The following is a 56,973-nucleotide window of genomic DNA, read 5'->3' on the forward strand; positions in this document are numbered from 1 at the left end:
GTGTCAATTTTTGTATTAGATGCAAACCTACATGCATCCACACATTATTAGGGGTGAACATTAGTCAGTTATGGTCTATAATTGACCAATGATCGATATCTATTTTTTAATCTTCATAACCGACCAATAATATAGATTGAATATTTTCAATCAGTTACTTTATATTTTATTGGGTTGGACAAGGCATTGGATTTATGATAGACTAAACTCTAAATACTCCATAACTTCTATATATTATCGGTTATTTGGTGATGATTAATTGAATAAGCAAACTTTTTTTAAACTAATAACCAAAAACCAAAATTTTTGGTCAATTCGATTATCAATTTCGTCGGTTTTTCAGCAATTATGCTCAGGCGGCTCAGCCTTAGACATGAGAGAGAGAGAGGAGTAAAAATATGTAGGAGACTGGTAACTTCACAAATCTATAATACACTATTACACTTGTCTCTTTAGAAGGGTGTGCTATATAAAGCACTTGTATCTTTAGAAATGCATGAGAAAGCATTAAAGGAATACACATTGACCAAAACAGATCAGATCTTCCACTTGATGCTATAACTAAATGCATTGCAATCTCATTAAACATCAGACGAATTGCTTTAGAAACTCGGTAGCAACAAGCCGCCCTCGTGTGTTAACTGATAATTTGAGTTCACTGATCTCCTTATCGATATCCTGACAGTCATAGGAACAACAGTAAATATATCAGTCTAGTCTTTACATAACTATAATACTCCATCAAGAACCACCAAAGCACCAAAAGACAGTAGAATAGTAAAAATAAAAAGGTTAACTTATAAGCCTATGGTAATAAATAAATGCCATCTATCTATCGGAGCTAGACTATGGGCAGTGCAGATAATCTTTACAACCATTCACTGCTAAACCTACATTGCTGCTGCACCAACCATTGTAAGCTCGCCCCTCTGTTTTTACAACTCAGAGGAATGGGGATTGAACCTAAAACCTCTTATTGAGTCTCACGCCCGGACTATAGAGTCCTTGGCAGGTTGTTCTTCTTTTAATGCATTGGATATTTTGCAACATGAAGAGCAAACAATATCTTTTCCTAGATTTAGCATGTGTTATTTTAGTATCTTTTCCAGTTACCAGGACTTTTGACCCCAAAAAGAGGGGAGCGCTACAAAAACATAATAGTGATCTTACCTCCATGAACTGTACTATAAAATCAATAAGTTTCGGCTTCTGCAGCTCCTCACAATGATAATTAGTTATGAGAAAACTAATATCATAGCCCTGAAAGGTTAAGTAGGCACAAATGATGAAAAGTTAGGAATTTCCCTTAATTAAATGTTAATTCAAAAACGTAAGTAAAGCACCAAAGTTGTCAAGATTACGTAGACAGTTATATGAAAGCAATATTGAATATCATCAACTAGAAAAATAGTTAATGTCTCCATCCATAAACAATGACTAGAAAACATAGTTTGATTCTATGAAAGCATTAATGATTGTCACTATCCAAATTTGACAGTTGGACTTTCTCTCACATGCAAAATGATTTCTTTTATAATTCAAAATCTAAAAGACAAAAAAATATGCATTTTAATTCCTATTACATGCAACGATAATATATTCCTTCAGGACTAATAGATGGTTTGATTTTCTAATAAATTGTTTGGAGTGACAACACACAAATGTAGTGCACGTAACTTAGATGGTGTGAAAAAAGCACGGAAACTTTATTGTTAAAATTCAAATGTGTCTGGAGCAGGAAAATTAAGGTTGCTACATAGGAAGAAAGCAACACATACCTGTACTGGCTTCCTCCTAAGTACCTGAAATGCCTCGGCTCTCATTGACAAAAACCTGAGGAACTTTTTTGCTAATATGTTTTCAAGTTCATCTGCCTGCTTTACCTATACAACACGGATAAAATAACATAAGAGGAATTGCAAGTTTTCAGTCATCATTTTCAATTCAATATTTTCTATTTTCTTATACTGCAGAATTTCATCTAAATGCTACAGATACTGAAGAATGGAATAATATTTAATTTGGACCTTTTTTTTCAAGTTAGTATGTATGGGTATTTGGTATTTTGGTTAAGGACTTAAATTTAAACAATTTGAATCTTTAAGTATTGTTTAATGTTTTTAAGTCTTTTGTACTAGTTGTATTTGAGATGATTGGATGTTAGGCTAATGGGATATTTAAATATATAAATTTGTAAATTAATTGTATAATTTAAATAAAATATTATTTTATAGTGTACTACAAAATTTGAAAGTGTATAACAATTTTTTTAAAACCCGGGGAGGGGAATCCCCGCGGAGATGCGGGATAATTCCCCATCCCCGCTGGGGAACGGGGTGGGGTCGGGGAACAGGGGATGAATTTGGGGGCGGGGACGGGGACCCCATTCCTTGCCCCTGCCCCATTGCCATCCTGGAATATGCTATAGAACATTTGTATAGAGAAACAAAAACCAGAATATGCACATTGCTATCAGTACCTTGAGGCTTATCCTCAGTGAATTAATAGATGTTTCTATCAAGCACCTTTCAACTTCATTTCGACAAATCAAAACCTGGCAGATAGTACACACTAATTCAATCTTAGAAAAAACACATGTAACAGTAACATTGTTCAAGAGGTCGTCATAACCCATAGCCACAAAATCAGAAGTCATTATGTTTAGAAGTTACTTAACAGGTTAAATTTCCATAGTAGATTAAGAGAGGCATAAACCAGAAGCACTAAAGCTTCTCCAGTGTACACAAGAAATATGATTTTTTGAATTTTAAAAAATAAAATAAAAATTCTTACAGGATTAAGTAGAAGTTCTGCGCTGGTCCTGAAAATCAGACAACATTTAAGAAATTAACAAATATATAAGGATCAATGAATGGGACATAAAATGGAAAAGCAAAATTATTATTAAAAGAGAGAGAGAGAGAGAGAGAGAGAGAGAGAGAGAGAGAAATATAATTTGTGGTGTGGAGAAAAGAAAAATATTCAAAATTTTAATCACTGCGTAATTTACAAATACCAAGTTACCAACCATATTGAGTATCTAAAAATTCCAAATATATGATTGTATTAAGGGAACTTCACGAACTGATTGCTTGGATTCCAGAGGACATACAAGTTTCCTACTGATCTAAAATTCATCTAGGCAAATTAGGACTTATCCCTTCATAGTTGATCTATTTTCTTTGATAGGTAGAAATTTCTTAGCAGTTAGCACTAGTGCTAAAGGATGGAACAACCCTCATAATGATGAATTAGTACAACCCCAAGTGATAACACATTAAAACACAAACGAAGCAACAATTCATACTTTAGTTCAACCTCTGGTTTGTTATGCCTTTCAACTTCTTGACAAGGGAAGTTCTGCATACAGCACAAGGATAAGAGGATATTTCAGCCACGCCCGAAGTGAATACAATATCATACTTGTACAAACCAAATGGTTAGGAAATAATTTGGAGGAAAACACAACAAGCATGTAGCAGTAGTTCTGTTTCAGATAAGTATTAACGCTGCATTATGAAAAAAGAAAAAAAGACTTGAATCCAAACATGCACAAAAGTCTCTTTCAAAATGCAGTCTCCATGGATCAGGCAAACAAATATTGCTCTGTTGAATTCAATGAAGTAACAGTTACACACAAATACAGAAATAAAAGGAAAAGAATCAGAATGAGAACAATAAATCCATGTAAAAGAAATGTGTCTTATTGAGCATACACTGAAAGAGCATTAGCCAGTAATGGCAAAAGTAAACCAAAGTTAAAGAAATTTAAAAGGTGTTCTAGCTCCGCTGACTTGAATTCTAGTCAATGACATCACAAATGAGGCTATAAGATCACCAGAAATGCAATAACAAATACCTGGAGACACATGGCGGCCTCAAGAGTGTGTCTTATGCACGTCAGATATAACCGCAATGAGTTTGCCTAACAAATAGATCACAAAAATTCAGCACTCGCCAATAGTGTATAGAAATAAGTAAGTTGTCAGAAAATAGTGTCACATGATTAACAAATTAGTTAATTCCAAAATGGCATGTTTGGCTCACGAAATGAAAACAAAAAAAAAAAATAGGAATAGGATTCCACAAAGAATGAAATAGATAAGTAATGGAAAAAGAAATACTATTCCACTGTTTGGTTTATAAAAATACAGAATGAATAATATTCTATAACATGGTTGGCTTAAGAATTGGAAAAGGAAAAAGTCTTCTGCGGAGTCCTACTCCATTGCTTTTAGGACAAACAAATAGGAAAAATTGCAATTACATTGATTATGTGAACCAAACTTGCTCTAATTTACATCAAAGTATGAAACAATCTTGGACTAAGAAGTATATTTATCATTACATTTTCTTTGCTATACTTCTTATTTCTTAACAGTTTCAATTGCATGTAGAATTTTACATAATTGAGTGATACAAGACAAATTCATACATAATAAATTACTGAATCACACCAATGAAAACAAAAATCACATTCTACTCAGTATATAGTTTGCTGCTCCACTTGTTTCCTTGTAAATATTGAAATTTTACATATAGCTACATTATATATCTAATTAAAAAAATATATCAGAGAACAGAAACCTATTAGTTTCAGCTGACATTACATTTTTCAACATTTTCTTGTTAGCTCTGCTGATAAATTTCAGCATACACACGTATACATATAGAGAGAGACGTGAATCTTACCATCGGAAAAAGAAAGATGACCGTCTCGAGGCTGAAAAAGATTTACTTTGATGAGCTGAGTGTGTCCCCGAGTACACGTTAAGAACCGAAGAGAACTGAAAACGAAGGTGAAGACAAAGAGCAAAACCTAATTTATACGTTTTCGCAACTGCAAAATCTGGAAACTAGCAAGCAATTCAGAAGCACCAAACATCAAAATTTCAGATTCTCCGTAAGATCCATTTTGCAAATGTATTGAATTTCAAGGCACACCATTAACGCAGATCAAATAATGTCAGAATTTGAACGCACTAGACACAAAGTTAAACCACTCCAAACATAAAATCCGATCATTCTACCTCAATTCATCAGATCAATAAAATAAATGCTACCTTTGGTCAAGATGCAGTTGTTAATGGTCAAGGTTCTGAGAATACAACGGAGAGAACAGCGGAGGATGGAGGAGCTCAAAGGACGAAAGCGATTGAGAAACTGGCAGTGATTAACAGCGTGAAGGAGGACGGCAGTGGCGGAAGGTGATGAAATTGATGACTTTGTCTCTCGATGATTTTTCTTTTTTCTTACTCCGTATTTGTTAAAGTAATTTCTCACTCTCTATTATTTTTAATTTCTTAAAATATTTTTTAAAACAAGTAAAAAATTCTCTATACTTTGTTATAGGTAACATCAACTATATTTTAACTCGAGTTTAATTTTTTAACTATATATACTTTAACTCATTATAAGTAATATTTAAAAGAAGATATTAATGTTTGAAACTAGTAGTGATAGTGTGAGCTATGCCTAAAATAGACATATTTCTTATGCGTCACATTTTCCTAAATGTTTTTTTGTTACTTGAATTTATTGAACAAATGACACAAGAAGGTTGTTTGTTTCATATTCAATTGTTACACTTATTATAACTTTTAATTATAATTAAATTTGAAAGTTTGTGATTATTAAATCAACTGTTCGATCAATTTGATTATAGAGCATATATAAACCTAATATAGCTAAACATATGTATTATGTGATCATGCTTTAAAACTTTATTGACTTTTGGATGAAATGAATTGGTGTTTATTTGCCAAGCACTCGTGCTCAGATGACATGTAGTAACTTTCATATAGAATGTCATGAGATCGAGCTTCAGTAGGAGCAATGTTGACTCTTTTGTGCTTCAACACGTTAAAAAAGTATAGATGAACAGATACAACAATCTAATAGAGTTAGCAGTACTAAAAAAAAAAATAAAAAAATTGGTGTTTGTTTCATGATTTTGTTAATGGAAATGGCAAATTAGCAATTGAGATTTGTAGAATTGGAAGGTATCACTTCCATTTTTTTTTCTTTTAATTTTATTGATCATCGACCTTCTTCCCCGAGCCTATGCTTCCTCCCAAAACAAACCCGCCATCACCATCATCTCTTCGTCTCTTCTCCCACACACTCACAAGCTTTAATCTAGATTCTAGATCTGTCTCCATTGTTGTCTTGCACCGAATTTGTTTATCATCTTCCAAAAGCACTCTGTCTCGCTCGTTGTCCCGCTCGTCGAACTCGGTCTCTGTTCAGAGTATAACACTTCAACTTCGCACTCTACGACTGTGTATTGCCAGAGATTCCGGATAAGTTCACTCCACAGGCTCCGATCACACAATCGTCGCCGAAAATGCGAAGGTAAATTTGCTTCCATTTGTTTATGGCTATGTTTCAATGCACACTCTCTTCTGTATCTACTGGTGTGTGTGTGTGTGTGTGTGGATCTGATGTTGGATAGTAGCAGGCCGGGGCATCGGCACCAGCTGAAGCAGCAGCTAGGAGTAGGAGTTAAGGGAATGTTTGGAAGGCTCACAGTTGTGGCCGTTGTGGTTGTGATCTGTATGGTCATGCTTTTCTCTGCTCCCATGTCAAGTAACGACAATTCTCCATCTGATGTATGTTTCAGCTCTTCCTCAATGTTCTCGAAGTTTGCAATTCTAGAGTTTGTGTTTGCCAAGTTATCATGCCATTGGATCTTTATCCTATATCTTATTATTCCTCCGTAGTAGCCATGGAAGTGAGGGTTTGATATGCCGAAGATGTATTGGTTATAGATTTGTATAGATGAGGTTCTGTAATGTGAAGTTTGCTTGTAAAAATGTTTGTCCTAATGGAGGGTTTCAGTTAAGAAGATGGTGAGTTAAAGAGGGAAGTGAAGTAATTGTATGGATAGGCAATTAAAAAATTTATTTAGAACAAATGAGTTTCTTAAACTTCTAATTGAAATCTCCCTCTTTCACCCTCTATATCAAAATATCAAAATCTTTCTCCTTTTTTTCCATGTGCTAATTGTGCCTGCATTAAAAACCTTATAAGTTTATCACATTCATCTTTCTCTGGGAGTTCCGGGAATTTATATATGTGTGTATATATACACATGTTTTATGTACTTCTATCTCCTTGTGTTGTGTCCACTCATTATCTGCTTCACATTGTTGCTTATTTATTAGCGTCTTGAATTGTTTTTTAGTTACTCTATCCACACAGCCAATATTAGCAAAAACATTAATTAATCTGAACTTATTTCATGCATTTCATTAGTAAATTTAGTGAGCCTTATCTTAGGTGTTGGTATGTTTACATTATTCATATATCTGAACAAATTGATGTGAAGGCACTTTGGGAAACTGCTGCTTCTGATGGTTGGAGGCCATCATCTGCTCCACGATCTGATTGGCCTCGTATGTAGTTTTTCTATCTTCCAGTTTGGATAAGTGCTTTTTATATGTTCCTACAGGTTTAAACCTCAGGTTTCCTGTTTTTCTCTCGTTTGTTTTCTGCAGCTCCTCCTGTTGAGACCACTGGATATCTGCGTGTTCGCTGCAATGGTGGTCTGAATCAACAACGCAGTGCGGTCCGTAGTCAATTTTACCATTTTAGTGTTGTAGATCTAAATATATTCCTTGAAGATTTTTCTGCCTTGCATTAATATATGTACATTCACTCATGCATAGATGCATATGTGTATGAATGTACTATATAATTTCTAATATGTTTTAGTTGAAAGGTACTTTTCTATCTTTGAAATCCCCCTTTGATGCCCAGTGGATCTTTTGATTAATCGTACTCATTTATAGCAAGACAAATAGGATGTTCTGTTGATAAGTGCAATTATTTTATACCTTCACATTTAGTTTAGACATGTGCTTATGCTAAAAGGGGAGAACCAAGAGTCTGCTGTGTCAGTGCAGAGTGATATAGTCCATTCTGCTTTGAAACAAAAAGAAGATATGTGATTTCTCTTAATTTGCCTGAAATAGTTCCAGTCATGTTTGCAGCTACGTGCTGTAGCTTCCATGTGTTGATGCATTGCTTTGTTGGAATAATTTTTTTCCCTTTGTAATAATCTTGGCATTGCCAAGGTTCACTGCTTTTATTTGCTCAGTCACAACTCACAAGTGTATCATTTAATTATGAGTGTGCATATTTCCACATGCTAAGTGATTTTTAAATGCCTAATATTGTATACCATCCATTCTTAAACGAGTATATGCTGAAAACTATCAATCTATCATCAAACTTGCACATATCTTTTCTGTTGAAGTGGCTTATGAGATATTTATTTTCTACATCAGTTTTGTTGTATAAATTTGAGGAACTTATCTAAGTTGACAAATCCTTGATTTTTAGATTTGTAATGCAGTTCTTGCTGCAAGAATTATGAACGCTACTCTTGTGCTGCCTGAGTTGGATGCAAACTCCTTCTGGCATGATGACAGGTACTTTTTATGGAGGTTTTACAATTTTTTTCCTATAATAGTTTGTGTGCATCATGTTTGCATAATAATAGTAATACACTGAAAACTGATCTTCATATCAATAACAGAAGCCTACACTTCAAATGGTATTTAATTGATTTTATCTTGTTCTCTAAGATGATTTTTAGATTACTGTTTTACAGTACATTCACTTAGCTGCTAATCATTTGTCATTATTTCTGTTGATGGCTAGTGGTTTTCGTGGTATCTATGACGTTGAGCATTTTATCAGCACATTGAGGTTTGATGTAAAAATTGTGGAGAGCATTCCTGAAATTCATAAAAAAGGGAAAACTAAGAAAATAAAAGCTTTTCAGGTAATGATTTATTATGCAGTGGAGTTTGACCGCATGCTGTTTTTACTCTAATAATTGTAAATATTGACCTTTTTGTGATTCAGATTCGGCCACCTAGAGATGCTCCCATCAGTTGGTACACAACAGTTGCTATGGAGAAGATGAAGGAACATGGTGCTATTTATCTTACTCCCTTTTCACATCGTCTGGCAGAAGAGATTGACAATCCAGAGTTCCAGCGGCTGAGGTGTAGGGTTAATTATCATGCCCTTAGGTTTAAGCCACATATTGTGGAACTAAGTACTGCAATAGTCAATAGACTTCGTACACAAGGCCACTTTATGTCAATACATCTTCGGTTTGAGATGGATATGCTGGCATTTGCTGGGTGAGTTGCTTATACTACTGTGCATTGACATAATAATAAGTATTTTATCTCAACTGGTTGTGAGTGAGGAGACAAAAACTTATAGCCCATGTTCTTACACTGTCCTTGAAATGAAAACTAGGAATATAAGCTCCCAAAAACAAAAGAACAGAAAAGAAAGAGGATGGATACCTCTCTCTCTACCTATTTTTGGGAATGCATCTCAGGATCTGAGCTGAAGTCTCATATTAAAATAGAATTGGGATAAATTGACTCTTTTTTGGATGATGGCTATAAGCCTTTATGAATTATGCAAAACTTTCTTTGACGTTGTACTGAAGCCAAGTTTTATAGTGATATAGGTTCAAAGATTTTTTTTTTTTTTTTAATTATTATTATTATTATTTTTTATTTTATTTTTTTTTATCGTGGTGCCTTACTCTGAAGTTTTGTAATCTTTGACTTGAAATTATCCAGGTGCTTAGACATATTTACTCCTGAACAGCAAAAAATCCTGACGAAGTATAGGAAGGAAAATTTTGCAGAGAAGAGACTTGTTTATAGTGAAAGACGGGCAATTGGAAAGTGCCCGCTAACTCCAGAAGAGGTATCTTCTATATCTATAAGGCACAACTCATGCTGGATCTGTAACTATTTCATTTAGAATTCATCTGAGTTCTGAAAACTAAATCGCAAACTAGATCACTATTTTTAAACTGTTGGTGTTTCTGCAGGTTGGTCTGATCCTGCGTGCAATGGGGTTTGACAACTCAACTAGGATATACCTTGCGGCAGGTGATCTATTTGGTGGTGAGAGATTCATGAAACCCTTTAGATCCTTGTTTCCACGCCTGGAGAATCATAGCACAGTGGATACCTCAGGTGAGCTAGCAAAGAACAACAGAGGATTGCTAGGTTCTGCTGTGGATTACATGGTTTGTCTCCTATCCGATGTTTTCATGCCAACCTATGATGGACCAAGCAACTTTGCAAACAACCTCCTCGGGCACAGACTATACTATGGTTTCCGCACAACAATAAGACCAGATAGGAAAGGTCTTGCCCCTATTTTTATTGATCGAGAAAAGGGGCATACGAAGGGGTTTGAAGAAGCAGTTAGGCGCGTCATGTTAAAAACAAATTTTGGTGGGCCTCATAAGCGGATTTCACCTGAATCTTTCTATACAAATTCCTGGCCCGAATGTTTTTGCCAGAAATCAGCTCTGGACCCTGCTCATAAATGCCCACGGGATGATGTTTTGAATGTCCTAGAGAGTAGATTGGAGGGTGAAGGAATCAATTCTGTAGCAGATGCATCAAATCAGACTTCACTGGCAGATAGATAGGCATAGGCTAAGCTTATTTTGAGCTCCCAGATGGAGATTACGGTACACTATGTTGAGAAATGAGTTTGTTTTTGTTATATAGGTTGAATTTACACTATTATTCCATCAATTTACACACTATTATTCCATCACTTGGTAAATTCATTAATCATAGGACAATTTGCATGAGTTAACGTAATATATGCAAGGGACAAGAAATTTCTCATTGTGCACAGAAATGTATAATCGAATGTGAATTTTAACGCTAGACAGGTTTAATTTACCTCCTTAATTCTCATGACTTAGGTATGGATGGGTTCATAGCGCTCAATATTAATCAGCAAAACTGACGTAAGTCAAAAAAAAAAAAAAAAAAAAAAAAAATTAGAGTTGGACGAATCCAGACATTGTGACTTTTACGAGGCATTATTCTCCCGTAATATAAACAGAATTTATTATCTTTGATAGTTCTATGTTACGCTGATGTTTGTTCTCTTTTACAGAATTACCAGACATTGTAGTTCGATAAATTTCACCCACGTCCAGCAATGTAACAAACACGTTGATTCATACAAAGCAACAAATATGCGTAATACAATTCTAATAGTCTGTATTTGTAACTTGCATTAAACTAAACTGAAAATACCAATTTCTGTCATCTCTACTCTGCAAACTAAAGATCAAAAGAATACAAATTGTTGTAAGAAAACAGTCCAAACACAAGGCTATGGATCAAGCAGCTGGAGAACAGAAAAAAAAACAAAACAAAACAAAAATAAAGGAGAGGAAAAAGGTTCCTAAAACTCTCGACTGACATTTACATCCTAAATCTTGTTACAAAACATAGGGTTTTTTTGTTTTGTTTTTCTCAAGCAACTACCAAGGGCGAATAACACAATTTCTGGATGAAAATTTAGCCCTGGATGAAAATTTAGCCAGCTGACTTTGTGCGTAATTTGTTGGCAACATATAGCAAGTGGCTGATATTTGTGGACGGATAGTTTTGGAGAAGTTTCAAATTAGAGGTGAAATCACCAGCAAGTAAACGCCTCCGAATGATGATCAGCATTGCGCAGCAGACTCGGAGCAGGGTTTCCTGTAAGTTTGCAAAAATACAAATTTGGTTATTTCACTGTATGGAACAAATGTACGGTCTCTGCAACAAGTATTTTAACCGTATTGGAAAATAGTAAGCAAAGGAAAAATTGCAATGTAACATTCTCTAGGACCTTGCAATAAAACCATGGTTAGAACATAAAATGATTACGAAATGAATTTTATAGGGCATATCATTTGTGGGACAAAGCTAGATCTAGAGACAGTTCGAAAGTAACTTCCTGAAATCCTGCCTAAACTGGATAAACCTAAAATATTATCAAATTTGCCAGCTCATATGGCCACTGTTGTAAAACTCGGCCTTGGTGCTAGCGCCCCTAAGCCGAAGCCACACAGTAGAAAATCGAAAATCGAAAATCAGAACCACAAATAAAAGATCACAGCACCAAATCGCAAAATCGAAGTCACAGAGTCACCTAATCACCCTTCTCCCCATTCCACAGGGCAGCTGATCTGATAGGGTTGTTGGCAAGGCTGAGACGCCACCAACAGCCAATCATCGCAATTTAGATGCCATTGTTGCAGTTGCTGATGGTGCTGAGATGCGGAGACATTGATAGTTGGTGACAACTCTGAGTCGGTACTCACCGGCTTGCCAGATGCCATCAACAGCCAAACACCACAGTCCAAGTCGCCAGTGGTTTTCAACTTCTCTTTTTGCCTTTAACTCTTCCACACTTCCTTTTGATTTTTGAAATTAAAAGTTAAACCCTAGGCACCTGGGTTTTTACTTTTCCACTTTTCTTTTTGGGACTTGGTTTTACTTTTACACTAGGGCTGTATTGCTACTCACCAGTCACGGATTTTCTTTTCGTGTTGGGCCCGCCTAGGCGCTAGGTACCCATCAACCGCACAATGAACGCTTAGCGCTTTCTACAACATTGCATATGGCAACTAAAGATATTTGTGTAAGACTGACTGGAAGTATTCTAAGGATACAATTAGTATGGTGACCAATGACTTACATCAATGTAGAGTTGTCAACCAAAGAGTGCCAAGTTATGTGATTGCACATCCGTAAAGATGCTAAAGCAGTAAAAAGCCTAAAGGAACTTCAATTCCAATGTCATGTGAGTTCCATAGTTTACTTGGAAAAACCACAAGATCTTCAATTTCAATTTCCCATATCCAGTGCTAACCCAAAAAAAAAATAAAAAATAAAAAAAAGGAAAAAAAAAAAATAGTAACCCCTAGGCCAAACCCAACCTACCATTTTTTTAAAAATTAATTTATTTTATTTTTTTAAAAAAGGCCAAGAACAAGCACTTGCCTGAGGACCTTCAGGGTCACTGAGGAGTGTGTCCCAAATAAGAAGACTGTCTGCGAAATTGAATTCTTGTGTAAGAAGAAGAGTTATCCATCTGAATGCATAAAATTGTGGATTCACCTGTTATGTACAATATCACAGGAAAGATCACAATTAGATGTCAAATTCGAATACAGGAATTTCAGTATAACCAGCCAACCAGATAAATGAGATAATATTGATCATCCAAGTTATGAAATAAAATCATATGCAACTTAATAAGCGAGTCAAACAAGCCAGGGGAACAGGTAAACTATACTCTGTATAAAATTTTACAGACCTCAGCATGTATAATGTTGATAATCATATAATTATGGGAAATTCCTATCCCTCAGATTTTACCTAATCCTTTACTCTTAGGCAATCAGTTTATGTTTAACCCCCACACCTTGGTTCTAAACGGTAACAAAGAGGTATAAAAAATCAGTGGATAATCAGCAGGTTACCATTTATTTGTTTAGTTTGCATAAATAAAGAAGTTGTATCTGATACAGCAGAGCAGGAGAACAGTACAAGGATGCAATGTGCAGAAAGGAAAGAAACAGACAAGGTGGTTGTAAATCTAAGGCAGATCTTGCTCTTGTTATTTTAGAACGAAAAGTATGATTCGAAGAATCAAAATGACAATGTCTTAAATCATATAAGGTCACAAGATTGGAGAAGTGAATTTTTGCCACCCTTTTCAAAATGGGAAACAGGTTTCATAAGATATGTAATGCATCCTCTCTGTGTTATGTCCTTGTTAAGAGGTACAGAATGGCTCATGATTTCCCTACTGTATAGCTGTATGCCTGTATAAGTGCTTTGAAACAATATCGATTCTAGAGTAAAGTGTATTGGTGAAATAGAATATTTTTGGGACTTCTTATGATCTTTAAGAAATGACCTAAATTGTAGTATGATACATCTTTTGTAGCAGTACCCTAATGCATTTTGTATATCCTTTTCACTCTCTATAAACTAAATACTTTTATATAAAAAAAGATTTTATTTAAAAAAAAAAAACACTTTTAGCTAAAATTCCATACCATAAGATCAAGAGTAACTTATTTCCACACATGACTAAGGGCTAAGGCACTGAACCAATCTAACCCTGCCTGGCCTTTAAGACATTTTTTTCCATTACCTGTTTGATTTCAGTTACTAGTCTACTGTAATGTACATTTTCTTAGAATAATATTATTTTGCAAGCAGAATGTATGGGGTATAGTGGAAGAGGTATCTTTAGGTGTTTCCAACTGACACAGAAGAGAAAAATCAGAAATAAGTTCAGACAAAATATATGTTAGCAAGACATGTAAACACATGGATCTTACTTTGGTTGTCACATCTAGATGACGCCATAGTTCTTCATCATGCTCTTTCAGAAGCTGTGACAATTTAGTAATTGTAGACCTGATTCCAACAACACTGTTGTCAAGTTGCTGGCAGAAATGATCCCGAAATCCACTTAGCAGTTCCACGAAGCAGAAGAATGTGTCTGCTTCAGCAGCAGCCTGCATAACTTGCAAGTGGAAATTGATGAGCAAAAGTAACTACAAAGAACAATTAAGCTTCATGCTAGAAACAATGACAGGAGACAAGAAGAGAATATCATCCATTCTACCCCAACATAGAAACCCTACTGTCTCTGAATCAGAAAAAATAACGTAGAAGTGTATGGATTCAACAAGGCCATAATTTCTTTTTTTTTTAACCTTAAAACTACTCAAAAATAGGTTATAAGTCATGTTTACCTATCATATCATTAGCTGTCAATGTTAAGCTTTATTACTTGCATACCATGAGATCAGCATGGTTCAAATTGACTTTTATGAACTGATTTCCTTATTTAAGACAAATCCCAGTAAGCAAAAGTTGTGTAACTGTTCTTGTAGTGATTTAAGATGCCATGTTAGATAATCTGCTCACGTCACTAAAAGACCTTCCTTTTACAATATATGATACACACAAACACGTGTGTGTGCATGTATGTGTATGTAGGTATGTATGCATCTTTCAGTTTATTTATTGTATTAAAATTTGAGGGAAGAAATATGAAATATGATGACACTGCATTTCACACATCTAACTATGTGATTGTAATTCCTCCCCCCTAAAATCATTTCTTCCTGTTAATATAACAAATATGTATATGTAATTATATAGACAAACATCTATGAGACTACCAGGGTATCAAGTTGTCAACCTTTTAGGATTACACCTTGTGAAGGTTCTTTTTTGCTTAAAAATCAGTAGAACTAGAATTCTGAGATCCCTCTACTATGATGTAAAAGATTGTCGACATTGAGGGGTCAGTTTTATCATTCCTTGGTAGGTTTGACTTTTCAGGATACTTAGTTTCAGTAAATATGATGCTTGCATTTATAGGTTTTCCATTTATACTTCTTGTACCACCTTAGACTAGTAGTCTTCTAGCATCTCAAAGCAACAAGGGAAAAAAAGAGTGACAATCAAAAGATGAAGAACCAAGTAAGCAGAAAATGAATAGTAATGATAACAATGAGGAATAATAGTGATGCAAAACAGTACATATTATCATTAAGAAAAGCCACAAACTGCCCATAAAGTAGAGAAATGAAGGGAAAGGAAGATTTGCTGAACAGATATGTTCTTGCAATCTTTAACATAATTCAGGCTTTCTTACTGCGTTTTCCTCATTGGGATCATTTTTGAACACATAGTAAAGTGGAGCCAAGAGCTCATTCATCCCTTGCACGTATCTTATACCGGGATTCAATTTTGCAAATACAATGAGTATATCCTTCAGAGCTTCCTGAAAAGCAGAGACATAATAAGCTAATGGAACAAAGTCAAGACCAATTTTGAGCCTAGCAAACTAAAGCTTACCTGGTTGGATTTTGCAAAGGGTGTATCCCCTGAGAAAAAGTGCAAATCTGGGTGAGTACGCTTGACATCGCGATCAATCTGTTCCATGATCTCTGTGTCCTACAAGAAGAAAATAATTTTACTGGTGATCAGCAGAAGCATCAAATTTTTGGCATTTGCCAGCTGATTATGTAGCATCTTAAAAATAGTTATGAAATAGAGCAGAGATACTAATACATAGATGAAAAATGGCATATACGTGATTAACCACAGATGAAAAATATAATCATGATCAAACTTTTTAAAGCGAAAAAGCGCACCAAAGCGATGAGCCCGGGCTTTGCTTTAAAGCGAAGTGTCGCGATGCTTTTAAAAAAAAACTAATATATATTCAAAATACTCAAATAGTAATGCAAAATAACATAAATAGAAACTCCTAAAGTCACAATATCATAATAATACAAAGTTTAGTCATCAAAATCCAATACTTCAATAGTTCAATTCAACAATCAAGTGAAAAAGTGATCAACAAATCAACAAGACAACAATTGACCAATTATAAATTGTAATTTAAGATTTTAATTATAACTTTATAACTGTATTAGTGTTTATTATAACAATAATAATTAATACATTATCAATAACAATTAACAACTTAATTTAATACTAAATATTAATATTAAAAAAAAAAAAAAAAACAGAGAAACAGAGTTACACTACTGCCAGTCTGCCAGACTCCCACATGACTCAAACCCCAAGCTATTTAACAACACTAGCTAGGTACAGGACTCACAATAATTCCCATCGTATTTATTTCAGTGGGCGGCGACTCGCCTAAAAATAAAGAAAAAAAACTCAGCGAGTCAGCGCCGAGATTTATCTCGGCGTCTGTGACTGGAGGTCTGGAGCTGTTGACTAGAGTGGAGGCAGCAACGGCGCGGTGCAGGAGGCAAGCAGGCTGCAGTCGCAGAGTCGGAAGAGGAGGCGGATGAAGAGCGGAAGTGCGCCGAGCTTTGCCGTCGCAGCGCCGGAAGAGGAAGCTGAACTGAACTCTTAAGTAGTTAAGTGCGGTGAGCTACTGAGCTTTGCGTGGAGTAGTCACCGTTGGAGGCGGAAGTGCGAAACATTAAACCCTCATAAAATTAAAGCTTTCATAATTATTTTTTTACCTTCTTCCGCTGACCAACGTTGACTTGCTGATCGCATGACAAACGCCTTTGCACATCGACAAAACGCGACAAGAAGCGACTGCTTCTTCATGTGGCTGCGCCTTGCCCAGGCACAACAACACACTGTCGCTCTCCTCACTTTTGCGCTAGCGCTTTTAATAAGTTTGATCATGATGGCAGTTATGAGTTATACTTTTTTAAAAAAACACAAGTGATCTAATTCCAACGAAAAGGTCATACTGATGCCAAAAATATTTCAAAGCTTGAAGACCCCAAAAAAGTAGCAAAGCACATGCCCCTTTTTTAGAATACTTAAGAGTGTTCCCAATTTGAAATTAGGATGAACCATGGTCCCCTAAACTCAAGTTAAGAATCTTAGAAGTAGTAGGCATCTAATTGATTACTTTACTTTCCTTGTATATTAGGAGTCCTAGAGATGGAAGGATTTCTAGTTTTCCTATGACGTGGTCCACTGATTTAGTATAAAATCATAAATACCCTTATTATTGTAAGTTATCATACTATTCAATACATTCATTTTCCTCTTATTCTTGGTTCATTATCTTGTTGATTCTGCCTCCCCAGCAGCTGGTGGTTCTATGCCACCTGCCAGACCACCATTTCATTGTCTGATTTTATAAGATCATGAAGTACATGTAATAAATAGAATCTATCTAGAGAATAACAGCAGTAGTTATGAACTGAACCAAACAGTTTTGTAAAAATCGGCCTAGGTGCCGACTAGGCACCCCTAGGCCGAGGGGAATAATGGGAAATTGCTAGTTTCGGCACTTGGTTGACTAATGGACCAACATGGCCAACTAGGCCTAGTCAACAAAATCGTTCTATTTTTATTAGGTTTTGTTTCGCTCAAAACGATGTAGTTTTAAGCAAAATAAAATCTAATCTTCACTAGCACCACAGCAACCCTTTACATTTCGACCACGACTCCATTCGAGCAGACGAGCACATGCTTAGCAGGAACCCTCCGTAGCCTTGACTCCCAACCCTTTGCAGTCTTGATTATCATTTATCAGCCCTTCACATACGAGTACAGCAGCCTCAATTGCAACTGTCAGCCTCAACTCACCCTTCGTAGACGAACACAGCCTCGCATCACGACTCCATTCACACTTCGCAGTAGTCCTTCCACCAGTGCAACAACCTCACATCGCTGCCTCTCTTCTCAGTCTCACCCAGCTAGCCCAACAGTGAACAAGTTCTACACTTTCACTCTAATTTTTTTTATTTTTGGGTATTTCTGATTTTTTGCTACAAGTTTTATACTTTTGTTTGCATAATAGTGTTTAGGCTTCAAATATGAGTCTTATATTTGGGGAAAAAAATGATAGTATATCGATTTTGAGGTTAGTATGTAAAATGCAGTGTACAAAATAGTTGTATTTGCTGTTATTTATTTATTTATTATTTTTTAAATTGGGCACCTACCGATTTTTACAACATTGGAATCAAAACATATATGCAAACAGATTTCAAGTTCTTCCACATAGAATTCACATTCAAGGCAAGCATCTTCAGCATCATATGCATTGAACCATGTCCATAATGCTCCATCATGGTGGTGTTAATGGATAAACTTTCATCCCATTTGTCTTTCTTTTAATTTTTAGTTTTTAGGCCAGGGCAAGCATCTTCAGCATCCAATGAAACACATCCATACTTATTCGTTATGCCATTAGGTTGCTTATTGTTTTGAGTTTTTATTTGTGTGACGGGGTTGCAGACTAGTAGAAAAAAAGAAGACAAAAATGAATAGCATACCTGGAAGAATTGATTCCATATGCTATTTTTTCCAAGACTCAAAGGATGTTCTCCATGAGTGATTTCTGACCTTGAGAGTAAACCCTTCCCTTTACCATTTGATTCATCAATATCAATAGTTGATTTCTCCAACCTTCTTGTAATCTCTGACTGCCTAGCCATGATAACCATCAGAATTTCCAGATAATCGAGAAATTGTATAAGTAATTGAAATTTTAAAATAAAACATTGACTTCAAAAGGATGCACAACCAACCTAGTAACCTATTTGTATAAAAAACATAAAGATCAAAGCACATTGCCTATTTTTCAAGGACACGAGTAACATGAAAAATCCAGGAGCATACTGGTGTTGGTGCAAGGGTTAAAATGATGCATTGGTGACCATAACTTACAGGATTCATCAAAAGGTCCTCTTTAAAATGCTTGTACTGGGACCTTTTCTTAGCCAACTCTGATGGCCATGATGATCTGTCACTTGGAAGATACCCCAACAGTAGCTGCAAAAAGTCATTTAATAATTTTTTTATACTTATAATTATACAGTAACACATGTTAAAGATTTTCTTCTTGCTCAAGTTTTAGAATCTGGAACTGTAAGCATCCCACAAAGAACTAATATACACTCCATCTTTAATTACAATTTGTACCTTCCACACTGTGGCACGAATGCCAGCTCCATCTGGTATTCCTTGCGATGCTAGCTTCCGAACTTCCCCCATATTTATAATCTTTCTTGACAGCTATCAAATGAAGACACTGATAAATACTACACTTCCGCTAAGGAGTAAAAATAGAGGGGAGCAGGGGTAACAAAAACAAGGTTAGGCATTCTGCAGAGAGTAATTCTCGTGCATTCCATGGATAAATAACAGACGCCTAGGGAAATCAAAGAATTACGCCGACTATAAGAAAATCCTGAAAAAAAAAAAAAAAAAAAACATGTAGAGGGAGAAATAAACCTCTTGGCAAAGCTGAGCTTGACGAGAAATATCCTCAGCCGAAGAGCCGCCGGCAGCAAGTGAGGGGGATGTTGTAGAGCTACCGGTGGAGCTCACATTGTCTTCATCACTATTATAATTATAATTATTATTATTATTATTATTATTATTATTATTACTGCTTAATGGATCCCTAATTTCTGCTTTCGTACGCCGCGCCTCGGTTCTAATTGCCGGCGGAGGCACAGGGATCGCCGGACGCTCGACTGCAGATTCAGAACTATAATTTGTGGATTTGGGGGAGGAACGGGAGGGGCGATTGGCAGCATCCTCACCTCGGAGTGTAGACCGCGGAGGAGTTGGTGGCTGTTGTTGCCGCTGCGGCGGCGGCGACTCGATAGGCGGAGGAGAAGCTGGCGAGGACCAGAGGGAGCTGTTGAGCCAATCGGGGACTTGCTTTTTAACCATCTCGATTTCGAAGGGCTTTTCAGCGAAGAAGGAAACGTAAATAAGAGTTGATATAGGCCTTTCGAGAGTAGTGGCGGTGGCTTCGGAAGTCGGAAGTGGAGGCTTCCGGCGCCCTTGCACTAGTCGGAGTCGCCGCGGGAGCACATCGTCGATGATCAGTCGAGAGAGAGAGAGAGAGAGAGAGAGAGAAAGGAGAAATGGACAGGTAGATCAGTATGAAACTCGTTACCTCGCGTGAGGTCACGTGGAAGAAGTGAGGACCATTTGGCATAGGGACTAGTTTTTTCTTCTTTTTTTTAATCATTTTAGCACGGACAATTCTTAATTAGTTGATTACTTGAATAAGGAGTACAAGTCTTATAATTTATTTAGAGTTAATACTGGTCGTTCCACTATGGTTTGTTTTCAAATTGATGTTTTGACTTTTAACTTTTATAAAATGATCCTTCGATTTTTGAATTTTAAGTTAAAATGGTTCTCATGATTAGCTTTAGCGTTAAGTTGGTGTTAAAATGAATGGTAAAATTATAAATTTAAGTTTTGCATTCCAATTTAAAGCAATCTATGATTCCTTTCAACAGTCTGTGCACATATTTCTTCAAATTAAGTTTTTGATCTCCTAAAGTTGCAATTAAAATGTGTGATAATCAACTAGAAGGCCAAAAAGTTCATCTTCAACTTCATCCACAAACTTCCTAAGTCAAAGATTTATAGCCTTCTAGTTGATTATCCCACATTTTGATTGTAGATTTAGGAGAGCAAAAACCTAATTTGAAAAAATATGTGCGCAGATTGCTAAAAGGAATCACATGTTGCTTTAAATTGGAGTGTAAAACCTAAATTTCCAGTTTTACCTTTCATTTTAGCACAAACTTAAGCCAAAACTAACCGATGACCATTTTGACTTAAAATTCAAAAGTCGGAAGACTATTTTGGAGAAATTAAAAGTCAAAGGACCAATTTGATAAAAGATCATAGTCAAAGGAGCATTTTGGAAATTAACTCATTTATTTAAAATTTAATGAAAAAAAAATTCATACCATTATTATACAATAATTGTAGAATTCATCCTTAATTGTTTGTTATGCTCATTTTTCATCCCTAAACTATTATTGACGTTACACTTTTCGACTTTTCGTCATTTTACTAACCAAACATTAGGAACAAAATTTACAAGGTTAATAGAATCTCAAATGGTTGTAAAGCACTCTCTCATGAATTTTAAGATAATTATATGATGGCACAAGTGTCGAATAGGCCCATCTACTACTGCGAAGTGCTCAATTTTCACTACGAACTAAATTAAGTGTCAAATAGGTTCATCTACAAGTTAAATTTGTTCAATTGACTTTTTTTACAAGTTAATAACATGTTACCTATTTAATTATTAAAATAAATAAATAAATAAATAAAATAAAATAAAATAATACAGCCACCGGCTGTCCTTGCCGGACAGCCGGTGGCTGCCATTTCAAAGATAGCTGTGGTTGTTACCTGCAAAAAATGTTAATTGAACAAATTTAGTAGGTAAGTGTGTTTAATTAGCCTTTAATTTAGTTCATGGTGGGAATTGAGCACTTGACAATAATACATGAGCCTATTTGACACTTCTCTCTTATATGATTAATTCAAATGAAATTACATTCTTATACCATTTAATTTAAATTAATTGGATGACCACTTTATTTATTTTTGAGCTAACAAAAGCATTTACTACACTAGATTTATTGAACTTCATCTTGGTACAATCTTATAAAATTTACCATTCATTTTATATGACAATAACTTATTAGTGGTAATTGACAATTTTCTAATAACTATTGTGAAAATAAAATTAGGAGGCAATCATAGAGACCCTCACTTCCATTTATTGATGTCATGAGGGGTTAGTGAATTCGAACTAGAGTTACTTAGGTTGTTATCTTTGACATGTTTTAATGTACGTAAGGAGGTAAATAGTTGTATAAATTAAATGATAATGCATTTTGATATATATATTTTTTTTTTGGTTACAAATAAAATAGCCTTTATTTAATTAAGATCAAAACATAGACTATTTAAAATGATAGCGGATGAAAACTCAAACCAAATCATACATACAAAGAAAAGGCAACATTGATCATTTATGATTTGGTTTCCATATTTTTAAAACTCCTAACATCATTCCCTTGCTTATGGTTGATTCCATTGGTGTGATATGGTAACATTTGTTTTGTATGTAAATGTTTTGATATTTTGTGTTATCTTTTCACACATTGAAAAAAAACAAATAGAAAATCAAAAAGTAGGAGACTTGTAGTGAACTTTTTTAAAATATAAAAAAAATATCAAATAAGAATTCAAACTTTATATGAAAAAATTATATTTAGACCATTAAACTTTTAAAAATTACAATTAAACATATTAACTCGTCGATTTGATATATTTAAATTGATAACTTATTAAATTGTTATAATTAAGTCAATATAGCATGCCAACCTAGGATTAAAACCAGTAAACTTGTTAGACGCGTCATTTTTTTAATACAAAAATGTTTACAAATAATTATGATTGTCTTGTCCGGTGCTTCGCCATCATTTGGATGGAGAAGCCACAGTCGGCTTCTTTATCTATGTTTTAAATTCATTTATTCGAATAAATATTGTCACACTAATATTTTTGCCAGTTACCTTTAGGTTATCGACTATTTAGTTTAATTACACCAAATTAATAAGTTAACGTGTTTAATTATAACTTTTAAAAGTTCAATGATCTAATTATGACTCGAGATCGAGTCTCACGTACTAACGGTAGTGTGAGAGCAACCTCTCAAAGTTAGGAGTTCACTGTGCGCAGTAAGCAAAGGTCTAGCTTCTGTGTTTAGCTGAATTACCATAATTTACATCATTTCATATGCTCTATCGGGCTGATACATGAAGGTCCTTGGGAGTGAAAATTCAACCTTCTCGAAACAAAAATTAAACAATAAATTAAGAAAAGGTTTGTTTATATATGCATCGATAAAGTTGCAGTCAAGGAGGAAAGCACAAAGTTTTACTCCCCAATCAAGATGATTTCTTTAATCATCAACAAATTGTGTTCTTCAAAAATTTATAATTTAATTCATTCATGTATCTAAATTTTGATTTTATATTTTTGGTCTCCTTTTCATAATACGCCACGTACTCTTGGTCTAAAAGTTTTTAACAACTACCCAAGTATTTACTGGAAATAGATGTTGTAGTGATTGTTTGCCTCAAATTTGAGCATATGTTGACATATTGTTAACATAATATATGTATGTACTCGTTAACATTTTTTAATTATAGTAATTAAATTCAACAAAACCATATACTACAAAAGGTATAATGTTTTCTACTATTATATTTAAACCAAACAAACAAACAAAAAAAAAAAAAAGTAATTTTAGTCCCTCAATTATTAATTTAAGAATTAACCATTAAATTTCTTATGAGGTTGGGATTTTGGTCCCCCACTAACCGAGATAGTTAAAATTGGTCACATTTACATTGTACATGTGATCATGTCAATCAATATAAGTACAAAATTGTAGTTTAAAAATTTTAAATAATTCTCCGTTAAGAGTTTCAAGAATCAAAATGGTCAAATTACCATGAAAAGGTGAACCAAAAGTCCAAAACCATTTTGTAAAATTTAAGAGCATCAATAATGCTCATGTTTATAACTTCTATTTATGGGAAAGCTTATCATCATTATCCAAATATGCAATATTGGTGAAACCTATCTTATGACTCTAGCTAGTAAAAAATCACAAGATGGTAAATAAGTTTAGTTGTTTATAGTTAAGCGATTCAAACTAAGTTACTAAATCAATTGCTCAAGCAACTCACATGTTCACTCATGTTTTTTTGTGTGTGTGTGTGTAAATCACGAGATGTTTCGGGTCTTTTTTCGTCTGTCTTTACGGTCCGGATCCACCATATTAATCCTTGTTCGCTTCGAGAGGCATGAGAACTAGCCTAAGAAGAATTATCACTTATACGAATCAAATCCGAGTTATCTCTATAATCATTCTCAAAAAAAAAAAAAAAAAAAAAAAAAAAAAAACTCATTTGCTACTTGAGTTACCATTTGGGTTATTCACTCATATTTATATTTATAACTAATAATGACTAATGAAGTTGAAATTATTATTTGGTATAAATATATAAACCAAAAACGTATGAATTAATTAAAGATTTTGGTAGCATAAGATCTAACTAATCTGTGCTTTTTCCATTAATGATGTGATAATATACATGACATGATGACAATGACTCCCAATTCACAAGCATAAATCAACAATAGTGATAGTTCATGATTGCACTTTTTTTTTTTTTTTTTTAATTGGGTGAGTAAGAAATCACAATTACTACCTAATAGTATATATTAGATAAATTTTGTTTATGGGTAATAGTTCGTAAACTATATAAAAGAGATAAACTACATTATAAAGATCCCATACGACAAAATTAAAAAAATATTAGCGATAATCAAACTCATGACCTTTGCATACGAAAATCATGTTCTCCATGCGACAAACTCAATCAAGAAGATGTTAACGATAATCAAACTCGTGACTTTCGAGTACGAAAATCATGTTCAGCCCACTTAGTCACTTACTGCCTTTGTAGGGGCATGATTGCGATTCCTGCACCAACTGCTATCCATTCTCCGGATAAGAAAGGGGAAAAAGCCACTCCTAATATAATCAACCAATCTACATGTAAACACAAAAGCAAACGACAGGGTTACGCTAAAACACCCACCAAATTCCAACAACATAAGTCTTTTGATTTGCAAGCTGTGCTTTGCATGGGAGTGTTGGATAGATGTCTACATAGGCCCATACTCTGCACATGGAACTAACCTTTTTTGTGAAACAAGCCTCTCATTATATGGTTTTGCACAAGGCAAATGCAAGGTGGGGGGTGGGGAGAGGGAGATGGGGCTCCCCAATTTAGGAAAGTTAGGCAAATTATCAAACTCCAATAAAAAAAAAATACGAGATTTTTATATGGTGTCGATACTAATGTAATTGTGCACCCAATACAATCAGGTATATTATACTTGGTTGTATCGAGTATTGTAGGTACTGGTACAGTACTCGATACAACCAACTATAACAAACTTGATTATATGCAATACTGCCAACTTTGTAGAAAGCTAGATTATGACTTATACACCATCCAGAGTACTGAGAGAAGTGAGAGAAAACTCTTCCTTATTCACGTGATCCCACAACAGCCCCGAGGAACTCCTGTTCATCAGACAAAGGACTCAAGCAATCGACAACGAAGCTATGGTTGGTGGTTAGTACTTTACGATCCCGTATATCACGTATTTGTATTCCTAAGTGATTTATATGCTTACATTACAAGTATGCAGAAATGACTGGACTCTTGATTAGCCAAAACTCAATGTAACTATTAAACACGGGCACAGAGTCTTTGACTTGAAGAACACAAATAGTAGCATGCCCCTAGGAGTTTTATCAAGTTTGATACCTAAAAATGGCTAAAATATGGAGTTAGTGCAATATCCCAAAAAATGGAGAATGAACATATGCTACATAACATTTACTCATTTCATTTAGTAAGAGGGATCTAACTTGCCCTACTTTAGCCAAAAAAAAATCTAGATTTTAAAGCCTGAATAAAGGTCCAAAGTGCAAGGCAAAACATCTAAAATAACCAGAAAAGCTATGTTGGATGCTCTTCCAAGTAGTGCAGACACCATTTCCTCGATGATCAAGCTGGCAGCTCGAGTTTCGAGTTGTTCTTCCAGCTGCAGCAGCCATCATCACAATAAGCAAGTCACGAGAAGATCGACCCAGACAAGGAAACGCCTAATAAGTTTAAACGAACTTTACCTTTGGAAGTAATAATAGAAGAAATCAGCATAAAGCAGTGTCTGAACAAGCCCCGATATCCAAGCTGCAATCAAATTGAATCACCAATAAGAAAACGATGTTATTATATACATGCATGATCGGAGCCACATTGTCCTTGTATGCACAATGGGAACGATGACACTGAAAAGGAAGTATCATAGTGAGGGGTAGGGGGATTGTGGTATGCAAACAATCATACTTATCCAAGAATGGACGTAATATGGCTCAGTGAAGTAGCGATAAATCCAGTTCAGAATGTAGAAGGCACGGTATGCACTGCAATAAAAGAGTGATAAATGTATCAATGTTACTGCTAAAAGAATGTCATCAAGTAAAAACGTCTAAAACGAAACCAATCAAAACATTGAAGAGATAAAAGATGTTATTTGGAACTGTAGTGGTAACATACATGGGCGAAACCACACTAAAAGATTGAATCCAACCAATTAGCTAATCTAACCCATAGCCTTATAAACCCATATGTTCTCCCTTATTTTATCAATGTGGGACTCTTAACAAGCAGTCCATCCACATAGACTAGATAATCAAGATTGTTAATAGAATGTGTTCAAGATTTGAAGCATACCCCAGAAGGAAAACATATTGTCCGGTCAAGTTGTCGATATTTCTAGTCCTCTGCAACAAGACGAGCTGAGGCAGGATGGCAACAGCTTCCAAGTATATAGAGAACGTCCACATGACCTGGTAAAGCGTACAACCGTTATAATCTTGAAATGCTAGAAAATTTCGGAATTCCAATGCCAGAAGCGAATAGCAATAGAAAAATGGATTCAAGAAAGCATATATATAACTGCAGTTGAATGAATGCAGGGGTACCTCTTTGAAGGTAAACTTATCATTTATAACGAGGGCCAAAAGCAGACATGGAATAACAAGGAAAACGTGGCGGAAAGTGTCGTGCTGTTTATCATATGATCTCCGAACAGTTTTGTGATGCCTCATGTACCACACAATTGAGAAGGAGCTTCCCAAGAATATCAACTTCAAAGTGGTATTGTAAATAGAGATAAAGGTCGTGAATAAATCCAAGTAGCGAGTGGCAAAAACAACCGCATACAATTCTTGTGTCTTAAGAGAAACTCCTACACATGACAAAATATTAAACGACAATAAGATTCCAAGAGAATGCAGGATCCCGAACAAATTCCAGAATGCAAGCATAGATAGAATGCTACAAAAGATAGCAGATAATATACTGTCACAAGAACATATGGAAACATAGTGATAAGTTACAACAAAAGAAGTCATATGATGTACAGATAAACACAAAAGATGACAGGCCGACAGCCTATGGTCACCAGTTTGTTTTTGCATCTCTGGGAAAAACCATAGGGAAAAAGAAGCCTGTACACATTCATGGGGAACATCTTACTAAAGCAACTTCTCCCTAATAACCTTATCTACTATTATGCTTTTGGCATTACATATCAGATATGTATATGAAGAAGGTATAGCAAATTCTGTTTCATAACCATTTTTTTAGCTTCCTTGAATGAGATAATAAGTTGTCAGCCTAAGCCATCCAACCTAGGACCTTTCAAATAGTTCTGATATGGCAATAGAAGGATGTTTTTCGTCTTAAGCTCAACAAGAACAAATTAAATGTTAATAAACAATTCAACCTTGAGTGCCCCAACCAAATTGGTCAGGAATAACCTTGGTAACCACAAGGTTACCGGTTCAACTTCCAGCAAGAGCGGCCTAAAGACCTTTTATCTTAGTTTGAGCTGGTCAGCTATGGGCAAGCAGCCTGGTTTACCTCTTTGTTTACCGGGCTAGAGTCACAAGATTGGTTTGAGTTGGTCAGTTATGGGCAACCAGGCCGATTTACTTCCTTTGTACTTTACCAGCTAGAGCCCCAAGATCAGGTTTATCTCATGTACACACTCGAGAATGACACTGAAAATGGAAAACTAGGAATGTAAAACCTTGAGTGCCCCAACCAAATTGGTCAGGAATAACCTTGGTAACCACAAGGTTACCAGTTCAACTTCCATCAAAAGCAACCTAAAGGCCTTTTTCCTCTTGGTTTGAGCCGATCATCTATGGGCAACCAGGCTGGTTTACTTCGTTATTTACGAGGCTAGAGTCACAAGATTGGTTTGAGTCAGTCAGCTATGGGCAACCAAACTGGTTTACTTACTTGTACTTTACCGGCTAGAACCACAAGAATAGGTTTATCCCACCTACACACTCGAGAATGACACTGAAAATGGAAAACTAGGAATGTAAAACCCAGGATTCATTACAAAGAACAGCATTGAGAAACACTATAAACTCACAGCACCAGGAAAGCTCAAAGGTTAAATCTTTGCTCAAAAGGCTCACTGATATAACTAACGAGTAATAACCCATTTCCCACAAGCCCGAATTCATCAAGATGCACACACACACAGACACACATTTCGGATTTTTGGTTTCAGGGTCCGGAAACCGGAAACGGGGCTCCTGAAATCATACCCGCGCAAGATTTGATGGTATGGATCTTGAGGAGCAAAACCAGGACGCTGGCCAAATGGGTCATGTCCCCTGCAAATCTGAATATATTCATCGTAGCGTTTTCTGTCAAAAATCATTTAGTCTAAAACCACATACGAGCTTGGTGGATCACGAGATTAAAAAGGCTTCAGATAACAATATTTACAGAAAGGAAAAGAAGAAACAGAAAACCCCACTCCCCAGTTCATATCATTTCCGGTTAGCATCGTTTGACGGGCAGTCAGGGGTGCGATTTCAGTACGAGGTATTGGGTAGAAAACACATGGCAGCATGCCAGTATGGCCACGTGTTGTTTGAGCTAGAAACCTTAAATTGGGTTAAGAATTAAGATGTTAAAAGGAAAACGGTAAGGGGGCGTTTGGTTCAAGTTATATAACATAACCAAGGGAATGTGACATTTCAAAGCTCAGATTCCTATGTTTAGTTCATATTATCTGAGGGAATCTAATATTCCCAAGGAATGTCACATTCTCTCCACATAGGATTTTAAAGGGAATGTGATTCCCTTCAATTTCTTAGGTTATGTAAGATAACCTTGGTTATGTTAGAGATATTATAATGTGTATAAAAGATAACCCTAAACCAAACATGATTATATAACATACCCCAATTTTAACCAAACACAGGAATCTAAGATTCCCAGTAATCTAACATTCCCTGCAATCTAACATTCCCTAAGGTAATCTGACATTCCGTGAACCAAACGACCCCTAAGCGTATTCCCAATAGGGAGTAACTTTTATTAAGTGTTTAATTTTTATTGTATAAAGAAAAATGAATGAATAAATTCATGATTCATTCATTTTTATTAATTAATCAAAATATGACACATTGACACATTGTATAAAGTAAAAAATAAGAATCTCTTTCCAAGTCTAAAATTGAGTTTCACGATTTTATTTGCTAGCCCAATTGAAAACAAATATTATGTTATTTTAGTAATATTTTTTTTTTTTTTTTTGACGGGAACTCTCATCCTCACCTTAAAGAGAACGAGGAAAAGCAAAAATTTGAAGAACAATTAAAAAAAAAAAAAAAAAAAAAAGAGAATTGTTTACAATTTCTTGTTGGGGACAGGAATACTCTTCATCCTCCTATCCCGTATTGTTTCCAATATTTATAAGGAATAAGGGTCAAATAGGCCATCGAACTGCACACAATAATGCAATTAGGCCATTGAACCTAAAAAAACAACAATTGGGTCCCTAAACTAACCATTTTCATGCAATTAAGCCAATTTACAGGTTTTGCAAGTTAGTAACAGGTCACTCAAATTTTAAAATATATATTTTTTAATTATTATTTAAAAATAATAATTTAAAATTAAAAAAAAAAAAAAAAAACCAAGTTTAACCGTCTACGCCGGAGACGAGTTTCTTCGTCTCCATGGCCGAAGACGAAGAAACTCTTCGTCCCCGGCCAGAGACGAAGAAACTTTCTTCGTCTCCGGCAGAGCGAAGAAACTTTTTTTTTTTTTTTAAATTAATTTATTATTTTTAAATAATAATTTTTTTAAAAAAATATTTTAAAATTTTTGGGTAACCTGTTATTAACCTACAAAGCTTATAAATTAGACTAATTGAATGAATTTTGTTAGTTTAGTGACCTAATTGTTGTTTTTTAAGATTCAGTAGCCTAATTGCATTATTGTGTGCAGTTCAATAGCCTATTTGACCCTTATTCCAATTTATAATACTTCGTTTTTATTTATTTATTACTTTATCATTAAAAATTATATTAATTTCTCACTTTAACTTGAAGGTTAACTAGGGATAGGAATATACTCCCTACCCTACCCTACTTTGTTGCCATCCATGAGATATTCACATAATTTTTTGTTATTTTTTACTTTTAATTGTTCGATTATAATAATATTTAAACTTATAATTTAACTAAATTTATATGTGCGATGTACAAAAGTAAATACACAATATTAGTATTTAATGTTAAAATAAAAGTTATATTAATTTTTTTTTTAAATAATAGCATATAGAGTTTTTTTTTTTAAATCATAAAAATCATAGCTGTATAATTCATATTATATTTAAAAGTATAGATGATAATTTGAGTGATAATTATAGTATGATTAATAATTGTTAAAGTAAGAATTTTTGACATGATAAATGATTAAATATAGTTATGATAGTATTTAATATATACGGAGTACTAAACAAAGTTTAATGGTATAAGACTAATTTTATTTTATATTGCAAAATTAAAAGAGTAAGACTAAATGTAATATGACAAAATTAAAAAAATATGACTAAATATGACATTACCACAATAGTCGATGACTAAAAGTGGAATTTGCTCACCAATGTTATTTTATTATGCAATTAATGCTATTTATTAGATCTATCTACATTTGTCTTGGGCAAAATTGAACAAAGTCATTCAACGACACGAGTTTATTCTTGCTAATGCTCTCTCAGTCAAGCACATTGCATAGATTTTCTTAGTGTGATTTACCTTTCATTTACATTCTCACTAATAATGCACATTGATGGGGTATGGACCCGCAAATTATGCTGTGCAATCGAATGCACCTTGCAAGGCGCATACGGTTGCAAAACGGTGCCGTTTTGGTTAAAAAAACGCGCGTCCCACTTAAAGAAAAAATCAGGTTCGATTCCCGGCAATAGCATTTTTATATATCCAGAAATTCATAACTATATATCCAGAAATTTATAACTATATATCCACAAATTCATAACTATATATCCACAGTGAATGAATGAAGTAAAAATCCACAATGAATGAATGAATGAACTAAATATCCACAATGAATGAACTAAATATCCACAATGATTGAACTAAATATCCATAATGAATGAACTAAATATCTATAAATTCATAACTATATATCCAGAAATTCATAACTATATATCCATAAATTCATAACTATATATCCACAGTGAATGAATGAAGTAAATATTTACAATGAATGAACTAAATATCCACAATGAATGAACTAAATATCCATAAATTCATAACTATATATCCACAAATTTATAACTATATATCCATAAATTCATAACTATATATCCACAATAATGTTATTGCTGAGAATTGAACCTGAATTTTTTTTTTTTAAAGTGAGACGCGCGTTTTTAGTCAAAACGACGTCGTTTTGCATCATATGCACCATGCGCATGATACATTCGGTTGTACGGCATAACTATTGGGTATGGACCCCAGTGGGTTAGAGGCCCAAAAATGAAAAGTAAATGAGTAAGTTGGGCTTCAAGAAGTGGGCCAGAAATAAAGATCCATTTGATTAAGAGAAGGAGCGGGTTAGGTCGAGGACTTGGTCCGGAGACGACCGAGTCCAGACAGTCGACCTCAATAGGAGTCCAGTGCTATAAATAGGACTCCAGAGACATTTGGAGGACATTCGAAAAAATCTAATACACTGAAGCACCATTTTCTGAGTATTCTGAACATTTGTTCTAACTTCTAAGCATTGTATCTTCTCTTCCTTCTTTTTACCTCTATTTTCCGGTGAATCCACCACTCTATTGGTTATGTTGGACCTCCGTGGACCTCCAAAAAATCTTAAAATCAACACACATCATCGGATAATGGTTACGAATTTCATTCGTCATCACCACCCCCCCCCCCCCCCCCCCCCCCCCCAAAAAAAAAAAAAAAAAGAAGAGAAACAAAATAGAACAAACCATTGAACAAGACTAAGGAAATTTACTGTCATCCGGCTATATTGACATTTTTCATCAGTATGTAATATCATCTCTTATGAAATGTGTAATATTTTTTAATTATAATGTAATACTTTTTATAGATTTTATATTAAAAAAATATTATATTTTATTTAAAAAGTATTACACGTCTCACGTGAAATGACATCACACAATACTTAGTTTTTTAGATTTTATGATTAACTTTCAATTCAACCATTATTGGTTATATGACTATCAATTTTGCAAGAGTTAATTCCAGCAATGGTCCTCCGACTATAGTGATTTTCCAAAATTAGTCTCCGACTTTTAATTTGGACACTTTAGGTCCCTTGACTTTCAATTTCTTTCCAATTGAAGTCCTTTCTTTAGAATACGGTTCATTAGACTTTAAATGAAGGGGTAAACTCATCCTTTCACCTGCCTATGTATTATTCTTCGTATTTCTCCCTTCGTATTTCGCTGTTATACCTTGTAAACATCTCAATAATAGAGGAACGCACACACGAGTAGTTAGCAAATGGGGAACGACGAGGAACATTTTAGGGTTTCGACTAAGATTATCTTCATATATATAGCGTATACAATGGATAAATACTAAGAATAATACATAGGCAGGTGAAATGATGAGTTTACCCCTTCATTTAAAATTCAATTAACCGTATTCTGACGAAAGGACCTCAATTGGAAAGAAATTGAAAGTCAAGGGACCTAAAGTGTTCAAATTAAAAGTCAAGGACTAATTTTGGAAAATCAATATAGTCGGAGGACCATTGCTGGAATTAACTCAATTTTGCAATGTAGAAATATTTTTATTTGCTAGAATTATTTTGAGAATTAACTTTAGATGATAATTGATGTGGTAAATTTCGTAAGTCCCACAAACACGTAGAGTACGAGGTCCAATCGTAGACTGGTCAAATAATGGTTTGCTTGTTGGTTTAAGAGTTTAAGTCCGATTGATGACGTAAGGTCAGAGGTCCCCGGGCTTAATAAGACTAGATAGAAATTGTCAAAAATCCCCTCTCCCTGTATTTAATGGACTATTTATAGGAAAATTGAAGGGAAGACATGCCGTAAGATCGGCATGTGTGATGTGTGTTCCTCATGCAGAGATGTATAGGCCAGAGGCCTTGCGGATTTCATCACGTGCTCGAAGATTCTTGAAGTCCGTACTTTTACCGCCGCTGGGCTAGGCTAATATGATTGTTGACCAATTCTCGCACTGGGGGAGGTCGGGTTATTTGCCTCCTTGCCGACCTATTTAGGTCGGAAAAGGATCCAAGTTTCGGGAATTAAGGCAACTTTCTTACCTTGGTCGACACTTTGTTGGAAATCGGTTCAGGTCGCCTCGGGTCGGCTGATGGTCGAGAATGATTGCCCTTAGTGACCTACCCGTAGGTCGAGCAGGTATATGTTACGGTTAGATACGTGTCCGGACGTATATTCCCGATCAATAACTAATTATAAGAATGTAGTAAATGTATAAAATTTTGATCCATTTAATAATAATAATAATAATAATAACAACAACAACAACAACAACAACAACAACAACAACAATAATAATAATAATAATAATAATAATAATAATAAAAACTGAAAAAGGGATCTCAGGAGCATATGCTAAATAAAATTCTCTTAGATAACTTTAAAAATACTTTTTTATAGCGAAAAAAAAAGTGAAAAAGGGATCTCAAGAGAATATGCTAAATAAAATTCTCTGACATAATTAAAGATATTGGTTTTTTTTTTGTGTGTTAATTGATTACCAATTTTAGAAATAGTTTACTCTTTTTTTTTTTAATGTTTAAGATATATCTCAAATAGTCAAAGATCTGATTAAGCAGTATAATTGTGACTTTCTCAAATAAGAGATCATAGGTTCAAATTCCAATGTGGCATGTATTACATTATAATCGAGTATTATGCAAAACGAAAAAAAAACTAAAATTATCCTGAAAAAAGTTACAAATATAAATGGACTAAATCATAATTTCAAGTTCGATTATTGTCAATACTATTTTAATTAAATTACTTCTGCAAATTTGTCAAGCGCGAAAAGGATAGTCACGAAAACGGTTGGGGCGGCGCCTACGTAGCCCATCCTCGTCAGCCAGGAATCATTCACGAACAGAAACGAGGTTTAGTACGATGCACAGACTGACATGCAAAACAGCATTAATTGCCCGTTTGCATAATCCTACACTTTTGTTGCTTGCCTTTTTCACTTTTTTCCAGAAAATAATGGTGCAAAAAGGAGTTAATTAAATTCATAAATTTTTTATATGAAAATTATATTTTTTTATGATGATCGCAATCACTACTTGTGACCTTATATCGCTTGTTATATACGTATATATACATATGTACGCAAACTTGAGTATATTAAAGAATTCAGTTCTCGATACCAGAAAAGTCTTTTGTTTCCATTCGAGTATATTATTTGCTCCTATAATCTCCGGCCCCGGGAATGGATTTGATTTACTAAAATTCCATCTTTTTATGCTGTAAACAAGCGGGTTTAATTTAGTTCTTGAAAGAAGCATGCATTCGATTCCAGTATCTATTGTAGTTGTTCTGAGTTTGAGCTTGCAGCTAGTTCATGGGATTCCGAGCACCCTAGACGGGCCCTCCGAGCCGGTGACTGTGGCATTGGATCAAACATTTAGAGGGCATGCAATCGACTTGCCAGACACTGACCCCAGAGTTCAGAGGAGTGTTAAAGGATGGGAGCCTGAGCAGATCTCTGTTTCACTTTCTTCTGCTCATCATTCTGTTTGGATTTCTTGGATCACTGGTGAGTTTTCTTGATTCAATCCCATCCCATGAGATTTTCAATTTGGGTTTTTCTCACCAGAAAAAAATGAAGCAGGACATCTATGGAGTCTGAGTTGTTAGGTGAACTGTTGTTGTGTGGTTAGCTATCTTTTCTGGCAAGTAGAGAGTTAATTTTTTTTTTTTCTTTTATGGTGATGTCTAGTTAGCTAAACAAATGCCCACCATCCACATAAAAGATTGAATCTTTAGTACTGTTGGGGGGAGGCCCTTGAAGGGCAAGTCCACCATTCCACCAGGTGGCTAGGGACCCTGAGCAAGGCCTGAAGGGTCAAGTTCAACACTTTTCGAAAATGTGGCGGGTGTATAAGAAAATAAAGTTTGGCATTTGCTACGAGCTATAGTTTTAGGTGTAATGATAAGCGCTTGATCGTAGGTGCGGGGAAATTGTTGGGCGGAGGAGGAGGAGGGGCAAGTGGCTATGGATTGTTGGGTAAAGGCGTGAAGGGCCAAGTCTAACATCCTGCTTCTCGAAAATGCGGCAACTAAATATAAGGAAATAATCCAAGGACCTTCTGGTCTAGTGGCACAAGTTACTCTCCCATATGGGAGGTTGTGGGTTCGAGCCTCAGTCGAGGCAGTATTGGCTCTTTGTGCTTCAGTAGGTTGAGAAAGTAGTTATGAACAGATACTGTATTGTAACAGAGTCAGTAGTACCTACTAACAATGAATTATATTAGGTAAACTTTGGAAAATGAGGTCTGTAATCAACAAAGGTGTTTAAATGTGGCATTTTTTTTTGCAGGGGAATTTCAAATTGGTGATAACATCAAACCATATGATCCAAGTAGTGTTGCCAGTGTTGTTCAATATGGGAAAGTTAAATGCAAATTGGATTGCAGTGCAATAGGTGAATCCCTTATTTACAGCCAACTTTATCCCTTTGTTGGCCTTCAGAACTACACCTCTGGAATTATACACCATGTCCAACTCACAGGTATTGATTTGTCTTTGCTAAGGTTCTGTTAAAATTGATTCGAAATTCATAATGATTCATGCTTTTCTTGATAATTTGTGTTTTTCCTATGTTCTGTCTTGCTGTAGCGTTGGAACCAGACACATTATACTATTATCGGTGTGGAGATCCTTCATTAAAGGCAATGAGTAAAATCTATCATTTCAAGACTATGCCGATTTCTAGTCCCGAGAGCTATCCGAAAAGAATAGCTATTGTAGGAGACCTCGGTCTTACATACAATACCACTTCAACTATCGGCCACTTGAGGAGCAACGACCCTGATCTTGTAGTACTGGTTGGAGATGTCACCTATGCTAACTTGTATCTGACCAATGGAACTGGCTCGGATTGCTATTCTTGCTCATTTGCAGATACTCCCATACATGAGACATACCAGCCACGCTGGGATTATTGGGGAAGGTGAAATGATCCAAATCCTAATGTCATTTCTTTAAGGAAAATACTATGTGTACTCCCACACACAAAATTTTGATGTAGACACTTGTATTGGGACCCACATAAAAAAAATAGCTTATCAGAGCCCGCCACATCAGGGAGTAAGATTTGGGAGAACATGTAGTAGAACTCTTTATTTAATATTTGTTCGTATCTGTCTTTCTTATGATATAATGATTAACCGTGTTTCTGAAACTCGATTGTGTTATAACAAGAAGTAAACTTTTCACATATGTAATGGGTTTTATCCTGGTTTTACAGATATATGCAGCCTCTGGTGTCTAAAGTTCCGATCATGGTAGTGGAAGGAAACCACGAGATTGAAGAACAGGCGGAGAACAAAACGTTTGCTGCTTATAGTTCTCGCTTTGCCTTCCCCTCCAAAGAAAGTGGATCTTCGTCCCCGTTCTATTATTCCTTTAATGCCGGAGGCATACATTTTATAATGCTTGGTGGTTATGCTGCTTACAATAAAACATGTATGCTATTGATCACAAGATTCTTCGTGAACTTTTTTTGCATCCTGGCTCGTCTTGATTGATTTATCTTACTTTGTCATTCTGTCTATCCTCGATGTTTCTGTTTCAGCTGATCAATACAAGTGGTTGGAGAGAGATCTGGCTAATGTTGACCGGAAAGTTACGCCTTGGCTTGTCGCCACATGGCATCCGCCTTGGTACTCTTCTTACACTGCACATTACCGAGAAGCTGAATGTATGAAGGTAGCAATGGAAGAGCTGTTGTACAAAGCCGGTGTTGATTTAGTCTTTAATGGACATGTAAGTACCTTAAACAAATATATATGTGAAACCTCTGAACAAGTTTTGGGCTCCAAGCAACACGTGACAGGAGTCTCCTTTTTTATCGGGGGACACGGAGAACCCATGACCTTTAGCATGGCTCTGATACCAAATTGAAGCATGTGCTCCATCTCAACTAATAGGCTAAGTTGATAGTTAGATTGCACATTAATGGTTATATGCTCAACAGGGATAATCATACTAGATTGGTTTCTCAGGTTCATGCGTATGAAAGATCAAACAGAGTATTTAACTACACATTAGATCCTTGTGGACCTGTTTACATAACAATTGGCGATGGTGGCAACAGAGAAAAGATGGCGATTTCGCATGCCGATGAGCCTGGTAATTGTCCCGAACCATCTAGTACACCGGATGAATTTATGGGTGGATTTTGCGCCTATAACTTCACATCAGGTCCAGCAGCCGGTAAGTTCTGCTGGAATCGACAGCCCGAATATAGTGCCTTCAGAGAAAGCAGCTTTGGCCATGGAATATTAGAGGTATACATAGTTATTAGTCCTCAAAAATTCATATCATGGACTTATAGCAATTAGCTATTAATTTGCTCGTAGCATTCGTATAATGTGTTGTGTTGATTGCAGGTGAAGAACGAGACACACGCTCTTTGGACATGGCATCGGAATCAAGACGTGTATAATGAAGCTGGCGATCAGATTTACATCGTGAGACAACCTGAAAAATGTTTGGTTGAACCGAAGGTAACAAAGTGCTCTGACCATTAACCGAAACAAAAAGTTGTTATACAAAAGGAAAACATTAATTCTCTGAGATAGAGAGGCTGCATATTCTGAACAAGAAATCCCAGAGTTTGCAGTTGAGGCATCATCAATGGAGTGTCCTGGCAAGTTATACAAAGAAGATGCAAATGTAGTATAGAAATTGAAGTTTGTAAAAGCCCATCCCTTCAATATAGGCAAATTATGCTGTTCAACCGTGTGCACCGTGAATTCATAATTTCTATACTATAAATTCATAATTTATATACTATAGATTCATAATTATTAAACTCTATATTCACAATTACAAAACTTTATGTTCATATTTCCAATTGTTGAACTCTGTATTCACAAATCATTGAACTATATGTTCATAATTTGATAACTGTACAGTTTAGAAATTATGAATCAATAGTATAAAAATTATGAATCTACAATATAAAAATTATGAACTTATAGTATAAAAATTATGAATCTAATTCCGGTTGCACTTGCATGGTGCACAACATAACACTCCTTCAATGTATACCTCAAATATGCAACACTTGTGACAAAATGATTATTAATTCACAGTAAACTCAAATTGGTAAGAAGTTAATAAATTATATATATATATATAGAAATGGTATGAGTGTAGAACAATTTCTTTTCCTTTCTAAAGAAATACATCTTTAGAGGCTCATTGATCAAACAAAATTTATAAAACAAAACTGGGCAAGAAATACAATGTGAATGCAGTAATACACTTTTCTCTCTCCCTCTCTAGTCTCTACCCCCCTCTCTCATATGGAACACTTTAACCTTTGAATTTTGAAACTTTAAAATAATCAAATAATATCAAGTTGGGTATATATGATGATATTCATTTCAAACTTCTTCATAAAACAAAATGTATGCCTCGGAGCGTAGAACTTCTTCCAAAGAAACCTCGCGCACATAAGCATCACTGGCGTAATACCACACAAAGTCTCCATTCTCAGTTTGCGATGTGTTCTTCTTGCCTCTTAGGTACGCAACGTAATGTCCTCCCCTCATCGTCCCCGAATGTTCCACCACTCCAAGCAATCGGTATTTGTACGCCTCTTTCTCTAAGCGGCTGCCCAATACATAATCGCAAGTTCAGATGGCATAATACTAAGTTAGAAACGCTACAAAGCCAATATAAGGGCATAAAACTGTACACGCAAGCACCTAGGACTAAGAACAGAACATCATGGCCAGTTAAGATCAATTGTATTCGATGTGTATAACAGAAACAGAATTAAAACAAGTTTGCCTCATTAACAAATGTGTTTAAATCGTAAGACAATCCAATTAAAGTGAAACCAGCACAGACCAGTGTTTTCTTTGAAACATCAAGCCCCATTAAGAAAACATATCATTAACCGAATGCTTTAAATCCCAAAAATGCCAAAGCAAGAATCTATTAGACAAGTAGGAGGAGGTGATCAAATTAACAACCTAAATCTTCATTTTGAGCATTAGATACAATACAATCTTCCCAATTTCTTAGTTCATAGATTCAGCTTTTCACATTTATATGATTAAAAGCATCAAACTGGTGGGAGATATTATTTTTTGAAAGTTAACCATACATGAATTGGGCTTTGTTATGTCCTTTTCTTACCATTCTTGCCATGCAAAAACTTTCTACCATGAGTTCTAAATAAATCTATCATACTTCAAAGAAAATTTGAATTCTTAACTTCTGCTTAAGTTCCATTACTGTGTGATTAACAAGTCCAAGGCCTAAATACTTTCAATCAAATAATTTAAAATAATTATTTCAAAAATAATGATTAACATACCTGGGATCTATATATGGTTTAAGATCAATCGTATACTTGAAATCAACATGGCCACTCAATTTACTTAACCGGCCTCGAGCATCTTGGCTGAATCTCTTCAAATGTATAGTCAAGATTGGAGGGGCCTTATTGATGAGGATCCTCTTAGTTGCATCTCTTTTCACTTTGACAATTTCAGAGTCCATCTCCTCGTCCTCGATTTCATCTGATTTAGATTTTCCAGAAGACAGGTCAGTTCCCTCCATAGTTTTAGTATTGTGGCATCCATCACGAGGATCCTCACTACATGTGTCATTGTTTTTGTCACTACAGGCATCTTCTGACTGCGATGATACAGCATCTGCCTCAGCTTTCTGATTAACTTTGTGTACAATGTTGACATGGCCATTACTTTCTCCATTTTGAGACAACGAGCTATGATCAATAGAATCCAATACATTTCCTTCCATATTTCTATTGGCAACTGCAAGCTCTGGAGGGGTATCACTAGAATTTATATCCCCGTACCCATTCACCAAAATCTCACGTCTATGTTTCAGCAACCCCTTCCTCTCTTTCATCTTTTGTTCTTGCAGAATTTTTGAACAATTTTCACACTGCCAGGCATGCTCAGTTTTGGTAAGCTGCTCAGGCTTTGTAAAATAAGCTAAACAACTCTCCACAGACACCGGAGCATCACTATTATCAACCTCATCTGGATCAGAGTCGCTGCTGTTCCCAGCAACAAAACCAGCTTTTCCAAGTTCTTTTGTGTCAGAGGCACCACTATTTGGCAAGGGCTTTACAGAACAACTTGCAGTCTCCTCGGGTTCATCAAATAAGCCTCCAAAGCCATCAAAGTCCACTGCATCTTCTTTGCAACCAGCTACAGATGAAACCTCACATGAAATTGAGGTTTCTTCTGTGTATGGAAGCAACAATATTTCTGAATCCTGTACCTGTAATGGTGCTTCATCTTCCAAACATGGTGTAGAAGAATTGATTCCCATGTTTGACTCTGCAAAGGAAATTTGATTACAGGATTCTGTGTTATTGTGAGTTTGAGTTGCATCCCCGGCTCCAGAATCTCCAAATAGTGCTATTTCATTAAATTTAGAAGCAATATCATGGTTATGCAACACTTTATCTTGTCCCTGATTACTCAAGCTTGCCAAATTGTCTGAAGAAGATGTCTCTAAATTAGGTTCCAAATTCTTCTGCAAGGATACATCCTGCTGAACAGAATTTTCATTCCCACAGCACTTACTTGTTGAAATATTGTCACTTTGTAAAGTTAAATCTTCATAATCTGGCTCAAGATAATCTAACCATGTAAAACTATCTGTGGAGGTTAACGTTTCTGCTCCATCTATTCTATTATTTTCAGATTCCTGAGTGGCAGAGGGTACATGTGAAATTAAACCCATGTTATCGGCCACAGTACTTGCATCAAGGGAATCCATTGGTGCATCTCCGAGAGGAACCACTGCAGGTTCTGGAACAGGTGTACTCAAATGTGATGAACCACAAGATGTCCTGCCATTGTCTGGAACACTCTGAGCAGGTGGAGACATTATAGATTTGCTAGCTTTTGCACTGATCCTTCCACTTCTCTTTGGGGGAGGTTTTGGTTTTTTTGCTCGACTTACCGTTTGAGATTTCTTAGATGGAGGTTTCTTAGTTGGAACTGGCAAAGAGACATCCAAGAATGGTTCATAGACTACCGAGGAGTGTCCACACTCTAGACAACTAACTGTGCTAGAAAGTTGCCCCCCGAAGATGGCATCAACAAAAGTAGGATCTGCACTTGGGGACTTGTCACCTTCCTTGGAAGCATGAATTTTTCTACTTGCAGTAAGTTCTTCAGTACTTAAGCCATCAAGCAAACATCGAAGCAACTCATGGCTATCTTGTTGTTGGTATCCTCGAAATTGAGGGGCCTTCGAACATATTGAACCAAAAAGAGATTTTGGATTTACAACACCCCTCAAGCCAGCTTCAGGGTTTGTCTCGGTGAAGAGCTTCTTCATAGAAGCAGTGAGAGGACCAATCGAACCATCCAACCTAAGAAAGTAGTCCCGCAACTTATTAATGGCAATAAGGTTCTGCATCACTGAATTAAAAAAACAAGTATTCCCTAAATTAATAAATCCTCTGACAGAATAACCGCCTTTCCCATTCAAGCCATCGGATGCAGAATGTTTCGATATGACACCACTTGTGACACTCCCACTCCCACTCCCAGACACCGCATCCTCAGCATCTAAATTAGTACCCTCAGGTTGCGTTCCTTTAATTAGTTTCACTATGTCTTGTATTACCTTTTTATGTTCACCACCGTCATCTACTTTATCGCCTGGAATAAGTGCACTGCAAGAAAAACACCAACGAAGCTGGGGATTTTCAAACTGGACAGCCAGTGCATGATGAAGTTTCTTTGCATGCCGAACAGCATGACTTTGAGGTGTAGTAGGCAAACCAACACCTCCACATGAAAAATGACCACAATCTAAACAAACCCATATAGCTTTATCCACGCCTGCCTTCTTTTTCCCATGTTTATTCTTCCCCTTACCAGGCCGCTTATCACCAGCACCACCCATGCATTCTTCACACGTAATAGATTCTGACGAACCAAGTTTTGCAGAAACTTTCTCAAGATTAACAGCTTTATCAATATGGGGGCATGCTTTTCTCTCTTTAGCAACTACATTTACATCTTCTGGAGCTTCAGTATTTTGTGTACTCTGTTGAGGAGTAGCGGTAGGAGATCCAGCAGCAACCCGTTTCTCCTTGTGACCACTTCTAGCCTTCTTCTTAACCTTTTTCCCCATTTACCCTATTGCCAACATACCAAAATCATAAACACTCAGTGCTAAATATTACCAAAACTAAATGAACTTATTGAAACCAAAGTTGCATCATAACTGAACTAACAAAGATTATGACTATCACACACTCAATGGAATACCTAAACCATCAATACCATGTACTCCATAGCCACTACAAATCATCTAAACACTAGATATACAACAAGAACTCAAACTGTTTCAGTCTAGCAACACATACAGATAGGCAAATATATGTAATTATATATGCAGTTATGTATACAGACAAAAACAGCTTAGATACAACAAACTTAGCAGAACAATCCGAATCCACAATCTGATTATTATACTGGAGAATAGGGAAGTCTAAGAGATATACCAGATGTAAATATGTAATTTCCATTACTCTTAAATAAAGATTCAGAGAAATCCTTAAGGATTATATTAAAAAATAACATAATCCAATGAAAAACGTATATAGATGAAAACATAAGACTGCATCGGACGTTTACCAGAAAAAAGGAAAAAGGAAAAAACTTTGAAATTGCTTCACGAATCTGCTAAGAATCCGCGGTGCAAATGGAGAGTAAAAGAGGGGAGTTTATGAAAGATTAGATGGCGACGGAGAATTTGAGAGAAAAGGTGTGGGGGTGGATGAAGATTGAAGTGGAGGGTTTTTGGTGTTCTTGCCGCACAACCCTGTGAATCTATGGTGCTGCCACTATAACTTGCAGGGTGATTAGCGGCAATGGTGAAAAAATAGGGAGAAGAAAACAATGGTGAAAAGTGAAAATTTGGGAGGGAGAATTGTGTATCCCTATGAATCTATAATCTACTGGGGTAAAAATCCCACTGTATTTACTGTAAATTTTTTTGGAATCTGCTGTTTTACAGGGGGGATTGCCGAGTATACAAGACGAGAGAGGTCTCACCTTTAGAAACTAGGTTTACAGATTATTGGCAATCTACGGTTGAAACAAGTAGATTCTTGCAAGGCATAAGATTCTAAATTCGACTTAAATTCATATTGAATGCATAATAGAATGAGTTTATTATCGAAATGATCCATCGACTATTGCGAAATTATCAATTTAATCTTCGATAATTTTTTGTTCCTAATTAAGTTCTTAACTTTGAAAATGTTAACCAATTTAATTTTTCGTTTATTTTGTCGTTAGACACATCTGTTAACTTGAGATGAAATTAATAATTTCACAATAGTCAATGGATCATTTCGATAATAAATTTTAATATAATTTTAATTATAATTAATCTTGTTGCAAATTAAAACAAAAATATATTTAATAATAATAATAATTAACCAATGTCATGTAGTGAAGTAAATTTATGAGGGTATGTAGTATAAATTACTTTTTATTCAAGTTAAAAAAAAGAAAAACAAAAAAAAAAAAACACCAAATCTTATAGTAATAGTTTTGTTCATGATAGTGAATAATGACAGAATAAATCATCGTTTTACATAGGTAATGGCTTGCAATGAGGTGTCGTCTTAGGCTCTTAAGTGATGGTATATAAATTGAATCAATTTTTTTTCTTTTTTTTATGAAATCTAGTTGTTTTTTTAACTAATTAAGCATAAATTGGCTCGATTATGACGGATTACATTGATGTTGTGTGTGTTTTTAATATTGTCATCGTTAATCATGTTAAATTATCATTATACCGTAACACATGTTATTGTGCAGATTATAGGTTTTCAATTAGGTTCGGGATATTAGGCTTCCACCGCTCCACTGTATATTTGGGATTTATTTGTTCTTTATTAATGTTATATTTTAGTTTACTTCAATAACTACAACAACAGTAGTGTTATAGAACCAACTACTTTTTATTTATGAGGCAATCCATCAGAGTTAATTATGTTGTTGACTTGGTAACTATGATGTTATCAGTTCGATTTATTGGCTTTATTAATTTAAGCCGATCAATTATTTGCTAACTATAGTCACAATGTGAGATTTGTCATTTCCTGTGTCATTAAAAAATTATTTTATTTTTAAAGAAAAAATAAAATACATATTAAGCTCGTTGGACTAGGCAGGGCATGTCAACAAACCTTCTCTTTGGTGGGCATCTATTTTCGAAACCCACCTCCATACCTAAGTAGGAGGCGGGCGGGCAAAGCGTGTTATGACGGCTCTATATGAAGCTATATATTGAAATGTATGCTAATAATATGTTCAGTGTTGCAAAACTTATAAGTAATACAATGTCAAAAGTTGGTATGAATTTATTTGATGGTCTTGAATACAATTGTGATATGGATATGTTTCAAAAGTTTTAGCATGCATTAAAATATGCTGATGGTTTGACTTATGATGAAATGAAACTTGTTTCGTAAAGCTCACTGATTATCATAATAAAGTGACTTTTTTTATCTGATCATGATCGAAAACAGTGGATAAGAAGATTCCTCGATGGCAGTTCACATTTTACGAACATTACTGCTATCATTTGATTGTTTTGAAATTTATTATTATTATTATTATTATTATTATTATTATTATTATTATTTTGAAACACACATTATTAATAATGTTATGTACATTATTAATAACATTTTATTGTTGTTGAATATTTTGTTGAAAAAAAAAATGTTATTCTTCTTTTGAATATTATTAAATGTTCTTTAATTTTTTTTTATTTATATGAATATTTTGTTTGATAACTTACACATCATGATTATTACTATCATTATATATTTTGTATAGGGATATTTTCGCATTTTAAACATATATTCTTACGGTTAGACCAACCAAACACGAAATGACATTCTTAACGTCTATTTCTTACTTTCTCAAAAAAAAAAGTATATTCCTTATCAAATAATAAAAACAAATCATATTATATTCCTTATGTATTCACTTAAAATTTATTATGTGAACCAAACACGCTAACAATAATAATTTAAGATGTAATTTTAAACTACTTTTTCACAAATATTAAATTAAAAATTTAATATTAATTAAAAATTAAAAATGTGTAAAAAATTAATCAAATAATATCACATACACATGTATAAAAATGTGTCCACATATAACAAAATTCTGCTTCTTTCTATTTACCGAAACAAATCGTAATGTCTTTTTCATACAAATTTCCAGACGATAAAAAATATTAATACAAATGGAAAAAAACAAATGAAGAAGGCACGTTTGATCACGATCGTCGATAACCATAAATTCCCATTCCCTCCCATCGATCTACGGTCCTCAATGAGTCACCACCAAAAGTCAAACCGACAATTAATGTTTTACTCCGTACTATTTTTAAATTCCCGGCCATCTCCTATATATCTATATCAGGAATCCCTCTGCGTATTTTCTCAAATCGTCGCTGTACAGATTCTCTTCCTCCGGAGACTTTTTTCTTGGGTTATCAACAATGACTCATATCCTTTTCCACAACCCTAATTATTATTATTTTTGTTGATTTGATGTTTTTAATTATTTTTTTTTTTTTATGATGTAATTTGGATGATTGTTTATAGATTTTGGGGAATTTAACGTATGTGTTTGTGTATTCCTTGACCCAATCGAACGCGGAAACCAGAGGGAGAAAGACAGGGAAAGAGCTCAGGCTAGGACGGGGAAGGCCGGCAAGGTTAAAGGCAAGGATGATGGTCTGACTCCAGAACAGCGCCGTGAAAGGTATTTGATTTATTGATTTTCCGATCTATTTCTGTTTCGTAGAATCGAACTTGATTTCTGTAAGATTCGGTCTTTGGAATTTGTTTTGCCGCCTCTGTGTGGATTGAGATCTCGTGTGAAGGGTTTATTCGTTGTTTTATTAATTTTGATTTATGGATGGTGTTTCTTCTATGTTGTATGTAAATAGGATCACCTTTAGTTCATAGAATCTTCAGGAGCTGAATTTCATATCAATATCAGATAATTAGCTTTGTAGGAACAGAAGTGATTAGTAATTTTGGAGTATTTGTGATTAAAGTGCAGAAATTGGAAATGGCAGAATAAAGAAGGCAGCTTTTAGAGTAGAGAGGAAGGGGAAGTTGTTATTTATTCAATTTTTTTGAAACAATTGTTATTTCTTAATTAGTCTACTCCTTATTACAGTAACTTGAAGATCTATAGATTATTTATTGCAACATTATGGGAAGTACTCGAAGAGTTTTGTAAGTTTACTGATGGTGTGATTAGTTTTTGTATCATAGTGGACAAACTCTCACTTAAACGAAAGCATTTGGAAGTTCTAAAATCTTCCTTCTTATGGATGACATGATTTCTGTTAGGTGGGACTTGAGAGTAGAATTAAGGAATGCAATCTTGATACGTGGCAAGAAAAATTTAAGTATTTTCTGTGCCCAGCAATAGTTTATATGGACTAATTCTTTATAGTGATCCAGTTAGAATATTAATAATGAGTGAGTGAACTTGAAGTTTTACACTACTTATTTTGACATTTGGTATTACATGTTCTCTCTTGTAACCCTTATGAATTGTTATATGATTTGGAGATCAAGTTTATGGACATTTAAGATATATATATATATATATATATATATATATATATATATATATATATATATATATATATGGTGACATTTGTGTATTATCAACAATCCAAGGTTGCTTTTGACGATAAGTGTAGAGAGCATTTTTAGTGTTCCCTCATTGTGGGATTCATTTGTGCTTTATGGACCAATGTATACTGAACATAGGCATTCAGAAATATATTTTATCATTAATCCAGCTTACAAATAACCATTCTCTCAGAACCCGTATATTGTGGTCTATGCTGTCAGGCTGCTGAACTTGATACTCGATGCTTGTAGGCATTAACGGTTTTTTTTTTTTTTTTTTTTTTTTTTTTTTTTCAATTTTAGGGATGCAAAAGCTCTTCAAGAAAAGGCTGCGAAGAAAGCAGGACAAGCTGCAGGGGGTAGCAGCACTGGGAATAAAGACACGAAGAAGTAGAACTTGTTCGGTGTTATAGGGCCTGTTATCTCGTCAACTTTCTCCATCTGCTAATTCCGTGTAATCCTTGTACTCCTTTTACATTTGTCTTTTGGATATGGTCCTTTTACATTTGTCTTTGGATTAGTTGGATTTGCCCAAGTGAAGATTTGTACAACATGGTTTGAACTTTGAACACTGATGATATTTTGCAACCATTTTGCCTGAGCAGAACTCAGTTGGGATTTCTAAATACAACAAATTTTAGTGTAAAGGTAGAAAACATCAAAACATGCCAACAGTCTTAAAAAACCTTGCAAAAATTGGAGGATTAAATTCAGTTTTTTTTTTTTTTTTTTGAGAAAATAAATGAAATTACAAAAGTTTAGGTTGTTTAGAGGAAACAAAATCTAAAAATTGCCAAGATTTTAGACCATATAAAATAATATTTAAAAATTCACTAGCTTGGGAGTTTGGGGCATTGTGAGTCCTGTTTAGATTATGTATATGCAGTCAATATATTATGTACATTTAGATTATAGATTATTATGTATTGGAAGTAAACTGAAAGTACATAATATATTAATTGTAATATGTACATAATTTGTTAACTGAAAATACGTAATATATATTAATTATAGGGACATAATCTCAACTAGGTCCATAATGCTCATGATTGAGTATAATTTGGGTTATACCATACTAAAGGCAAAACAATGCCTATTTGGGGGCTTTTGGAGGAGGGTGAACTTCAACATTGGCCCATTTGAAACCATTCCTTTAAATCAGTCAATCATGCAATGTTCATTTGGAGTTCAGAAAATTAAGAATAATGTCAAAATCCAAGTTCAATAGTGTAATAGATAATTTTAGGTGTTGATTAAATCTTTATTAAAATGTCAACTCAAGTTAAAGTGGATCAATCTCTTGTTTAACTCCACTTTTTAATGAAGTGAATAATGTGCTTTAGTAGTTATTATACACTGTTTGTACACCATGTATTAGTTCATATTCATATGTATAACAGTATAAGTATGGGTGTTTTTTTTTGAATGCATAAGTATGGGTGTCTAATTTACTTAAAAATAAAAAATCTACAAAGAAGTGCTTTTCGTCTTATTTTTTTTTAAAAAAGAATTATTAGGGTCCGTTTAGGAATTCGAAAAATGACCTCAAAGAAAAATAATAAATTATGGTCAATGAAAGAAATACTAAATTTGACATAAAATGGCTTCCTAATTTTTTAGTTTGAAAACATTTTTCAGATTCGATCTTTATTTTATCGTCCCTTTTCTAGCTAATTTCCGGATAATTATTACCACTACTACCACCGCTATCTCGACTCCCACTACCACTACCATCTCGACCTTCACTATCATACCACCTCGACCTTCACCACCACCACCACTTATTATTATTATTGATGGGGATATTGGGATTGGGCTTCGGACCACTACTGGCATGGGCTGGCTCGTAGAGGAGGTTCGGAACGGGAGTGGTCGCAGGCGTTCAACGGCCATTGGGGGTGCCGGGTGATGCAGCGACTGAGGCACCTCGGCGCGCTTGCACTGTTCATTGCACAACGGAAGCGTCGCTTGCCGTCGGCCAGGTGACGGCGAGCGTGGATGCGGTAGGTGCCGGCTGGCCGGGTGCGCCCTGCCGCATCCTGGTTGCATGGTCGGGCCCCGGGGGTGTGTTAGGTGGTGGGGGTGGTAGGCGACGACATGGGACACGTGGTTGGTGGAGACTGACTTGCGCGGATGGCATGCACGCGGACGGTGCATGTGAGGGGTATGACAGTATAAAAGGAGGGGAATGGTCTGCTTAGGACATGACACAGAACACAGAGACCCTTCTAGTTGAGTGGTCTAGGGCTTTTACCAAAGTCCATTTTCAACAGTATTGCCTTTCGCATCCAGCATATAACGTTGGCTCAGCTACCCTTGTTCGTTTGGGCAGGTAGCTTGCAGCTTGTCTATATTTCCCTTGGCTCAGTGCCTCGACGCGAAAAATTATTGCCTTGCATATATACTCAGTTTATGGTGGACCCAGTCCCAACAAAACCATCAATTATTATTATCTTATAACTAATAATATTTTTATTTTCAAAAAAATGAAACAAACAACTATCAAAAAATGCAATTTCTTAACTTTTACCAAACACAATTTTTTGTTATTTTTTATTTTCAAAAAATGTCATTTTCAAGAAATCAATTTTTAAAAACATTTTCCAAGTTTCTAAATTGACCTTAATGTGATTGATTAGTATTTGGGGGGTTTCCTCACTATTTTAGTTAAAATTCATTGGGTGTGGGAGTTATAACGACCACACATTATTTCATTTGAACATGTTAGTTGCGCCTAAGTAGAAGCTTCAATTCTTGATTGTCTGCCACAAACATTGTTTTTGCCAAATAAGGAAAAAAGCTGACATTTCCACTTAGAGCATCATACTTCATTTTTATTAGGGAAAATTGCACTTTTTCTCCCTGAATTATATACTTATAGCACTTTCTCCCCCTGAATTATTTAAGTGACTCTTTTCCCTCCTAAAATGTTAAATGGACATATTTACCCTTAAAATAAATATTTCATTTATTTTTCTTCTCCAACAAATTATTACTATAATTTGGTTCAAACCAAACGGATACTATAGCAACCAAACCCAAATATTCCAATTACAATTTAGAATCAAAACGCGATATTTAGAGTTTATTAAAATCGCAAATCGAAATGGCCGGTTCATGTTCCGAACTGAAAAAATAAAATACATTTATTGTTGAATTTAAACTATTTTAAAATAAAAAATAAAATAAAATTTAAAATAAAGACGGTTCAAAATTGCGAACTGGATCCGGAACCGCCGGTTCACGGTTCATGATCCAGTTTTTTTTTGTTCATAAATTTAATAAATTAAAATCTAAATATTGGATTCTAGATCTGAATCATAACCGAAAACTTTTAATTCGATTGCTATAGTGTCCGGTTCAGTTCGAACCGAACTATGGTCATTGCTATATATACACAATAATTTGTTGGAGAAGTAAAATAAATAAAATGTTTACTTTAAGGGTAGAAATGTCAATTTAATATATCAGGGGGGAAAAACCACCACTTTTAAAATAATTGAGGGGGCTAATGTGCTTACATAAATAATTGAGAGGGAAAAAGTGCTATAAGTATATAACTTAGGGGGAAAAAGTGCCATTTTTCCTTTTTATTATTATTATTATTATTATTATTATTATTATTATTTTTTTTTTTTTTTTGAGAAAACTTTATTTTAATTATAACCATTATTCTTTCTCATTAATTACTTTCCTTATAATTAATCACCCAAATTTTTATAGTGATAACAATTTTTTTTGGGTGCGCAAACTATACAATACCAGATGAGCGAACAACTCTTACTTTAGATAGTTTGAACAACTCTCTTCTATATGCAGTCATGTCCCGTCACGAACGAGTTCTTAACGAGGACACCAATGATATGAGAATACTAAAACCGTTCAAATTTAAATATCATATTTCAATCTTTTATATAGTTAATGTGGGATCGTATATCACATTTTAAATTCATCTTTTCGTTAAAAAAAACATTTATTGGTGGTTATGGAGGAGCAATTGCATGCTGCACTAAAAAACCTTATCCTAGGTTTTGGCATGTTGATGAGGAATATAATGAATTGAACATTGTATATATTAGGCACCTAGCTAGCTCATCATCATCATCTGTTTTTAAGATTCATTATTCTTTGTCGAATAGTTCATTTTTGTATTTGTGGTCCTTAATCACACCAAATTAAAGCTATCATCAGTGTAAAAAAAAAAATTGATTGATGGTCCATTCATGAGTCATAAGATTGCGACATGTGTAACTGTTCCATTGGCGAGTTAGTCCACAATATTATTTAATTAATAAAGTTAAAAATGTCTTTGTTTTTAGTGAACTTTTATTGTTTTTTTTTTTTTTTTAAAGGCAAGAGGGGTATTTAATAATTACATGTCACTTATTTTTTTCTTCATTTTTAACTAAGTTGGTATGCACAAAATACAAGGTTCTTTACATATTTGATAAAGAGCAATAAAATCAAAAATATTATTGTGAAAAAATTAAACAATTTCTTTTGAATGACGAAGGAAATCCATAATCACTACTCAAATGTGTGCACATGATAACTCCACAAAAAAATTTAATATAAGTATGATAGCTAGGTATAGAAAAGATTAAACTTGGTATTTCTTTCATAGTTAAAAGTTAATCTCATACATGAGAGCAACTCCCAAACAAGTTGGTTGGACCAGTCGTTAGCTTGGTAATCACAAATTTTTAAATTTGACATTTCATATCAGTCTTCTTAATTTGAGCTAATTAACTCTGAACAACCTAGACTGGTTGGCTATAGGTTCCCTATAAATCAAAAGTAGGTTATTGTTCTGCATGCATGTAAGGTTTTTTTATTTATTTATTTATTTATTATTTATTATTTATTTATTTTTTTCCTTTAATATAGATTAGTGTACAAATACAATGTACACACGTTCCATGATAATTGAACTAACACTTCATTTTAATTTTTAAGCCATCGTTATATCTTGGATTATGGTTCACATTGCAGGTAGACCCAAGTTTACTTTTAATATACTGAATGTCTATTTTTAGTATACTTGTACTATTTACAAATAAATTTATAGTACATTAAAAATAAACTTTCAGTACATTAAAAATGAATATTTATGAGTAATACGCAATATATATAATTTGTGAATTTTAAGGTTGAAGCCTTGGGCCCTAGTGCTATTAGATAATAGTAATATAAACTTATGGTTCTAATTAAGTGATAGATCATATGTTGAAGTTAGGCCTCCCACTTACCATTACAGTGACAGTATAAGTAGGTTTATGACACTAGGTAACATGCTATTGGTTCTCTTTTTGCCATTAGGCTAATCGCATAATTAAGCTTATTAACTCGATTCCTACCAAAGATTAAGAAAGGTATGAAATGACATTATTGTAGGCATTAATGTACACATATTTGGAGGCATGTGGGTTAATTAAGGCACATCCTATGATTTACTTTCATTCACCAAGTCTCTAACGCAGGAGCAGTGGGGCCTTTAGAGTTGAGGTGTAAATTCAAATAAAATCACATATATTTAATTCGTTCTCCTCAAATATTTAAAGATTTTTACACCATTCACTAACGAGACTCAAATCAAGTTAGTTAAAAATGCACATATATACGTTAATTATCATAAGAATCGCTAATATTACCCGAGAAGTTTACTCATATTGGATTGGTCTTTTGGGACAAAATCTCATCTTAGACTTTGGTATCTATCATTGGTTCTCGATCTTGTTAAGAGATTTGTTTAAAGTAAGAGATGATTTCCGTTTTTTCTCTCAAAAAAGTTGAATCTCCAATCCCGACGACCCGACAGAGCATTTGGGAGAATGTAAATCAAGGTGACTCAATAGCTCAACAGGCATGATCAAACGATGATGCGCACAAGGGATCTATCCACTTTGGGCATAATTCACACACTGCCGCCGCTGAGGTTCGAACCTTGAACTTTTCTCTCAAATATTATTTACTGAACCAGTGTTTTGTAATGGTTTTTTTTTCCCCTTAGATTTGGGTGCCTTAGCTTTCAACAGCTGTCGGCTAAGGTGAATGCTGTGAACTTAAAGGTCACAGCATATTCAAATTCTCAATTTTGGCTAATTGATGCAAAAAGATGAAAGTAATAATTTTTTTTTTTTTTTTTCTAAAGAAAGAAGCAAACATGGTTTGTGGTCCACATTTTGCCATAATTTTGAAACATTTATTTATGTGGAATATACAAAAAAAAAAGAAGGTTAATGAATCCAAGTCAAATGATGCTTAATTAATTATATATAGGTAATTTAATAAGCTTAGAATTAATTATTTGATAAAAATAATGATAAAGTGCACTAGGTGATGATGTTTGTAGGGTTGTTTAATGAAATGGTGGAAGACATGATGGCGTGTTCATGAGGAGATGGGCAAGTACAACTTAGTTTTCACAGGACAAGATAAGATTTTCTATTCTCACCATTGCTGTTTCTCTAAGTATAATTCAATCTATATCCATTTAGCCACGTATTTATGCAATCACCCATAATATATATATGGGCAGATCAAATGAGAACATGATTTTTCTATAAAAAATGCGTATAAATCTCAACCGTTCATTAGGGAGATTAGAACTAAGTTTCCCCGGAGAACGTGTAGACTAATCTAATGGTCATCTAAGATGATCAAAGGTTAAAAGTTAAGGAACGGTTATATTTTTGTAATTACAATAATTATAAAATTAATCACGTTTTTTTTTTCAATAAAACCCTTCACCATTAATGAATTTGATGTGTGACACACACACACACTTTTTTCTTCACTAAAACCCTTCACCATTAATGAATTTGATGTGTGACACACACACACATTCCAAATAGTAAACATTTATTATTTTTGAGAACTATAATGAGTTAATTATATTTTTTCATGTCAACAAAAATATTATAAAGTCTATTTGTAATAGTATCATCTATATGTATAATGTATAAGAAGATATTTGCAACACACTACTTTACACTCGAAACTTTTCTCGGCCACTATGATGTGTTCTCTCAACGAGAAGAGCGATAATAGATACTAAACCAAAATAAAGCTGATCTCATTCAAAAATAATATGTCAATAGGTAAAGAACCTTTAAGTTTAACTATTACTCTTTAATGGTACATGCAAGTACCAATAATCTCAAGACTTTAATTTTGTATTTATATTATGATTTACACATGATATTAAAGATAATACGGACAAAAGAATACTTGTGTTCACAATCAATAATCTCCAAATGCATAATGATTTTTCACATACATCGAATTTTCACTCCCTCTCTCCTAAGTTTCTCCATAAGTATAGTAGAGAACTAGACACTATATATATTGTACATTAATAGAGGATTAGAGATGGATAGAATTCTTAATTTTATCTTTTTTTTTTTTCCTCTTAACCGGCCACATGCATCTGATCTCCTATCATAACGTGGAATTTTTTGATAGCGGATTAACTTGGTAAAACTTAAATATGTTGGAATTTTTTACATTCCAATATTACAACTGAAATTAAAGTTGATTTAAATATAATTGAGTGTAAAATTATATATTTATTAATTTTATATTTATAGTAAACAAAATGTATTGAAAATAAAATAAAAATTATGACCTGTTGATGAGTTGATGCATGCACATATGTACATAAAGCACACATTACCACACAACATACACACACGAGCATAAGGTTGCAGACCGTGCCAAAACTGCAGAATATATTCTCCAATAATATAAATATATAATTAATTGAAAAGGATGAATGTAGACGTAGATCTGTTAGTTGGTCTCTCCATACACGAACTGCACAACTACGATCTCTCTCTCTCTCTTGAAGATGAACTCATTTTTTATTGGAAAAAAATGTATTTAGCCTTTGAATTATGTAGCATTAGTTGTTTTAGTCCTACCTCTTAATTAATCGTTGCAGAATAGGCTCTTAATAACGACTTTAAAAACAAGTTGCAATTTTGCCCCTCTGCTAAGGAACTGTGAAATTTTGTTACAATTTCTCATATTTCATGTCTGATTAGCATAACCATTTGAATGTGTGTGCGCTAATGGAAATTCATAGTTGTCTCATTGTTTGAGAGTCCAAATACAAAAATTGCAATTTTTTTTTTTTGGTTGTAGAATTAAGGGTGTAATGATGTTAGGATCGGATCCCATTATGTCAAAAATTATAGCAGCGTAGTTATGTTTTAGTGACAGGATACTTGACGTACAACCAATATAATCCCTAATGTAACCCGTGACCTGCTCTGATACAAATTGCTAGGATCACACACTTACAATTATGTCAAAAGTTATAGTTAGTAGCAAAGATATAATTTTATTACTTAATAAATATTTTAATGTAGCATGCCCTCCAAACCACCCTAACACCCAACAAAAGGGGCTAAAATGTAGGGATTAAAACCACAATAATTACATAATTGATAAGCTAAAAATGTACGTGCAGTGTACACATTTTTACACCTTTTTTTTAAAAAAATAAAAAATAAAATCTTTTTACCAAATCAATTATGACCAATAACTACAAATCCTCAAAAAATTCGAGTCAACTAAATTATATATATACACTAAGTATTCTTAAAAGTCTTGGTCTAACTATTAGATCGATCAATAGGCCATTGACAATAAATCACAAAAATTACTTTTAATAATTAACTAACAAGAAGTTTACAACCACGAATACACGAGTTAAAAACCAGGGTCATTTCGCCCGTATAGTCTTAGTTTACTAGATCATTGGATCATATTTACATTCTTAGATACACATGAGAAAGTTTAACTAATTAGTGGGTATATATTGATCAATTACGAGTTTTATATATTGGGTACTGATAAAGTTTGAGTGCGCTTAACTAATTCAGAATTAGTTTAATTTTAATCTCGATCTTTGGATCACATTTACATGCTTAAATACACAAAGAAAAGTTTAACTAATTGATGGGTATTGATTGAGTTTGAGAATGTCTAACTAGTTTAAGATCAGTTTTAATCTCTTTAGATCACATTTATACTTTAAATATACATGAAAAACTTTAACTAATTAATAGATTTTAATCGAGTTAGAGTTTTATATAATAGGTATTAATTAATTGAACCAGATGGAGTTTTATATACACTCATAAAGTTAATTGCGTTTGTAAGCTAATTAATCATCATTATCTTCTCTGATGGGAGCGAGTGACGAGTGAGAGAGGGTTATTAATATGATTTGTCTTTTGTTGTTTGCCTAATTTTATTTATTTTATTTTATTTTGTGTTTTTGTTTTTGTTTTTGATGGGCACATGATTTATGATCATCTCACTGTTTTGGATGGTCAAGCTAAGCAACTTCCACAACTCCACATGAACATGACGACTCTCCATATAATATTTGGTTTTATTTATTTAAGAAATACCAAAAGTAGTAATAATTAACTCTCGGTCAGTAGTTAGGAATAGTTTGTAAACTAATTGTTAATATAACTATAAAGTCAAAGTTTGCGTTAACTTTCTCTAAGAGTTAAATTCTGTCGGTGCAACTCAGACTAAACCCGATTTAGTCTACAATGGTGAGAATAGTGCTAAAAGAGAGGATGTTGTTTATTATGGTATGTTATTGAATTGAGGCCAATCGTATCCATTGCTGGAAATTATGGAATTTCCGACCACCTGAAAGTGATCTGAAATCAAGTTAAAAGCCTTGTTCCAATCACTTTTGGTATCCGAAAAAACATTTGTTACTATTTCACACCACTTTTTACTTTCGACTTGATTCAAGATATTTTCAAGTGGTCGGAAATTCCATAATTTCTAGCAGTG

General features: G+C 34.4%; 6 protein-coding genes across 7 annotated transcripts; 2 read left to right on the forward strand and 4 right to left on the reverse strand.

Annotated features, from left to right (window-relative positions):
- Positions 1-389: 389 nt before the first annotated feature.
- Positions 390-5,270, reverse strand: LOC109175319 (actin-related protein 2/3 complex subunit 4). The gene is made up of 9 exons (XM_019324571.1): positions 5,064-5,270; positions 4,693-4,787; positions 3,860-3,925; positions 3,308-3,360; positions 2,794-2,821; positions 2,480-2,554; positions 1,779-1,883; positions 1,171-1,260; positions 390-678 (listed from the first exon to the last, which is right to left on the reverse strand). Exons 2-9 carry the CDS (start codon positions 4,693-4,695, stop codon positions 589-591), a joined length of 510 nt encoding a protein of 169 aa, XP_019180116.1. The 5' UTR covers positions 4,696-4,787; positions 5,064-5,270; the 3' UTR covers positions 390-588.
- Positions 5,271-6,003: 733 nt separating this feature from the next.
- LOC109176234 (uncharacterized protein At1g04910) lies at positions 6,004-10,730 on the forward strand. Of its 2 annotated transcripts, none has more exons than XM_019325691.1 (9): positions 6,004-6,354; positions 6,461-6,611; positions 7,319-7,397; positions 7,500-7,570; positions 8,347-8,435; positions 8,668-8,791; positions 8,875-9,158; positions 9,615-9,744; positions 9,872-10,730. In XM_019325691.1, exons 1-9 carry the CDS (start codon positions 6,347-6,349, stop codon positions 10,481-10,483), a joined length of 1,548 nt encoding a protein of 515 aa, XP_019181236.1. In that variant the 5' UTR covers positions 6,004-6,346; the 3' UTR covers positions 10,484-10,730. The 2 variants fall into 2 exon arrangements, with proteins under 2 accessions (XP_019181236.1, XP_019181237.1); XM_019325692.1 differs by having other exon boundaries at positions 7,331-7,397.
- Positions 10,731-11,024: 294 nt separating this feature from the next.
- LOC109176193 (TBC1 domain family member 13) lies at positions 11,025-20,307 on the reverse strand. The gene is made up of 9 exons (XM_019325638.1): positions 19,626-20,307; positions 19,314-19,406; positions 19,059-19,163; positions 18,665-18,814; positions 15,735-15,833; positions 15,532-15,660; positions 14,201-14,380; positions 12,849-12,965; positions 11,025-11,558 (listed from the first exon to the last, which is right to left on the reverse strand). Exons 1-9 carry the CDS (start codon positions 20,070-20,072, stop codon positions 11,394-11,396), a joined length of 1,485 nt encoding a protein of 494 aa, XP_019181183.1. The 5' UTR covers positions 20,073-20,307; the 3' UTR covers positions 11,025-11,393.
- A 5,167-nt stretch (positions 20,308-25,474) lies between these two features.
- On the reverse strand, positions 25,475-28,633 carry LOC109176014 (ER lumen protein-retaining receptor-like). The gene is made up of 6 exons (XM_019325416.1): positions 28,447-28,633; positions 26,803-27,068; positions 26,552-26,667; positions 26,165-26,241; positions 25,945-26,008; positions 25,475-25,859 (listed from the first exon to the last, which is right to left on the reverse strand). The coding sequence occupies exons 1-6, from the start codon at positions 28,535-28,537 to the stop codon at positions 25,823-25,825; spliced, it is 651 nt and encodes a 216-aa protein (XP_019180961.1). The 5' UTR covers positions 28,538-28,633; the 3' UTR covers positions 25,475-25,822.
- Positions 28,634-34,318: 5,685 nt separating this feature from the next.
- On the forward strand, positions 34,319-38,145 carry LOC109176013 (purple acid phosphatase 15-like). The gene is made up of 8 exons (XM_019325415.1): positions 34,319-34,980; positions 35,764-35,955; positions 36,063-36,396; positions 36,694-36,911; positions 37,021-37,211; positions 37,451-37,735; positions 37,838-37,954; positions 38,051-38,145. The coding sequence occupies exons 1-8, from the start codon at positions 34,728-34,730 to the stop codon at positions 38,072-38,074; spliced, it is 1,614 nt and encodes a 537-aa protein (XP_019180960.1). The 5' UTR covers positions 34,319-34,727; the 3' UTR covers positions 38,075-38,145.
- Positions 38,146-38,595: 450 nt separating this feature from the next.
- On the reverse strand, positions 38,596-43,474 carry LOC109176012 (ubiquitin carboxyl-terminal hydrolase 2-like). The gene is made up of 3 exons (XM_019325414.1): positions 43,100-43,474; positions 39,781-42,598; positions 38,596-39,068 (listed from the first exon to the last, which is right to left on the reverse strand). The coding sequence occupies exons 2-3, from the start codon at positions 42,591-42,593 to the stop codon at positions 38,840-38,842; spliced, it is 3,042 nt and encodes a 1,013-aa protein (XP_019180959.1). The 5' UTR covers positions 42,594-42,598; positions 43,100-43,474; the 3' UTR covers positions 38,596-38,839.
- Between the last annotated feature and the right edge of the window lie 13,499 nt (positions 43,475-56,973).

The sequence above is a fragment of the Ipomoea nil genome, unplaced genomic scaffold, assembly GCF_001879475.1.
Source record: "Ipomoea nil cultivar Tokyo-kokei standard unplaced genomic scaffold, Asagao_1.1 scaffold0688, whole genome shotgun sequence".
NCBI lineage: Eukaryota > Viridiplantae > Streptophyta > Magnoliopsida > Solanales > Convolvulaceae > Ipomoea > Ipomoea nil.

Bases quoted from the DNA above. Each gene is read 5' to 3' on its own strand.
- LOC109176013 (XM_019325415.1), top strand. From the start codon at position 34,728: ATGCATTCGATTCCAGTATCTATTGTAGTTGTTCTGAGTTTGAGCTTG. The intron at 36,912-37,020 runs GTATGCTATTGA...TTTCTGTTTCAG, and splicing joins TGCTGCTTACAATAAAACAT to CTGATCAATACAAGTGGTTG. The intron at 37,955-38,050 runs GTAACAAAGTGC...ATATTCTGAACA, and splicing joins AATGTTTGGTTGAACCGAAG to AGAAATCCCAGAGTTTGCAG.
- LOC109176014 (XM_019325416.1), bottom strand. From the start codon at position 28,537: ATGAATATATTCAGATTTGCAGGGGACATGACCCATTTGGCCAGCGTC. The intron at 27,069-28,446 runs GTATGATTTCAG...TGTCATGTGTAG, and splicing joins TACCATCAAATCTTGCGCGG to GAGTTTCTCTTAAGACACAA. The intron at 25,860-25,944 runs GTAAAGTTCGTT...TGGCTGCTGCAG, and splicing joins TTCTATTATTACTTCCAAAG to CTGGAAGAACAACTCGAAAC.
- LOC109176012 (XM_019325414.1), bottom strand. From the start codon at position 42,593: ATGGGGAAAAAGGTTAAGAAGAAGGCTAGAAGTGGTCACAAGGAGAAA. The intron at 39,069-39,780 runs GTATGTTAATCA...TGTATTGGGCAG, and splicing joins AAACCATATATAGATCCCAG to CCGCTTAGAGAAAGAGGCGT.
- LOC109176193 (XM_019325638.1), bottom strand. From the start codon at position 20,072: ATGGTTAAAAAGCAAGTCCCCGATTGGCTCAACAGCTCCCTCTGGTCC. The intron at 14,381-15,531 runs GTAAGAAAGCCT...CAAGTTATGCAG, and splicing joins ATCCCAATGAGGAAAACGCA to GCTGCTGCTGAAGCAGACAC. The intron at 12,966-14,200 runs GTAAGATCCATG...TGTACATAACAG, and splicing joins ATCTAGATGTGACAACCAAA to GTGAATCCACAATTTTATGC.
- LOC109176234 (XM_019325691.1), top strand. The intron at 6,612-7,318 runs GTATGTTTCAGC...ATATCTGAACAA, and splicing joins ACGACAATTCTCCATCTGAT to ATTGATGTGAAGGCACTTTG. The intron at 9,745-9,871 runs GTATCTTCTATA...GTGTTTCTGCAG, and splicing joins GCCCGCTAACTCCAGAAGAG to GTTGGTCTGATCCTGCGTGC.
- LOC109175319 (XM_019324571.1), bottom strand. The intron at 3,361-3,859 runs GTATTTGTTATT...TGCTGTATGCAG, and splicing joins AGGCCGCCATGTGTCTCCAG to AACTTCCCTTGTCAAGAAGT. The intron at 2,555-2,793 runs GTAAGAATTTTT...ACTATCTGCCAG, and splicing joins CAGAACTTCTACTTAATCCT to GTTTTGATTTGTCGAAATGA.